The sequence below is a fragment of the Micromys minutus genome (genome assembly GCF_963924665.1).
Source record: "Micromys minutus genome assembly, chromosome: 14".
Taxonomy (NCBI): Eukaryota; Metazoa; Chordata; class Mammalia; order Rodentia; family Muridae; genus Micromys; species Micromys minutus.
The window spans coordinates 10,830,297-10,902,385 of NC_137983.1; the positions used below are offsets into that span (position 1 = coordinate 10,830,297).

The 72,089-nt window shown below is 42.7% G+C and overlaps 1 protein-coding gene across 1 annotated transcript; it reads right to left on the bottom strand.

The window, feature by feature from the left end:
- Positions 1 to 5,292: 5,292 nt before the first annotated feature.
- Positions 5,293 to 38,838, bottom strand: MFAP3L (microfibril associated protein 3 like). The gene is made up of 3 exons (XM_080928296.1): positions 38,815 to 38,838; positions 17,620 to 18,046; positions 5,293 to 6,342 (listed from the first exon to the last, which is right to left on the bottom strand). Exons 2-3 carry the CDS (start codon positions 17,915 to 17,917, stop codon positions 5,411 to 5,413), a joined length of 1,230 nt encoding a protein of 409 aa, XP_080784422.1. The 5' UTR covers positions 17,918 to 18,046; positions 38,815 to 38,838; the 3' UTR covers positions 5,293 to 5,410.
- Between the last annotated feature and the right edge of the window lie 33,251 nt (positions 38,839 to 72,089).

Below are 72,089 nucleotides of genomic sequence, written 5' to 3' on the forward strand. Positions count from 1 at the left end.
CTCAAGCTGACCAGAGCAACCTCTTTCATTTCTCTGTTGTGGTGCAGCTAACAATGCACTCAATGATGCCGATGTAAATCTCTTAAATATTGTTGTTGTTCAAGCAGAAGCATGTATGGATGCTATATGCAATGAATCTTGGGTAACACAATCAGCTGTTGTGTCCAGTATATGTACAGTAGTAGTTGGCCTACCTATAGCAGAACATTCTAGTATGTTTCCACATGATTTTTAGTCTTTCTTACTTACCCCACAAGCCATCTGAAAGGGTTGGAGCTTCTGTAGTTTACTTGATCATAAAGAACCTACTCAGTGAGTCTTTGGCTTCAACTTGGATCTGGTGTCGTTCAGGTAACTCAAAGAATCTCTACTACAGATGTATTCTTCCTGTGTGAAGTTTGAGATGTGTGACTTTCCTGGTCTAAATTAATTCTGGAAGAACTCTCTACTTGATGGCATGGCTAAAATTTATATGGTAGAGATAAACTTCTCTATAAAGTTTGTTAGGGTAGAACTGAGAGCTCTGAGCTAGGATACAAATCAACTCATTTTCCACTTTCCCCCAGCAGTACTGCAGGTGTAAAAAAAAAAAAGGTGGGGATATGAGATGGAAACAGATTTCATATCATTTGCAAGGTAATTCAGGTCACACCTAAGAGCTCGTCAGGTAACATATGACACACACGCCACATACCTGTGTCAACCCTTTATTAAAGCAGCAATCAGACTACAGGATGGGTCACAAGCCATGGTTCCTCTTTACTACAGTGATATCAACTTCTATCTTAGTCACTTGTTTATATCTTGAACTTATTTCTTACTTCTTCCTGATACATCTTACATCTCATTTCCAGTTTAACGAAGAATGTTCGGAACGAGTGAACCACAGTAAACCAAAAATTGATGCAAACATATTCTCAGAAAGCAACTCACTTTCATAGTTCTGTAGTATTAGAGATACATTTTGAGGCTTTCATAATTGGTTAAATAATAAAATCATTTTTTCTATAATGTTCTTAGAATTGTGTACTTTCTAGCTTTATTCTAGCTACCTTTAGTGATTGTAGTGATCTCAGTGCCTGCCCCGTTACATGCCCATTTTTAAGGAAAAGAAAAGTCATTTAAAGAGCGTCCTTCTTCCATGAGATTTTCTTGTATAATAATCAAACACTTAGTCTTTTGTAAAATAAATAATTATGTGTTATTTGATTATTTTACCCACGGATGATCTGTTTCATCAAAACCTGCTAATCTCTGAAGAAATCAAAAAAGGTCATTAAGAAAATGAACTTTGTTATTGGTTTGAAGGCTTTATTGGTGAAATGTAAAAATCAATATCTTAAAGGTGATAGATGTTCAAAATCTGTGAGTGTGAGTGTGTGTGTGTGTGTGTGTGTGTGTGTGTAAATATTAAATGGAGTTTGAGTGATATTACTTAAACAATACCAGTAAGTGTTTAAGAAGCAACAAAAGAAAAAATTACTTAGGGGGTTTCTGAGAGGATATGCTAAGACATATGGAGGAAAGCAGTTGAATGTACTGAGAAAATATTGTTTTAGAGAGACTTCGATGCTCCGTTTCTCAGCAAATGAAAACATTGAAAGGAAATCCCTACTTCATGTAACCACTGGGACTGCCATTTAGAAGTTCTAACACAGGAATACACATACTACTTCAAATCATGTAAGAAAAGGTAACTGATTGGATTTCCTAGAACATGTCTTCCAGTGCCACATAGGTGTCCCCATAGTCACCAACAGTGGCTGCACTAAATATCCACTGTGCCTGTTCAACACATGCAAGCATTCATTTGCCTTTCATGTCCTACCCTTCCGGTTCAATAGAACTGAGCAGATGCCGAATCATCACTGAATGGCAACCGGAGCCTGGGATTTAAAGCATGCCCTCAATCTGTTAAAGTGATTTACAGAAGCCATTAGTAGATTCATCCCTGTTCCTTTCTTATTGGCTCTCATCTGCCCTTTAGAAGGATGCGCTCAGTTAAAGAAGGGACAAGCAAGATAACAGGGAAAGAGAGTCCGAGAGCCACTGTGTAGGATATCAGGCCTTTAAATCTTCCTTGTGAAAAAGTAATGTTCGTAAGCACCCCAGACCTTCTGGCTGTAATGACAAACAAAATGATGCTTGGTTTGGGTGGGAAGTTCAGGTATTTCTAGAGCGTTTTATGTACATTATGTATGACATATATCACATTTGGTTCCTAGAGATTTTAGTCAAGTATTAGTATTTCTTTTTGCCAACTGTTATGTACAAAAAGATGAGAACAACAGATGTGCCCTAAAGATATGAAAATATAAATATATAAAACAAACAGTTATAAATTACATAGATTTTCTCCATATAAAATTTTGGGTATTCTCCCATTCAGAATAAATACCATCCAAGTTTATAGATTATCTAAGAGAATTAAATATGCATATGTATGTGAATCATTTTCAGAATTTCAAGAAAAAATTGCTAGAGGTATTACCAGGATGACTCAAAACACAGAAACTGTTTGAATTCTTTCAAAAGGATGACTACAGCAGATCCAAAGACTGGGGTCAAATGTTGAGTGCTGGGCCTGAATGGTGCACTTTTAAAACTGCCCAAACCATGAGTCCGTTGCACACATGCATGCATGTGTGCATGTTCAATGGGACTCCGTGAGAATTTTTAAGAATGTGAATGGTTTACTTTGGGGGAAAACTACCAGCTGAGTTCTTATGAGGTCTTTCCACATTCCATATTCTCCTAAGAGGCTGTTCTCATTTTGGAAGGCTCTGTGGAGGGATAGAGAAATTCCATATGGAGCCTCGCTCCCTTTAAGGGAGGAGATTCTTATCTCAACAACATCTGATGCCTTAAAGAGGAAGGTTTGAAAAATCATCCTCTTACGCTCTATTCCACTGTAGGCTAAAGAATCCACATCAGTCTGGAAACATTCTTGGTCATATATCTCTGCTCTTGTTTCATAGAGCCTCCTTTAGCTCAGTATCTGTATGAAATGGGTACCTTGCCCTACAGTTCCCATGAGAAACCCTACACATGAGTTTGTATAGAGTGAGAATTGAATAGAATAGAAGTCACATATCATCACAAAACACTCAGTAGTTAGTCCCTGTCAGTACTCTGGGCATATATATCAAAAGTAAGTATTTGACAATCTTCATGAAAATCATGGACTCTGTATATTCTAAGAACTTGGAATAAAAGTTTTCCTTGATATGACTATAAGATCCTCACCCAGAGAGCCCCCAAATGGGCTTCTCCTGGCTGCAGGCTATAGGTTTCTTTAGGTGATCCATAAAACATTTCAATTAGGAGCTCTCATAAAGGGTAAATCTGACCAGACTCCAAGGCCTGTCAGATTGGTTTCCATATGAATTGTCTGTAACCTTGTCCTGGTCACTTCTTCAAACAACCCCACTACCCTCACTTACAGATACACCCACTCTAGAGTTTGGATCACACAAGCACCTCATATAGCATACCCACTTTTGTTCCCATTGACTTAAAAGGATCATAACAGTTTGAAGACTTTCCAAAAAATTCTAAGGGAGCTTCAAGGGGTCGCCTACTCCACTGGCCATTACCAGCATAGTCTATTTCCGCTCAGATGAAAAGATCAATACTCAGTAAGAAAGCAGTTGTCTATGGTCACTTCCTCAGATGGTGACCATGTGGTCATTAAACATCTGGGTCTGTCTTGATGATCCATAAAGCCTCTAAAGTCACAACCCCATCACACCCACCATACACTATGTAGCCTCTGATACTTGTTTTAAAGTTTCAGTCTTCCATGTTTGTATTTAAAAATAAAATAACGGCACTCATCATTCTTACTGGGATTAAATCTAAATTAGAGAAGGTCTCATGACTTATTTTTGGAGGGGAACGATTCTCGATTCTGTTGAAAATGCTGTGACCCTTCTCATTTGAATAACGTGGCATTAAAACTGACTTGGTAACCCAGAGATGAAAACAAACAAAAAACATCTTTAAAACAATCATGAAAACAAATAAGTTTTAATACTGGGTTCTGTCTCTGATCATTATGCCATTGCAGGTGAGCGATGGGCGGTGCTCAGAGTTCATTCCACTTTGCCCTGTCTTACAGAGAAGAAAACTGAGGCCCAGACTTGCCAAAAGCCTGGCAGCTGGTTGTTGGCACAGCCAAGTGCTAAACCTCTAGATGGCTGGTTTGTCTTTTTCCTCTAATATCAAGCTGACTTGCACATATTACATTTTAGTGGGACAAAGAATTCAATCATTTCGGGGATAAATATCACTGATGTTATTACCCTCGTCCAACCGAGTCAAGTATGCAGTCTAAAGGAACCTGGAGATACTGTTCACAGAGCCTTTAGCTGTTGTCTTAAATCTACTGTGGAGCTGACAATACCCTACGGGTCCTGCAAAGCCTTGTGAGAAGCTGGCATACTGTACCTAAAGGAAATCACCAGACACCTCTGTCTTTAGAAGTAAATCTCCCAGGGAAAGAATCTGTCTTCGTTTGCCTTTACATTTCCATGGAAACCCTTTTCATGAGTGCTAATGGTACATCTATGCCTTTACAATCTGGCTGTTCACCGCAGCCGGACGCTCTCAGAACTGGGCAGGGAAACGTTTTTATTTGACTCTTAAAGTGCAATCTGGGGCAAAGGTTTTCTCAGTTTCACCATAGCAGCTTCGTGAAAAATATATGAAAAATAGATGTGAGGTTATTAATTTTTAAAAGAGAAAATTAGGGGAAAGAAAAAGGAGTGTAGTAACTACTTTGGAGCATTACACATGACTTACAGATATCAGCCGTGTCCACAACTGACACCCAAGACTCTGAGGACAACCTACTAAGGGAAAATAAGGACAAACACAACACAGAAGATTCCAGCAGAAAGAGCAATTAATATTAATATAATAACAACTACTCCATTAGAAAGGAACGGCGAAGATAATTAAAACTAAAAATAAAGTGCAACAGACCCATGTGTGAACATTTGCTACTGTAGCAGACCTGTAATTTTCAAAGGAAAAGCAATGCAGTATGCATTAGACAGGGCTCCTGAACTCAGAACGTCTTACAATAATAGTGTACTCTTGGCCAAAAGGGCATCACCAACTGAGGGATTTGGCAGAGAACGGCCTCTACAATGTAGATCACGTGGACAGACCCTACCCCATCTTATCAGTGCCGTGCCCCAGCTCTTCAGATCCTTTTCTGCTGGGGTGATTCCAGTCACATGAACTCCATGCAGGTGTCTTCCCTCTTGTGTGTGTGGGGGGGGGCATCACTCTTACCTAAGGGATGAGCGTCTCCTGGTAAGGCTTAGCGGCAAAGTGCATACTACATTTGTATTAAGGAGCAGCCCCTGATTTTCTTGATATGCATAGCTTTTCGGAGTGAGGATTAGACATGGCTTTCGTAAATAATGCAGGTGTTTCTGTCACACGTCACTGCTGGCTCTGTTGTTTCTAGGTGTGCTGGTGGCAGTCCCCGTTCTGGTGCTTCTATAGGTGATACCTCTTCAGACGTCAGCTCTGTGGTCGTTATGTCTGTAGAAGGCTCTGCAGTGTCTGGGGAATGTTCCTCCGATGGTTCTGTCTCCTCTTCATCTTTGACCTCAAAGTGTCCTCCCTCCTGGTCATCCACATGATCCTTTTTGGACTGGGGGTGAACTGAAACCTTGATTGCAATCTGCTGAGGCTGTTCATGCAACGAAGAAGCATCCGAGTCAGCGGTGGGGGACTCACTTCGCTTCAGAGAGTTGGGGATTGTGTATACCTCGTCCCTATCTGGGGCTTCCTGACCTTCTGGGGTATGCCTCACAAAATTCTGTCCCTGCTCCTCAAGCCCGACCACTTCCATGATCTCCTCCATGATCGTCCTGCAGTTCATGATGAGGGGAGGCAGGGGCACGCTCCTGGCAAGCTCTTCAATGTACCTAGCAAATTCCATGGTTTTGAACTGAGTCACTTTGGCAAGCTCTAGAGTTTTGGCTGAGGTTATGATGGGGATGCGTTTTGCAATCTCAAAAGCCTTCTGCAGCTTCTCTGCACCTTCTGTCCTAAAGAACTCGTTGATGGCTTTCTCAGTCTTCTTCAGGTGGCTGCTCATCATACACAGGCGGGTGATGTTGAGGACCATGACAATGGTGAAGGCCACGAGGCATACAACCATATAGTATACACCCATGTCTCCAGAGGTAAAGATGACTCTCAGGGTCACGGTGTTGTTTATGGTGCCATAGATATTAGAGGCCACACATGTGTATTTACCTCTGTCTGAGAAAGATACCTTGGTGATGTTCAGGAGGCCGCCATCCAACATGTGCCATTTTCCTGTCAGAAGGGAGGGAAGAGATTTCAACCAAGAGTATATGATTTTCACAGCCACATAATCTTATGCCTATCTAAAAACATCTAAGGTAGTTTATAACACCTCACATGTGACAGATTCCCTGTTATATACTTGTGATACGTTCCCACTCATGTCCTCTGAGACATTTTATGGAAGCACTAATACTGGTCCTATATTATGGGCAAGAAAACTGAGACACAGTTGAGAAAGTTTACCTAGATTACCTATTTTGCAGTAGAATATATAATTAGAATGTGGATTTTTACTCAAAAAGCTGTATTCTTTTCTCTTCCCCTGAGTCTTTTTGTGGTGACAAGATTCAAACCCAGGGACTCAAACATGATAGCACCCATCTGTTGCCTACTGTGTTGACTCTGGTAGGAGGACCCCACCTGGATGCTATCAAATTTCTTTACCTTCTGAAAGGACATATGCAAAGGGTGATTCTTGGGGTCCCCAAGTAACCCTATTTAACCATCCAGCCAGTGTACTTCCCCTAAGAGGAGAAAGGGCTGGCTTAGAAAGTCTAGTGATTTCAGATTCTTGTGAATTCATGAAAACAGACAAACCCAGCATGTGGTCCATGATAATATGATAGTCTCCAATCTGGTGCAGCTAAGGCAAGCCTTCATTCCCCCAGCATGAATTTTAATGTTTCTGCTGAAGCTTTAGCTATGTATACAATGACCATATTCATTTTTTCTATAGACTGCATGTTTCATGTAGATTACAGCAGGGACAGGGAAAATATACCCTAATAGACGGACAGTTTATTCTACATGAATGTGCTGGGTTTCAGAGACTAGCCTTGGAAAGTGTTTTATATCATCTGCCTTCCTTCTATTGGACACAGGATGAGTGAGGAGAGTCAGAATTGAGTAGGTCAACATGGTTGTTTCCACTTCACTGCCTTTCTACATCTATTACCTAGAGAATTATAAACACAAAGTTTGGGCTTGGGATGGGAGAAAGCAGGAGATCATTAAAAAGGGGCAGAGGTGCCTGATGGAAGTTAACAATGCTTTTCTGTCCATACTTGAATAGGTTTAGTGACATTCCCTCTGTTTTCACAGGAACAGAAAATGCAAAACTACACAGTAGCTACAAGGGATGTTTTCCTCTACTTAGTAGTTTAAAATGTTCTGAATTTGACCTTTATACTTTTTCCAGACATACTTAAATTTTTCTATTGACTCCCAATGATCTAATCTTGGGCCAAGCAGTTAAATTTAGACATGCAGACACATTGAAAGTGTCTTCTTGTGTTGTTAAAAGGAGTGTAGTTTGGTATCAAACATAACCTGATTTGTGGCTTTCTACAGTTGATTATGGGGAATGATTGCTTACAAATATATTATGGTTTGCAGTTCAGAACTAAGATTCCTTAAACTACCATCTCTTAAATAATATGTCTAGCACTTAAAGATCTCACTTCCTCTTCTACAAAAGCTATTATTTGTTTGTTTGGTTGTTGTAGGTATATAAACCTACACCAGTTTATATGCACCATGAGAGCCAGAGAAGGGAGTCAGGTCAGGTCCATAGAACTGGAATTACAGAGAGTTATGAGCTATAATGTGTGTGCTGGGAACACATCTGGCCTCTCTATAAGAGCAGTAAGAACTGCTAAGTAATCTCTCCAGACCCTTGTTTGCCTTCAAACTTTGAAGCCCAAGCACATATATATGAAGAGAGGATCATGATTTAACTGTAAGGTACAACAGATAAAACACATGTACTGTGATCCCCAAAGAATATGGTCTTTTACCATTACTTTAGTTAAATAGCAGCTATTTCCTTTCCAACCTAGGACACTGACGCATCATTTTAGCTCTTGAAACCAACCAGCATGCTTTTTTTTATAAAGTCAGGTAATACCAATGCTACTTAGGGTCCTGTCCATATATCATATTGTAAAGGCTCGGTACATATTTGTTTCTCTCTCTTGACTGGTGAGTTCACTGTTTTCTGGACATCAAACTCAACCTTAGCTTCCTCTCAGATTAGTGAAAAATAATCCTATGATCTACTAACATATCAAGACCTGCTAACTAGAGAGATGCCATGAATTATACTTTGTGTTTTCCCTCCATCAGGTTGGAGCAGGCTCAGGAAACATCTCCACAGGGTAGCTTTGCAACTGGAATCCTGGCGGGTCTTGTCTCTCTGCCATCCTGCTCCATCCGCCTCCGTCTGTGAGAACACCCTCCCCGAGACCTATTCTGGAAGGGTCCCAACTTTGGCTGCCAGAACGTGAAAGACATAATAAGAACACCCACAGTGGCTGTCACAGGAGATCTTCGGTGCCATGAATACGAAGCAGACACACACACACACACACACACACACACACACACACACACACACCAGGCTGCTACTGGGTGGTTTAAGCTGTAGCTGGTGGGAATGTCAGAGCTCCTCGCTGAATTTTCATGAAGCTGTGCTACTTCAGTGCAAATAAAAACCTGAAGTGTCAGCAGCTGAAGCCAAGACAGCTCCATAGGCAACGCTTTGGGCGGCAATAAAAGGGCGGGATGTTAAGGATTACTTACCTTCTGAAAAGAAGGCAGAAGACCAAATGTCAAACATTTGCTCTTACCCCCTTTCTGTGTCTTGCTCAGGTTGTAGCCCCCACCCTCAAATTCCAAAATCTTTCCCTCCATCATCTTTCTTCCCAGTGCTGCCTTGCAGAGTGACAGCACCTCTGAGGCTTCAGGCTAAAATACAGACACATTCATTACTGTAGATTTGTGGTCACCTAGCAATCTGTCACCATCTTCCTCCTGGAACTCCCAGTCACACGGACATCTCTCACACATGAATGAATGTGTTGTGACAACCTCTCCTTTGCAAAGAGAGGAGCTAACGGATGTGGGTTCTGAGCTGGGCTGCAGGGTGCGTGCTGGCCTTCCCAGGGAGGCTGACATTTTCATAAGGGCAGTGATGATGTGCATCTTGCTCACTCACTCAGGATAACTTGTGTGTGTGCCAGGCTCGACACTAGGTGATGAGAATACAGAGATGAGCAAGGCACGGATCCCGACTACCAAAATCATCCAGTCCCCGTGGGGAAAGGACCCCGACAGACAGCTCTAGCACTGAGTGCAATGCCAGGCTGAGGAGGGAGGGCAGAGTCGGGGGCGGGTGGGACAAGGATGGGGAGAACAGAGAAGAGACTCTTGGGACCAGTGGCGGGGATAGAGAAAGCAAGAGAGAACATTGTGTGGGGTGCTGAGCTCACAAACCATGTGGGAAACCAGAGCAGGGCTTGGATAAAGACAGGCCCGAGAAGAATGCAGTGTAGAGTTCAGGTGCCTGTAACACACAGTGCAGAGGACTTTGGCCCACTGGTTTTTGTGTTTCATTTTAACCGACTTGTTCAGACACAACACACACACATGTCTTATATTAGAGAGGACCACATGACATTTCTACTAATTCCTGTCTGCCTATACCACTTTCCTCTTTACTCTTGTGTCCACTGGCTGACTCAACCTTACATCCAGAATCTCATTCTTTGAGTGGCCATTTCTGACACCTATTAAGTCAGAGAAGAAAGCCTAAAGTTCCACATTAGGAGGAACCAGCAGGAGTTTTAAGAATGAGTAAGAAGGCATTTCAAATCAGTGGAGAGACCTTTGGGCTAACTGACCAGACATTACATGAAAAGGGACATGCAAATCTGTTTTGTGTAATAAATAAAAACCCAATCACACACTCTTAGTATCTGAAATTAAAACCATTAAATTAATAGAGGACATAAAACTTTGATTAATGTGCAGGATGAAGGTCTTTTCTAGGCATTTTCAAGAATTTCAGAGGCTATAAAGGGAAACGTAGATGGATCACATTTTCCACCAAATAAACATGTTTTGAGTCATAAAAACTTATCACAGAAAAGTTGAAGGAAGATATAGGCTGGGAGAAAATTCTAGAATATGTGACAGACAAATGCTTAACAACTATGAAACATAAAACAACAATGATACAACAAAACCCCAAACAACAACAACAACCAGCCACTACCACCACCCTTTATGAGTTAAGACAAAATCCAAAAGAAGAATACGGAAAATATATGAACAAGCAATTTGTAAGAAACAAGGACCAGATAGAAATAGTATCAGCGTTTTCTGGCCACAATTCTTAAATAAACCATAATTAAACGTAAAGGGATCAGTCCTATTTTAAGACATTAACTTTCACTTTTCATGTTGCCAAAATAAGGAGGAGGGTAAAACCTGCGAATTGTATCACTCAGAATGTATGGACAGACACTATCGATACTCAGGTAGGTTAACCTGGTGGAGTAAACTTTTAGAAGCATGATCTTCCTTAGACTTACTGAAAAATTTCAAACCAGACAAGTCCTTTCAACCAACAGGCAAACATCAATGAATACAACAAAAATTACGAAAGTGAAAATATTACTTATTTTCAAAACAGTGTGTCTTGCTTAGATGACAGCTCCTCCTGGAATGCCCCCCCCCCCATGGAATTGGGGCATAGTTCCAGAACTTTTCTCTCCCACCAGCTCTTTCTAGAGGAGGCTGCAACTTAGTTCCAAGGCAGGTAGGTGATGAGTCTGGGAGCACGGTCCTGGCATGTTGGCTTGTGCATGACTTACATGTAATGCCACACCGATAGGGCAGCAGAACTTCTTTCTGGCAACGAGATCAACAGAACTCTGTGGCTGGAGTTAAATTTGAAAGCCACAAAGGACTCCTCCAATACGGCACTATCGTGACTCAATGTGAACCTGACACATGGTGCCATCACAACCATCCGACAGGTTTGCAAACAACTTCTGATCCCATTACTACTGCATGGCAATGAACTCCATCAGCCATCAACGAGATGAAGAGCTTAAGAGTCAGGAGGAAAGTGAGAACACACCCTATAAAAATCCCCTGGGTCAGCGCTTGTCTCTGCAAAATTCCTGTGTCTTCCTGCCTTTCCTGAGGCTGAGCATTGAAGAGGAACATGGTTGCTCTCAGAATGTTCACAGATGGCTTATTTAAAGGGAAGGGTTTTCCCTTGGCACGATCACTCTGAATACACACGTAAACCAGCTGATGCTTTACTCCCCTCTACCTCTGAGAGGAGGGCAAACAGATTCAAACTGCTCCCAGTCTCCTTTGGGTACTTAAACTCTTAAGCTTCAAAGCCTTGCAGGAGGAGAGCTGACAAAACTAGTACGTTATTTTAAGGACAATATACATACAAATGATCAGATGGTGAGCATTCCAGTGCACAATTGTGCAAATATAGATAGATAGATGGTCTCTTGAATGGATGTCACGTCGGCACTCTTCAAATCAGCATAGGATGTGTGTGTGTTTGTGTCCATAAAAGTGATGCGTATTTTCAACTGTGGAATACAGGCTGGTGAGGAGAAACGATCCCATGCCCCCTTCAAAATGTAAATGAAAATAAATTTAGTACAGCATGGCTGCACCTGTTCCAAGGGCTTCAGCAGCAGATGAGAGCTCCTCCTCCTCGGAGCCACTGAGGACTCAGGTTACCAACGCTACAGCAGTAAGTGCTGGGGCTCTTATCCCCACCCTCAACCCTCCTAAGAGTCCTCTTCAGAGAGAGTACTGGGGAAGTTCTAACAAGCCATTTCCCATGTCACCTAGAGCAAAGGGACCTTAGGATACTAGCTCAGCCTGTAGGGCAGGAAGGTCAGGGTGGAAGGATTTGCTCTTCAAATCTGCAAGTCCATTCTGCTTAGAGGGATTCTATCTGAAAGGAATCTGCTGTCTTTATATCCTGGCACAGGAAAACAAAACAAAACAAAACAAAAAACAAAAAAAACAAAACAAAAAGAAACAAAACAAAAAAAAACTGATCCTCTTGCTAATTTGATATGATGATTTCAATTATAATAATAAAAAAAATCAAGCATGTCATTCTATGAATGCTTAACAACAGGCCCTTCTGAGAGTAGCTCTTCCAAACCAGGAACACAATACATTTGCTTCACAAAAGTGACTTCCATTTCCGGAATCTCAGTTGTCATTCTTCTGTGACAAGGATCTGAAAAGGTCCTAAGACTATAGCTGTCTGGGCTTACATCCGAAATTAAGCACAACTCACTAAAGAAACACTCAAATGGTGGTTATCTGGTTAACTTTTAATATGGACCAATCTTGAAGGTGAATCCAAATATCATGAACTGACCCCTGTTATGAGAAAATACATGAAAGGTTTAGAGACCTTACTCAAAGATCTGCTTTAGAAGGTTTCTTTAGTGTGTGTGTGTGTGTGTGTGTGTGTGTGTGTGTGTGTCTTTGTGGAAGACCAGGGCTTCTCAATCCTGTCACTTCTGCCTATGGTCCTGTGGTTGTAGGACCTATTCTGTCCATCACAGACTTTCTAGCAGCATCCCTGACCCTTGTTGGTTAGATGTGGACAGTGGAGATCACTGTAGATCCTTGGTTATGAGGAGCATTTGTCTCAGGTTGGACCACATGGACTCTTGGTGGTGGGATGAACAGGTTCCAGCTGGATATCCATACACAAAAATAAAAATAGAATTTTTATCCTTCACACAATATATTCTGTAATATTCATATACTTTACCTTCAGGAGAAGAAGTTTAACAGCCATCAAAAACCAGTTTGTACACAAAAATGATTGGCCACTAACCTGACAGGATGATTATTTTGAAATTTCAAATAACATTTAAGGGGAAATGCACTTACAGATGGTGATCAGCCATTATGTGGGGGCTGGGAACTGACTATTGTCTCTTGTAAGAGCAGCCAACACTTTTAACTACTAAACCATCTCCCCAGAGAGTAATTTTTTGAGGTTGAAAAACTGAGACAAAAATGAGGAATTACACAAAAAATTCTTTGTATTACAAAGGACTGTATACTAGGTAATGGAAATTTTAGCACTTGAAGTATATTATTGTGAGGACAGTAATACCAACAATAATAGCAGCTGGGGTGATTTACTGTAAGCCATGTCTTATTACACTGTGCAATATAGATATCACAGGTGTGTGTGTGCATGAGTGTTTACACATAAGTTCTAGGTACTGTGCCAACCATTTGACAGCTCACCATTGCAAAAACTTGCTTTAATGCCTTTGGGTGAGTATTTTTAAATTCCCAAGTATTTAACATACTAAATGAAGAATTTGTGGCATTTTTATAGATTGATTTCCTACTTTACACTGAAGGTAAAGGACAATTTATATTTAACTCTGTGGGAACTGATTCCTTATATGTACACTGTACATTACATATATTATAGGTGTGTGTGTGCATGAGTGTGTTTATGTGTGTGTATATGATTAAGTGCATGTATATGAGTGTGAGTATGTATGTGCATGTGCATGTATATGAGTGTGCATGTCTGAGTGTGAGTGTGTGTGCATGAGTGTGTATGTTCCCATGTGTGCATCTGTATTCGAGCATGTACATGAATGTGTTTGTGTCTGAGTGCGTGTGTGTGTGTGCATGAGTGTGTGTATGTGTGTGTTTGTGTGTGTGCATAGGCCTGAGTGCATGTATATGAGTATGTTAGAATATTTTGCTGGAGAGAGAAAGAGGGGGGGAGGGAGGGAGGGAGAGAGGGGGAGAGGGAGAGGGAGAGGGAGAGGGAGAGAGAGAGAGAGAGAGAGAGAGAGAGAGAGAGATAGCTTGATAAAGCAGAGAAGAGAGAAATGACCCTCTTGAAACCTGAGTGATGTGTGCCTTAAAAGGCATTTCTAGTCTATTAAAAGATATGTGATACGGTGAAGAAATGCAAAGGCAGTTCTGGTCAGCTTTCTCCTCTGCTTAGTCAAGAAAATTCTTAAATAATTTGGACATTGTATTAGGTCAAATAAATCCATGCAAAAAGTAGATTTTTAAGGAAGGGGGTTTAAAGGAGGAATTTCCCATCTCTAACAGCCAGACATATTCCCAGGGTCTTGCATGAGTTGACTTTCTTAAAATACTTATTACTTTTATTATATATACCTCTGATGGAGGTGTTAATGTGAATTTAAATGGTTTAACACTGCAGTAAGAAAGGAGTGAAACACATTAGAGGATTAACATGTCTGAAATAATAGTAGCCTTTTCTTAACCCTTCCCAGTCAAGCAGACATTTCTACTCATCAAAAGAAAAATGGAAAACTGGCCTTCTGTGTCCATGAATCTTTGAGTTCTGGAGCCCAGTTGGTGGACCACACCACACACTCTCCTAGTGAACTTCTGAACTCTAACTCTCTCAGACGCAGGTTGCACGTTACGCTTTCCTGGTCTCGTGGAAACAAACTGAGGGAAGTCAGGAAAAGCCAAATGAACCAGCTGCTGCTGTTCAAGTCAGGACAGGAAATGGCCCCATTCTTTCCAGCACAGATGGGACTGCCACGCAGAGTACCTATATCACTCCTTCTGCATAAACAAGATATGAAATTGTTTCTTTCCAGGCGAATCACAAAGTTAGTGGCAATCAGCGCCTGCGAGCTACCTGACCAATGATTCCGAACACCTTTGTGTGTGTGTGTGTGTGTGTGTGACACACACACTCTGCATCAAAAAAAAAAAAAAAAAAAAAAAATCCTAACTCTAACTAGGATGATAGCGGCTAAACATTCTCTTCCCTGTGGGAGTTCTACCCACATTCATTCTAGCTGCGTTAGATGCACCACAATATTTCTCATCGGGTGAGACCTTAAGGTTAAACAGACTCAGGTCCGACACAAAACTGGCTTTTCTCTGGTAGTGTCTTCTCCAGCCTTCTGACTTCCCTTTTGCATCCCTAAGGACTGGCAGCATCTCCCTAACATGCTTACCATAAGGACTAAAAGTTTTACATATGACGTGGTACACTGGCTTATGTGTAGTAGTTGTTAAAGAAGATGATCCAAATTTGATTTATCTAACTTCAACAGGTACATGAGCGCCTACTAATGGGATACCAGCACAAATTTCATCCTGTAGTCAAATGCCGTTTGTTCTGTTACAAATGAAATACTGCTCAATTTAAGCCCCTGTATGCCGGCTGGAAAACAAAAGTCTATGTCTATATTGTAAAATGGACATTTATATAATGAGAGATTAAAGGCTGTGGGCTCTCACAGGCTGCCCCAGTTCCATGGTAGTGCTAAGGCTTCCTAAGGACTCCCCTTTCTTTTCATTTCCCACGTGCTGCCTGCTTGCTAGGTGTGATGTTTGCTGCATTTCCCTGTGTGCCTTGTGCTCTGAAATTACTATTATTATGCACTGTAATTACAAGAGCTGTGCTGGGACATCAAGTTCTGGTATCGTGAGTTCTTTTTGAGAAATTGAAAATACATCTTCTTCTATGAGATTTAAAACAGCTAGCTGATTTATCAGCAAGTCGACAGAGAAGATGTGAACACTGAATGATACTGCGAATTCTCAAGCTGCTGTGGAGCTCAGAATCTACAGACAGGATATTCTAATAGGCCACTTGAGCGTCCAGAAGCAAATTAATTTAAAACAAATATAAATAGTCGAGTATAGCTCAATCACCTTTACAGGCTGATAAAGAAGGCAAGCCAGAGTGTCTGCTTGCTGAGACTGAGTCTGTGGTTCATGTGTAATGAAGACACAGTGCATTTCTCTGAAGCAGTAGGTACTAGTGTGGGACAACATTCGAAATGTTGCACCTGAATTTTAGGCTCCAGTATTAAGTTGTTATTATGGGTTTCTTCCTTTCTAGGACTTGGTAGTTCCAAGCACAAACTCCTCTTTAAATACCAAGGGGGAACATTTCATGGCTCTTGTGAAAGGTGAATTCTGGTCTAGCTTTCTTGTTCCTCTCAGTTCACTCATCCTGCTGTCCCTGCTAAGGTTACCAAGGTCTGCATATGTGTCACCATGGCTACCGTCCTCCCTTTTCTAATGTGATGTCATCCTTTTGACTTATGGTTGTGGAAGGGTGGTGTTTCTTATCTCTCCACGGTCAGTGGTGAAGGCTCTAGCAACAATTTGATTAACAGCAGTACCTCAGGCAGATTTCAGTAAAGGAGATGACTATGATATCTGGAAAGTCCCCTCTCCCTTAGAATTCCTATGATAGCACAATTTGAGTTGGTGGAGAATGGCTGTCCCTTGTCTAGGTGAAGTGTACATATAATATATAATATCTTGATTGAAGGGAAGTGGCTATATGGCATAGTTGGGAGTGGCCAAACAAAACAACATCAGTGGTAGCAGGACAGCCAGGGGCACATCCCAGGCAGTTAGACTTCTAGCAGCCTTCTCCACTGGGAACATAATTGTGACACAGAAGCGATTACAAGACCCTTCTAAGGAGATGCAAAGCGTTTAGCTTTCTCCGTTTGCAGAGCAATTAAGATAATATGAGAGGAAGAGATTAAATGTGGAGCTTTTTTTTTTTTTTTTTTTTTCTGGAGCAGAAATTCTTTTGGGGATTGTTCATTGGTTAGAGGGTTAAGGAGTGGGGAGGCAAATCAGAAGAAGCAGGGCGGGGGGAAGGGACTGCTCCTGAACACAGATCTTTGTCTTCTCCCACCCCCAGTGACCTACTTCATTAGTCAGAACTCTAATCAAGCAGGTTAACTCTTTCACATCAATCATAGCACGCTTGGATTTTCACACAATTACTTCTCTCAAGAAGAGTAGACTTTTGGATGCCGAGAAAGCCTGTCTCTGGATGCGACCTCTGGTGAGGGAAGCTCAGGGCTCAGGGAGAGAGGATTCATATTTTCTGGTTCATTAAAAGCCAGGTGTCTTATGTGTAGCCCCGGACAGGGTCCTCCTCACCCCTGACCTCAGCCAGGTCCCCAGGAGCATGGAACAGACTCTGCAGGTGGCTGAGGGCGTCTATAGGCAATTCTTTAAGAAGTTGGTCATTAAATCCACAGTGGACAAGCGGAACTGACACTGAATGATAAACCACTGCTATACTGCTGATGTGAACCATTTAACCATTTCTACATCAGGAACTAGATATCTTCTAAATGGAATCTATACTTGCGGAAAATCCTCCTTTAACCTGTACAAGGTCTTGAGTATGTCATAGCCCAACATTCTAAGAGTTCCTTCGAAAGACATCAGTGTTTGCACTTTGTCCTCCAAGTCAACAAATGGTAAAAATGACTTAGTTACCCCTTTGAGTCCTTAAGAGCATACAGTCTCCCTTATGCTTTTGCATAAGAAGAAAAAGAAGACTCTTTAAGTGACTTGTATAGGAACTACTCAGATAAAGGGTATGGGCTCTTACGTCCCCATTTCTAATTTATGACAACAGAACTTGAAGCCTACCTCCTCCTTTCTCCTTCTCGTCGTCGATTTCTTTCAGCAGCTTGCCAACAGAATTATACCACTTAAACTCTAGGTCAGGAATGCCATAAGCACTGCAATTAATCAAGGCACTGTTCCCCTCTTTGACTATGATATGGTCAGTTCTGGCAATGATTACGGGCACAGAGCCCACGACCACATCAGTGCCATTTAAAGTGCTGTTGGTCACACTCTTAGCAGCGGCTAGAGTGGATACGAGGATTAAAAAGGGCACAGAAGGTGGTAAACACACAGGCAGATGGCTCTTCAGAAGACCCATCTTCTTTGCTTGTTCCGTAAGGCCAGAGATGGTTTGCCGATGGAATCTTCTACCAGACTGCACACTGTTCAGAGCAGGCCATGGGACATATCTGTCCTGGATCCATGGAGTTGGTACTTGATCAAGAATCTGTTTTAAGAAACATACACACACAAATATTAACACTGATACTATAATTCAAACTTGTAAAATAATAGCAACCCACTGAGGGTATAAACCTCTGTCTTTCTTAACTAAAACACATTTTCTGGTACTCCAATATTAGTTTATATGACTGTAATCTTAATAGTACACATTTACATTTCTGTATTAAAACCATAGGAACAATTATATTTCTTATGCTAAATTGATATTATCTTACTTTTTTCTTTTTGTCTTTTTGGTGGGTGTTCTTCAGACATATCATACATATAGTCCAGTCTGGCTCCAAATTTGCTATGTAGCTGAAGATAGTTATGAACTAGAGATTTACTGCCTCTACCTCCTAAGTGCTGAGATTTTAGACATGGACCACCATACCTGAATATTACATTACTTATTAATTTAGATTACTTCTTAATTCTATAATCCTTCCTGACTTTACTGCTTTTCACTGAGCATTACAAGGTTCCTGCTACTCATCCCCGTCTTCATGATAGCCCAAGGGTCGCTTTTTCCTTTTCAGAGCACACATCCTCCAACACATTTCACTGCTCCCTGCTCAGGCTCTGCCAGCATGACGAAGGACTCCGTCGAAGCAGTCTGGTGTTCTCATAACGTGTGATAGCATCCTCACCCAATTTCCCCATCCCTATGAAGCTCACGGCCTCACTCCCTCTCATCTGTGTTTGTTACCAACTGACCAACAGTCACTCACTGATGTCCCTGGTTTTGATCTTCATCTGCCTCCCCAGGGCTGGGTAACATCATCAGGATGTATAGAGTAACATGATGGCTTCTTCTATGCCTAAGGTCTAACTTTCACTTGTTCCCTTACCCCTTCCACCCCCTCATTTTATCTACTACTCCTCTAGCCACACCCAGTGTCCAAATTCTAAATTCTAAAGTTCCATGCAGTTCCCAGGTTCTAATTAAACCATCTTTAGCTGCCCCCTACCATCTCGGCAGATACCTTTCTCTTCTCCCTGGGCTCTCTGACCCTTGTGCTTCTCAGTCTTTCTCCCCACATATGACTTTCAAGTTTTATTTATGTTTCATTCATACCCAACCACATAGACCACAGTCTAGAGTGTCTTCTCTCCATATCTCCATGACACATTTCCTCAGCCCGTAGATGACCTTGACCAAGCCAACTGTCTTCTCCACTTCTACACCCAGGAGGCAGAGTGCTTCTGGGAAGAACTGCTCAACCATGTAATCACGGTGATAATGAAGAAACGAGTGTGGACCTTTGCCAGGCATTGGGGACATCTGGTAGTCCACCTGCACTCATTTGGTTTTAGATTGTCTTTCCATGATGCAGATGACATCGTCAGCTTGAGAATCAAGTGTCTTAAGCCAGTGTGGTATTCTAATCTTCAGACAGCAGGGACCATCTTTCTTCCACCAGTGCTTCAGGTCATGAATTCCCAGTAGTTATTACTCTGCCTTTCGAAAAGCATTTCGTACCTCATGCCCAGCTGCTCACATATCTTTCCTCCCCCACACTCTCTCACTCTATATTTTACTTGCTCTTTCATTAGGTGGCCCCTGTGAAGTCCACAATCATGCCTTGTTACCGAGTGGTTGTCTTCTTCTACCCAAACCATTATGGTAATTGGTATTATTAATTATTCTTTTTCAAAATTCTCTTTCCAGGTTAGTTATTATCTTTCCACCTAGTTATCATTGAATGTCTTTTTTTAATAGGAGGTAGAGCCTCACTTTATAACCTAGACTGGCTCTGAACTCAGTTTTCCTGCTTCTGAATCCCTAGAACAGACATGACTCATCATGCCCAAGAGCTGCTGTTAGTTTTCCTTCTTAAACTTTAATTCCCTGGGCTCATCATTGGCTCCAACCCCCTCTCCCTTTTTAATGCATAGCCATTTCTAAGGTTTCATCTAGTCCTTTATTCCCACCCAAACCCTATTGAAAAAGCAGCATAGGCAGACTCTTCTCTAGGTCTTGGAGCTACAGGAGTAGACAACAATGGTGGCTTATGGTAGGTGGGGCTTGCAGTCTCCTGGGAGAAGCAGAAAAGAAGAACTCGCGTGTGGAAATAAGAATATAAATGCATGATGCAGGTTTAGAAAACCACACCATGATCTCTTGGTGGTGAGTTAGCTAGTTAGGAAGAACTTCACTGAGAAAGTGACACAGAGCTGGGGGTCAAAGAGCTCTGGATTAACAAGGAATGGCAGAGGCAGAGTCCTGGATGAGGAAGCAACACTGTGTGGGTACCGCAGAATAGGTGAGAATAAGGCAGGCCCTGGCCGCTGACTTTGTGGTCAGGGAGTCTGCATCGTAGCTAATGCTCACTGAGGACATTATGCAAAGGAATTTAAAACATTTTTCAAACTCTTTGAGGCTTATTTCCATACGGTAATCCTTACCCACTTTGGCTATCCACTTTATGCACCTATGCAACTGTCACAATAAATGTGATTAAGACACTTTTCTCACCCAGAGTTCCCTGTTACCCTCTTCCCAGTTTTAGCATTCTATAATCCAGAATAGCTAGGAGCAGAGCTTCAGCTAGGAGCAGGGCTTCAGCTAGGAGTAGGACTTCGGGTTTCACATAGGTTAGACTTTTATTGGTTGCATATTTTTTTGGACAAGTACCTCCGGAGTACAAGACAAGTCTAAGAACACTGAGCACTGCACGTTGCCTGCCTTGATAAACAAGAATGATTGGCACCACACACAAAGCTATTTTTACCAGAGCTGGGCTCCTGAAGGCTCCCTTCTAAGTTATGCTATTTAGAGAATGTAGCTTGGTGGGCTAACGCCATAATGATTGTCATCCTGGCACCAGAAACGATTGCAGTAGCTTCTAGCTTTGGATCCTTCGTATGTGCATTGATGTTTTCGTCTACATATATATTTGTGTGAGGGAATCAGGTCATCAGGACCTGGAATTACAGACAGTTATGAGCTGTCTGTGTGGTGGGTGCTGGCAATTGAACTGGGTCCTCTGGAAGAGCAGCTGGTGCTCTTACCTGCTGAGCCATCTCTCCAGCCTTTGGGTCCTTTGTAGGTACTCTAGTCTAAGAATTTAAAGGCTTGCCTCTTTGTTGTGAACACGCTGGATATTCTGTGTCTGTCTGTGTGTCTCTGTCTCTGTCTCTCTGTCTCTCTGTCTCTCTCTCTCTCTCTCTCTCTCTCTCTCTCTCTCTCTCTCTCTCTCTCTTCTCTCCACCCCATAATTTCTAGGGCAGAGTGGATGCCCTTAGACTAAGGGCAAGATAAAATGGGAGGACTTTAAAAAAAAATAGAACACAACTAGGGAAAATAAACAGAAATTTGTTAAAATAATGTGCAGGTCAAGAGCTATTTCCTTCCAGAGACTGGCCTTGTTGGCATCGCATTCCCAAATGCATCCTTTGTGCTAGCCAGAATAAAGTTGATACTACAGTGCTGTTTTTATAAACTCAGTAGGCACTTGGGATAGATGCATTGTGGCTTCTGTACCCGGCTCCTCAGAGTCTCTGAGATGGGCAGACACAGTCACTTGCATTTTAATGTGGGAGCTGTAGTTAGCGAGCTGCCAAATCTCCCTTCATATTCCTACCTGATCTCACTGTGAAGTTACCAATGGGCAGGTAATACATTTCAAAGACCATATGGAAGATTTGTTTTACTCAGGGAAAAAATCATGAATATTTACTTTGGGGGGAAAAAAAACCACCAATGTGATAGTGAGTCATCAATTAGCGGTTATTTTAGTGAGTAACTCTATTGTATGCCATGCCCTTCACTTACATAGCATTTGTGAAGTGGTCACTATACAGCCAGGCACATAGGGGATGGACAGTGCTATAAGCTAAATAAATCATAGGCCATATCTGCTCACAGTCTAGCTGGAGAGAGACAGCTGCTTCTAGGTGACACATCCAACTGGAGATGGACATCTAGGTCATGTTTGTTGAATGCTCCCTAGAGCTTTGCTGTCTTCTACTTGCCCTTGTGGCATGTCCCTGTGGCATCTGCTATTCATGTGGAACTTCTGATACTCTTCCTACATACCCCACCACCTTGTTCTTTTCTCTTTCATGGTGAGGGACTGCCACATAACAGACCCACAGGACATCCTTAGTAAAAAGCACTAGGGAGCACATTTACACACGTGCCTTATGAAGAGAGGCTTCTGTAAAATCCAGTCGTAATTGTTCATGAGTAAATTACAATGCCCCGCCCAAAGCACAGGAGATATCTCAAGACTGGATGATGAAGAAATAATCTACGGATGAATTTTCTAAAGAAGAACCTATGAGACTGAGATCTGACAGCATCAGGAAAGGTTTAGTTAATAACACTCCAACTTTGTGAAAGACAAATTGAGGTGGTAAAGCATAAGCGTGAGCTCTGTAATCCAGCAGCTTGAAATGCAGTGCTTCCAAATTCAAAGGCAGGGCTTAACAAAGGCTACAACGGGCAAGTTGTTAAGCTCTGTGTTTGTTTGGGGCCTCTGGGAAAACTTTCATCGGCTACCTTATTTTCTACAAATTGGAAAAAAAGAGAAAATGTGTGGCAAACATCAAATGTTCTTTTGTTAATTTGTCCATTTTTTTCCTATTTCCCAACTCTTATATTTTACCTACAGGTATTTAATAGGATGGTCTGTTGAATCCTGGTTCTTTCTTCTCCATCTAGAGCCTGCAGGACTACACACGATGTATTTATGGAGAGTGGGGAAAAGGGGGCATCTTGTTAAGAGTGTTTTAAACTAAATGAATATACATTATTGTTTTTCCGCCTTGGCTGTATTATTGCTGGCACCTTTCCATCAAATGGGGACAAATACTCTGTTTAGTCACACAATGAGGTTTTGTCACAACATATGAGTCAGCACTGTTTTCTCTGGTGCACAGGTGATTCAGAGAGCCTACGAAACACCTTTTGATTGAAGAAACATTCCTGAAAGTTTCCATGCATACACAAAGGAGGAGACTGGGCAAGCTTGTCCAGATGGAGTGGGTGGTGGTATGGGATGCTGAAGACAGGGGCACTCTGTTTACAAAGGTTACCCTGCTCTGAACTCGGTGGCTGCTGATGTAGAGGTCTCTAGGAGACTGCCACACCATCCAAGGAGAGAAGGAAGAGTCAAGTCTGAACAAAAAGCAAAAGGGAAGGAAAGCAGCTGGCAAATCAGAAAGGAAGGGGTTGTAAGGATTAGAATGGGCAGGATTTAAAGACCAACTGTTATCAGGTTAAGGAAACCCTTGGATTGAGCACAGGTCCCCAATTGGGGGGGGGGGGCTAAAGAAAGGACTGAAGGGGCTGAAGGGGTTTGGAACCTCATAGGAAGAACAACACTATCAACCAACCAGACCCCACAGAGATCCCAGGGACTAAACCACCAACCAGAGTACACATGGAGGGACCCATGGCATATGTAGCAGAGGATGGCCTCACAGGTCATCAAGAGGAGAAGAGGTCCTTGGTCCTGTGAAGTCTTGTTTCCCCAGTGTAGGCAAGTGCTAGGGCATTGAGGTGGGAGTGAGCAGGAGTGGGAGCATCTTCTAAGAAGCAAGGAGAAGGAGGTAGGGGGATAGGAGAAAGGGGATTACTTTTTAAATGTAAATAAATAGAATATCCAATAAATAAAAGAAAAAAAAAAAAAAAAAAAAAAAAACAAAAGGTAGTATCAGACTTCCTGAGCAGTGGAGTCTCCAATTAAACAATCTAAGAAATATCTCATTTGCCAAAAACCAGTGGAGTACTGTTGGTAGAATACACATGTACACAAAACTTATGGATTTTGACTAATGCACCCTTGGGCAGTGGTATCCACTGTCTCTGAGGCAGCAGGGTCAAGAGTAGTTCCGGCATGGTCCTCTCACTTCTTCCAGCCCCACTGGTCCTGTCTCTCACAGATGTTTCAAGGACAAGCAACAGTGACACCACCCAAAGGGATGAGCTGTCATAAACCAAGATACATGGCAGCACATCTTCAGAAGAGTAGAGCTTGTGATTGACAAGGGGAAACCTCACTTCACTGTGCGTTACCGTGGACTTAATGTAGAAGAGTCTTAGGACTATTTCTAGCTACTTACTGGATGGAACAAAATACACATCTGACTTGTTGGATTGCTGCAGATAACCACTAGACACAACAGAGGGGACATGCTACATAAATATCTATCCATCACCATTCTATCAACCACACCAACATGAGACCCTCCAAAGAATCGTAGGCTTTGTTAAGTTTTTGACATAAAGGGTACGCATTTATCAAAAATGGGCTTTTCCAATTAAATAAATAACTATAAGGCCCCATATGCTACATGTATACCATATATGTTGGTGATATATAAGTAATTTTTATCACACCTTCCCTAAATAGTCTGTTGTTCTGATTACAAATAGTTATAGGGGCTAGCGGTGTAGTTCAGTTGGTATAGCACTTGCTTAGCACATGTGTTTATCTTGGGGATGGTTCTGAGCACTGAGCTCAGAGGTTATGGTGTCAGAACTCTAAGGTGTAGGCAAGAGGATCACAAGTTTAAAGATCATCCTCAGCCTCATAGTGAGCTTAAGACCAGTCAGGCTGTAAGACTTTGTCTCAAGAGAAAGAGTATGGCTTAAAAACATGTTTAAATGGTCTTGTACCATGGCCATGAAATTATTTTAAAAGTCCATTTAATATACAGGTGTCTTAGTCAGGGTTTCTATTCCTGCACAAACATCATGACAAAGAAGCAAGTTGGGGAGGAAAGGGTTTATTCAGCTTACACTTCCACATTGCTGTTCATCACCAGAGGAAGTCAGGACTGGAACTCAAGCAGGTCAGGAATCAGGAGCTGATGCAGAGGCCATGGAGGGATGTTGCTTACTGGCTTGCTTTCTCTGGCTTGCTCAGCCTAATTGGTATAGAACCCAGGTCTACCAACCCAGGGATGGCACCACCCACAATGGGGTGGGTCCTCCACCCTTGATCACTAGTTGAGAAAATGCCTTACAGCTGGATCTCATGGAGGCATTTCCTCAACTGGGGCTGCTCTCTCTGTGATAACTCCAGCTTGTGTCAAGTTGACACAAAACCAGCCAGTACAACAGGTAAGTTACTGTTGGCAACTTATTAAATACAAATGTTCACAAAGGTTGATCATTGGAAAAGGTGTATTCTAGGGATTTGTTACTACAGTCTTTTAAAGAGAAAAAAAAAATCACAAAGCTGTATAAAGGAACACACACATTATGAAAGATTTCCTCTCTAGATATAATTGCTAGACAAGTTGAAAACAGGTCTGTTATATGAATTTGCTCACTGAATTAGAACATTAGTCCTGGAAAACCTTAGACCTTGTTCATAAAGGTATTTCCTTATGCAAGATTTGAAAGGGAATCTAAGAGAAGGCAACCCATTGCCAAGGATTAGTGGTGCAGAACCAATATAAAGAGCCTATGGCTGCTCCTGCCTAGATGGGGCTGGTTAGAATCTCTTGTCACTGAGTTGAAGTTCCAGTACTTGGGACATAAAGTGAAGACTGTAACTGTAGTTGTGTCCTTCATGAGGTGATCATACTTGTAGCACATATTTAGTGTCTCTTAGTTCTCATGCTAAAGCAATGGCTCAAAATCATTTGGGTCTCAATAAACATAAACCTTTAAATGAACACAGGGAAACATCCTTAGATGCATGCCAACAGGGAAGAAACCTGAGAAGAGAATACACACTGGAAAGGTTATTGTAAAGCCTTCATGCTGCTAAGCCAGTGTCCAAGACAGACTTTTTGTATTGGCTATATTTTACTTACATTTCAAATGTTATCCTTTTCCTAGTTTCCCCTCTTCACCCCCTATCTCATTCCCCTTCCCCCTACTCCTATGAAGGTGTTCACCTCCCTACCCCCTCTTACATCCCTGCCCTGGCCCTGACATTCCCCTACACTGGAGCATCAAGCCTTGGCAGGACAAAGGGTCTTCCCTCCCACTGATGCCCAACAAGGCCATCCTCTGCTACACATGCAGCTGGAGCCATGGGTCTGTCCATGTGTACTCTTTGGATGGTGATTTAGTCCCTGAGAGCTCTGGTTGGTTGGTGTAGTTCTTATGGGGTTGTAAAACCCTTCAGCTCCTTCAATTCTTTCTTTAACTCCTCCATTGGGGACCCTGACTCAGTTCAATGGTTAACTGTGAGCATCAGCCTCTGTATTTGTCAGGCTCTAGCAGAGCCTCTCAGGAGACAGCTGTATCAGGTTCCTGTCGGCATGCACTTCTTGGCACCAGCAATATTGCCAAGACAGATTTTTAAAGGGTTCTCATGGAGACAGCCAAGTATGGTAGCATACGTTTATAATACCAGCACTCTGGAGGCTAGACAAAAGGGTTGTTGTTACTTTGGGGCTAGCCTGGGCTATACAGTGAGATACTGTGCCAAAAGAGCAAACAGGAGAAAGAAGGATTATTGCAGTGGTCAGGATGCTTATTTTGGCATTTATTACCTCTTACGTCATCCTTCCTAGAGTTCACAGTCCACCTAAGGCTGGTCCAGAGCACTTCTAGTTGCTCTGCCTTCTGTGCTTCTAGCATTAGAATGTATTTCCCCCATTTTACTCTTCACAAAAGCAAAATATTTGTCCCATTCATTTGTAGTATAACAGAGGAAAATTCAAAATTTCTAGCCCCGATCTTTGTCTATGTGTACAGTGTCTACCTATGTACACACAAGCCTGTGTGGATACACACACCCATCTTGTACCTGTGGAGGCCAGAGGTCGACACTGGGTGTCCCTGCCTTAACTTTTGGGACAGTCTCTCAGTGGGGCGGACATCTTCCTGTTTCTGTTGCCCAGTGCTGAGATTTTTTAGCTCACACCAGCACACCCAACCTTCTACATGGCTTCTGTGGCTCTAAGTCTGGTCTTTATTCTGCAGTAACCACCTCATGCCTGAACTATCTTCCTAGCTCCTCACAGTCAATTGTTAATGTTAACTTGATAATCTATACTGTGATTTCTGCCCATTTAAAATTCTTGTTTTTAACCCTATCTCAATCCCATCTCCCAACATTTTCTTTGTATATATGATTTAAAGCCTCCTCAAGTCAGAGTAAAACCATCTGGATATATCCATAGGTCAGAGCTCTTCCCAGTCCCCAGGAAGAAATGCTCAGAGGATCCCATGGAGCATGGAGGAGTTTTATTGGAGGATTAACTCCTTAGCTATGTACAAGTTCAGTGACTGTTAGCATGCCAGTGTTGAGGTCTGCAAACCAGGGAGAGATATGATACTTTCACAAAAGTATTGAATTATTTTTATGTACATGCATGAATGCCTGCATGCAGAAGGGGCCTCAGATCTCCTGGAACTGGAGTTACAGGCAGTTGTGTTCCACCTGATGTGGGTTTTGGGAAACAAATCTGACTACCTTGGTCTTTCTACAAGAGTGGCAAATACTCCTAACTACTGAGCTATTGCTCCTGCCCCATTATTTAAAAAAATATTATTTTTTGTGCATATGCACATGAGAACCAAAGCATGGATGTGGACTAAGAGGTCTGTATACAGTATTGGAAGCTGGTTCTCTTTCCGTTGTTGGGATAGAGAGATTAAATTCAGGTTGGGGACTGAACTTGGGTCGTCTATCATGCTTAGCAAGTGTTTTTACCTGGGAGCCATCTTGCCAGCTCGGGGAATAATAGTCTCAACACACTTTCTTAATTGTAAAACAGGCCAGGACCAATTTTACGTTCAGATTTTCTTCCTAGTTCTGGGAACTCCATAAAGTCTCATGGCTGGCACAGTGAATGAGTCTTTGTGCATACACAGCTTCCCAACCGGCCAAATGCAATTAACTCGCTGCTCTGGAGTTGGGAGAGCAGTTTTTCCCATGCACTCTTTCAGAGGGCGGCTGATTATTTTGCAAGGGCAAAGCCTGTAATAAAACTATCAAACTCATTATGAGCCTCGGGATATTAGTAGCTCTCAATAAAGCAAAGAATAACTGAATAACGTCCAATAGGGGCATTCACCACACTCTAGGCTACAGCTAGAATTAAGAACACAATGAGGGCCTTCCTGCAGCCAAGGGGCTGAGATCATCAAGGACAGAGGATAGGCAGGGTTTCTGGGAGGAGAAATGGGATGGACTCCGAAGTTAAGGTGGAAGACAGAAATCCCAGGGGGAGATGTGAGGAGGAAAGGACTTTGGAACTTTAAGATTAAGGTCTACAACCTGAGATGAAGTCTGCGACTAATTTCCTTATGTGGGATCATCCAGTACCTCTGAACTGCAGACCTTTCTCTTAGGTTCCTCCCAAGCCCAGGGTTCCCTAAGCACAGCGATCAAGGCAGTGGCTGGCCAGGGGAAGAAATGATAAGGGGAGATAAGAGAACAAACAGGAGAATTGTTAGGACACAGATTAAATCCTATCCCTGGGTTAATCTTCACTGTTAGCTTGATTCCAGATGTTAACATGGTGCTTCTAGAGTTTCTAGAGTTCTGGATTTTTAAGTTGAAAGGACGATCTGTTTTGAATGTGGGTTATACCATCACATAGGCTAGGGGTTCAGACTGAATAAAAAGAAGAAAGGGTAGCGGCATTGGCTGATTTTGTGTCAACTTGACACAAGCTGGAGTTATTACAGAGAAAGGAGCCTCAGTTGAGGAAATGCCTCCATGAGATCCAGCTGTAAGGCATTTTCTCAACTAGTGATGGGGGTAGCACAGTCCACTGTGGGTGGTGCCATCCCTGGGCTGGTAGACCAGCCATGGGTTCTATAAGAAAGAAAGCTGAGCAAGCCAGGGGAAGCAAGCCAGTAAGTGACATCCCTCCATGTCCTCTGCATCAGCTCCTGCTTCCAGTCTCGACTTCCTTTGAGATGAACAGCAATATAGAAGTATAAGTTGAATAAATCCTTTCCTCCCCAACTTGCTTCTTGGTCATGATGATTTGTGCAGGAATAGAAACCCCGACTAAGACAGTTACTGAGGCCCAACATCCATCTCTCTGCTGCCTGATTGCAAATGCTTCCTCACAATCCTGAAGCCACATTTTCCCTGCCTCTACAGGTTGTCCCCTCAACCTGTGAGCCCAAAGAAACTCTTCCTTTAAAAGGAAAAAAAATTATCCCAGTATCAACAGGTCAAACTTGAGACTTGAAGGATGGTTCACAGGAAAGCTGGTGTGCCATAAGGCATGCAATAACTTCCCTCTGTAGGGAACAGAACTTCCTGTATCCACAGAGAGCATGGGCTCACATTCTCCAGGCAGGAGGACTGTCCACTCACACCCTCTTTGGGACTCAACCCTGATCCTAGCAGTAACAAACTACAAGTCTGGCAGAGACTATCCTTCTGGGTACAACACAGACTCCAATCTGTCTTCTGAAACACAGAAGAGCAAGGACTGAGCCCCACTGACTCTAGAGCTCTGTTCAAGGCTTGAAATAAATATTCTTAATCGGTATTCCCAAACACCCAAGCATCCTTTATTCCCTGTGCCTCTGAGCATTTGATTAAAGCCATTCAAATTCACAGTCAAGGACATCAACCAAGTAAGGCTTTGGTTTTCATTGTAGTAATGAAAAACATTTATCCATCTGAAAAAAAAATGCACTTAATCACTGGAGTAAGTTAAACAGCTTTTCCTCTTTCCTGGTTCAGCCGCCCATTCTCACAAAGTGGAGTTGCATACCCAACATTCCACATGTGAAGTGGTTCGGCCACTCACACTAACACCACTGGACCTCTGTGACCCAGATCTGAAGGGATTCTGTAACTCAAGCTCCACCTGACTTAATTCGTATTAAGAGAGTAACAATGCCTTCCTTTATCATCGACCCCATTTATGGCTTATAAAACATTCAACCCTCAGAAGCCCCCTGTGCTCTGGGGTTGGGGCAGGCCTATGGGATTCTGCCCATGTGACCCTGGAAGAAGCAATTTGAAGCTGCTGGCCCTGGCCCAGGGAGCTTCTTGCTGGACTCAAACCTTCAGATTTCCAGCCCAGGGCTCCAGCAACGTGTTCACAGTGACCACTGAGGACACACCTCAGCTTAGCTAAGCTGTCTAAAGGCCAGACATATTTAGATTTAAACTGCATACATTTCTTAGTAATCACTTCGGTGGTTTGGGGCAAAAGTATAGACCTGAATTGCTTTCTAGCTGATTCTATTATATATATGTAATATATTGATATATATATATATCAATTCTCAGCAAGCCTACATGTCTCTCAGTATGACAATATGGCAAACAGTTAGAAACAAAATCAATTTGCAGTTGAGATAGCTCAGTGGCTAAGAGCACTGGGTATTCCTCCAAAGGGCACAGGTTGGATTCCCAACACCCATATGACTGACATCTCTAAACCATCTCTAACTCTGCAAAGCATCTGATGCTCTCTCCTGGCCTCAGCAGGCACCAGGCATGCAAGCAGACACACAGCTAAATATAGGCAAAACTCCAGTATGCACAGATAAGTCAATGATTAAAAACAATAACCAGTTGGAAATAGAAATTTCCTGGTTTCCCACACAGCTTCTCCCTGCTGTGATGGGCAAAGACCTTGTAGGCCCAGAATAAGCACCAGGTGTTTTTAGTGATTACCTGGGCAGTCAGGCCTAGCCAAGCTATAAACACAACAGAGAGCTGATTCTATTAACTAACTGGAAAATTATTTATAAGGTGATTCGTGTCAGTTTAATACCAATTTCTCTAGTAGAAAAAGTTCAAGGCCAGGTTTCTACCTTCCAGGCACCTAGCAAGGCAAGGCACTGAAATTCATATGAGGCAAACCAGAAAGGGTACAGACTATTCCCTGGGCTTAGCCAAGACCTGGAGGATGAAGAAAAGAGACACCACAGTTTTCTCAGCAGCAATAATGGCTTCGCTGTGGAAAGTAAGTGTAGAAGTAAATTGTCATGTGTTGTGATACATTTTCACAAAGCTCTTCTACTGTGTCTGTTGTGAGTGCCATCCTGAGAACTCTGATGTTGGCATACAATCCAAAAACTCAGTTTAACAACTGGGCTTTCCAGACTCTAGAATCTCCAGAGAAATGTGAAAAGCATTTTGGGATAGATGGCCCATTCCGTGGGAGGCAAAACCGAGCACTCACATGAGAAAGGGGGGTGACAGAACACAGCCTCGAAGCTGGCATGAGATGCCCGTCACAGGCAAGAGTAAGCTAAAAGTCTAAAGTGGCACCATGTACAAACCCCATGGGGAAATGCTAAGCCCCCATGAAGGCAAAGATAGGCAAGAGGCCAGATGCTTTCTGGAAATGAATCTCAGGTTTCTGGAAAGTATGCTGGAGTCGAGGAACACTGGTTACTTTTGAGACATCTCTGTAGACTCCAACAGAGATGAGATCACCTAGGGTTGTCCAAAAGCTTGAAGTTAAAAAAAAAAAAAAATAACACACACTCACACACAGAGGCAGAGGGGGGATGAGAGGGAGGGAGGGGAAAGAGAGGAGGGAGGAAAGGAGAGAGAGTCAGAGAGAGACTCAGAGAGAGAGAGAGAGACAAAGAGGGAGAGGGAAAGGAAGGGAGTGGGGAGGGAAGGGGAGAGAGAGAGAGAGAGAGAGAGAGAGAGAGAGAGAGAGAGAGAGAACAAACAAGGATAACTAAGCCTTTCCCCCCATAATTGGGCTACTAGCAGAAGTAGCAGTAGACAGGATGGGCCATTCCACTTAGAATAACACAGAAATATAGAATCCGAGAGTCACAGCAGCCAGCCAACAGGCGGTAAATGGAATCGGTTCTAGATTTAAGCTGCCCACTGTCATCCCATAAGCATGCTCCAAGTAAAGCCTAGAGAGAGTCAAGGAGCTTCCTCTGCTAATAATAGAGAAGATGGGCTTTGCATCTGTCCCCATGGTGACTGTGTGAGCATCAGTCCCCATGGTGGCTGTGTGCCTACTGTCCTTGCAGAGGAACTGAACCTTTGGGGAAAAGGCATCAGTCAGACTCAGTGCAGTACCCACGGCCACAAGTATGCCTATGCTTGTTAAATCAGGTGTAGCTGTGTGGGGGGGTATACGTGTGCACATGTATATATGTGTGTATGTATGTATGCATGCATGTATACATGGATGTATTCTTACATGTAGAGAATATTCCTTTAATGATCTCAGGAGGACCATCTGAAGTAGCCAAGTCTCCAAACTCTGACCTTGTGTGAATTGGGTGAGCCCCATCAATGTACAACTCTGGAGCCCATTACTCCAACCCACTTATATCTTCAAGAAACAAACCTTTCCCCTTTGCTTCCCCTCTGACTATCTACAGCCTCCAGTCCTCAATGGAAGGAAAGGGCTAGGATTACTCTTAAGTATCTGTTACAGGATACTAAAGTATCCTTCTTTTCCCTGTCTTCTTCTTTTCGCTGATCACAAGGTCCACTGTAGCGACCCATCCTCTAAAGATGCCCTTCCAGCGCAGGCTCCACATACGCCCATCGAGAGGTGAAGTACTACAGGACAGATTCCTTTCATTTATATCCCTCTGACAGCGCCGGTGCCTTGCAATGGTAAATAAGGTTCACACACCGTGGTCTTGGGCTTGGGCATTTACTCCTCTTCCTGTTTTAAGTGTATACAATGGAAATTAATCTCTCTGGAGTGTCCAATTGTGCCCTGGGATAGAGCCAGGAAGCGTTGCATCAAGCAGGTGTGCCTCATTTATATGCAATGCCTGACAATCAAATCAATTGCCCGGGAGTGTTTTAAATGCCTCCCTTCGCTTCCTGTCCAAAAGTAATAATCGATCACCTCGTCCTAGCACGTCTCACTCCTAGGCACTTGGCCACCACACTGCTTCTTCTGCTCTGGTGATTATCACCTTGTCAGGCACCACCCTAAGAGACTCCTTCCTCCTTGATTTGCTTCCAAACCATAAGCCCATGTAGCTTGCATACACGCCTTGTTGTTATAATCATCTGACTCTCCAGAAGCCGATGGAAAACATACTCCAGAGGCTGGGGATACAGTTCAGTTCACAGAGTGTCTGCCTGGGTTCAAATCCCTAGGACTGCAAACAAAACAACACATCATGTTGTTCAGGGTGATTCTGAACTCTTGAGCAAAACTCGCATAGCTTTTCAGGATGTTCTGCATTCCGAGCCCCCAGCTTACTGTCCTCCTGGCTTCCCCTCTCCCTCTGCGCTCTTCCATATGTCCCTTACTGACTTCTTGCTGTTTTCATAAAACCTCTGTGGCTTCCAATGCTGTCTTCCTTCCCTTTCCCATCTGGAAAGACCCTAACTACCTAGGAAGTCTTGGTTAAAAGGCCCCAACATCACCCCAAACTCTATATTTCAGGTGATTGCCTTTTGTGTATGCCCATCCCTCCACTGGATGATAAAATCTTAGGATGTCAACTTTTATTGAATAAATCAATGAGTTAATGCATGGATAGGAGATATACTCGAGAGAGTTGGGGTTGAAATACAGACGTGGGAACACTGGGGTAACTGGTGCAGTCACAGGGAAACCCAGTTACTCATAAAGAACACAGTAGCTTACAAATTAGAAGACCAAGGCTAGAATACCAAGAAGGTACAAGACGAGCACTCGGAGAAAGACTGGATATTAAAAACAAGGTCCAGACTGGAGAGATGGCTCAGTGGTTAAGAGCTATAGAAAACCTGTGGTGGGTTCCCAGCACCCACATGGCAGCTAGCAGCCATGTATAGCTCCAGTTTCAGAGGATCTGAAAACCTCTTCTGGTCTCCTTAGACACAGCATGCATGCAACACAGACGTACACATGAAATAAAAAACAAATAAATCTTAAGAGAAGAAAGGTATAACTAAAGGCACAATATCCCAAAGAGTAATTGATGCAGAGAAAGTTCTAAAAGGAGGAAAAGAAATATAAAGATTGTCAGAATCAAAACGCGGAGTTGCTTGATCAACCCTAAGAAAATGAACATAGCCGCAAAGTCATGAAGGACAGATTCTTAACACATGATCCTCTGAGAACTGTCATAGCACAAACTTCTAAAACTGTACAAAGTATGCAATAAGGATGTTTACCCAGCAGTTCTGTGGAATCTTAGGCGGAAGCCATTCCTGTCAGTAATAACTGTGATTGAGGATTACATCTGAACGCCCGATGTAATCCTTCCCATCTGGGGTTTTAAACCTTCTCTTACCTTAACCTTTTATGTGCTCATTGCTTAATATTCCCAGTGAAACGAAGTCAGTCCAAAATAGATATCACTTTTTTTTTTCTTTGTAGAATCTCTCCCTGATTGCTTTTTCTTTTGATTGGCAAATTTATCCTGAGCTAGTAACACCACAGTGGAATAGAAGAATTATTGAATCATTGTGAAAGGACATTTGGGTAAAAACAACAAAACAACAGAATGGTATTATGTAAATGGAATCTATATAATATACATACATACATACATACATACATACATACATACATACACACACCTTTTTATTAAGATAAATTTTGATAAAGCCCCATGGCTGTTGTTTTTAATAACAGATACTGATCACCTAGGTCATCCTTTGCTACACTGTCTGGAAAAAAAAAAAAAAAAAACACACTTTTTGAGTCAATCTTTTAACAATAAGATAGCCTTTTCCAGTTTAGATTTTCAAGGCATAGAGCAATACCAACTCAATGAGACTGTAGGTTTTTATAGGGCAAGAATTGAGGCTTGGTCCAGAAAAGAGACTAGATATATTGGAAAAAGAGTAGCTGAGTTTCTTATATTTGAGCATGAGGCTTTGTAATCTCATATTAGCAGCTGCCCCAGATCTTCCTGCAAGGAGGAAGCCAATGGCAAACATGGCCGACAGATCATAGCAGTCACAAATGGGGTAGATCCTGTTTGCAGCTCACTGTTTCCTGTGCGTGGTTAAAGATGTAACCAGCATCCTTTCTGCTCCAGCTACCTGCTGCCACACCTCCTCTGTCATTATGGATTAACACTCTGGAACCATAATCCAAAACCAACTCTTTCTCCCAAAAGTCACTTTTGATCATGGTGTTTTATCACAGCAAGGAGAGTTAACTAATACAGCCACACCTTGCTATTTTAAAGGAAAATAAACCTGGTAGAAATATTTCTACTTTAGTTTCATTTCTGTTGCTGTGACAGATACCCAGCCAAAAAGTAGAACAGAGAAGGAAAAGGTTTATTTAACTTACAACCTCACACTCAGCTAGGTTTCTCTCTCTCTTTTTTTTTTAATACTATCCAGTACCCTCTACCTAGGGAGTGGTGCCACCCACAGTGGGCTGTGTCTTTCTACATCAATTAACAAATTAGACAGTTCCCCAAAGACATGCCCAGAGACTAACATGATCTAGTTATTCCTCGTTAAGATTCTCTTCCCAGGTTACTCCAGGTTATGTCATGCTGACTGTTGTTTCAAGTCCTAAGCTCATTTCCCTTTGTTTACCTCTAATGGGATAGAATCCAACCTCCTTTGTTTGTAGTTTAATTCATCACTGTGAAGGGAATACTTTGTGTCCCTTATGCCCTGCCCATTGTCTTGTTACACCAAATCTCCCTTTGAATAAGGCTGCATGAGCTCTCTATAGCTTCCATAAAAGATTTACCACAGTTTTAGAAACTTTAGACATACTCATCATCTTATTGTTCTGTGGTTTGGAAATTTACCATGTTTTAGTTCCCTTTCTGTTGTAAAATATTCTGATCAGAAGCAACCTGGGGAGGAAAGGGTTTGTTTGGCTTTGACGACCAAAGTCTATCATCACAGGGCAGGAACTCAAAAAGAAGCTTAAAGCAGAAACCATGGGGACCATGCAGGCTGGCTCCATTGTTGGCTTATTCTCTGATTCATATTCAGCTACATTTTTATACAGCTCAGGCCCTCTTGGCTGGGAGTAGTGCCTCCCACAGTGGACTTGGCCCTCTTATATCAATTAGTAATCAAGAAAATGCCCCTATGAACCAGACCTGAAGTCTGTCTTTTCTATACAATTAGAATTGGCATTTAGAACAAAGGCTGTTCCCATTCAATATTACACTTTGACTATAGAATATATTTTATGTAATTATGGTTCATTAGAGTACATGATGCTTTTATTTATTTGCAAAGTTTTCTTAATAACAAAATTCATAGTTTTTTTTTATTTTTTTATTTTATTTATTTTTTTTTTTAAGGTCAATGCTCCACAGATATGCCCACAAGGCCAGTCTTCTCTGGGCTATAGTTCAATCACTGGTCCCTCTAAGGATGTGTAAGTTGACAATGGAAACGGATTATCTAGGCACACATGTATCTTAGTGGGCTTGATTAGGGGCACCGGTGGAGGAAGAACCTACTTTCTTGCTTTTGCAACTGTCTGTATTGGCTTGTGGGACCCTTTCATTAAAGCTGGCAGCAGCTCATGGAGTCTTGCTCAAGGCAGCACCACAGACTTCTTCCTAACCCTCTCAGGGCCCAGTGAAGACACGGGGCACACGCATGACTCACAATTATATCTTCCTATCTCAGGTTCCTTCCTGAGCACATCAGAAAGTCTTACCACGACCACGAATGGAGGCATTTTCCCACCCAGCACAGCAGGGTCTTTCTGTTCAGAGGACCCACTTCTCTGCTTAAAAGGCTCTAAACAGATTCTCGGTATTCCCAGAGAGTCTATACGACGTCAGCACTTGCACAAGGGCCTTTCCTCCTCCAAACCCAAGGAGGCCCTCTTCCTCTGCCTCTTTCAGGCCTACACACAAACACGGACTGCAATATTTGTTTGTACTCGGATTGGTTTGTCTTCGGGCACATTGCTCCAACTAGATGGTATGAGTCACGATGTCTTACTCATCCCTGCAGCTTCAGAAGCCTCGTCAGAAAACTTTGTGGGGAGGAAAACTTAATGTGATATTTTAATGCAAAAGAGACCTCAGGTGGAGGCAGAGGCAAGACCAAATATTTACAGAGCTCTGTTTGGAACATAAGTGTTAAATGGCTCCGTCTGCCTTTAATTAGTTATAGTCACATAACCAACCAACCAACCCCTATATTTTTAACTGTTCCACGGAGGTATTGTAGCAAATCTAAAAGCAACCATTTGCACCTTAATGCTGATTTTAACTATAATGTGATTGGCTGTGGAAACTGTCAGAAGTGTAAGTGTCCCTTGAGTTTTGCTAGAAAAGACAACTTGGACCCCAAATGCTTGGGTGGATTCTAAGTTAGGCAAACACTACTATCTACATAATTTCTAAATTCATACATACATGCCTAAGGAAACTAAATTAATTAGTTCAAGATTGAAAACATTTGGTTACTGCAAGTAGCCACTTAGTATTTAAGTGTTTGGAAGTTCTTGAAAAAAAAAATTATTGAAAGTTCAAATTAAACAATAGCTTAAATAGTCTTAAAATTTTCCAATTGTTTGCCAAAACGGGTGAGGAGTAGGATTTGAACACGGTCACACGAGTGTGGCAAGGTTTATTTTTTAAAATAGTCTGTTATGTACATCTAGTGTAAAACCATGGGGCACAGAAATACAACCCCAGTGACACTCCTAAGACCTACGCGCTCAGCTCCCTGTCATGAATCAGAAAGACACAGCTAAGGAAAGATCCTTGTTTCTTTCTAATCGCCACGAGGCGTAGCTGTCTGGAACAATTATGGCAGATTTTTAACGCGGTGCATCACATAGAACCAGGAAACGTAACCAGTCATGGGCTGGGTTCCTCAAAGTTGTAAATATTTTAATAGATGTACATGGGTAGCTGTAGGGAAACCAGGAACATTGCCTTAGAAGGCACAGATTGCACTTTTGTGCATTAGCTCAATGTCTGCAAACTACCTTGCTCTAATTTAGTCTCTCCTGAAAATAATTCTTTTTCCATCTTGCATATTTCATCCCGAACATTTTACTATGTCGAGTATAGTAGCAACTTAAAAAAAGTGTTTCGTATAGAAAAAAAAAAGTGTGAAAACTTCAAAAACCACTGTTTCTGCAGTGCTGTTTCCAAGTTCTTAATATAAAGCTGGAGCAAATAAAGATGACTACAGTAACCACACTTTGAACAAGTGTCTTTCAAAACAATGACAACGGAGCAATAATATTTTCTACAGGGTAAGCAGCTGATGCACCTGCAAACACTGCCTTTCCTTTTTCCCAGTTAGCTTTATAAGCCTTGGAATTTGCGATCCCAAGCTATTTTAAAAGAGGGAGACAGGCAATGCTCGGGTTTAAAAAGGATTGACTCTGCATTTAAGAAGCGTGTACCACCAATTCCAGGCCACTAGACAATTTCGTGTCAACTTGCTATGGTGGGAAATGCGACAAACTCTAAGAGCTCCGGTGACTAGGAGGCAGCTCTTAGCACCCGCTGCTTCCCACACTCCTGCAGCATCCAGACGCAGCGCCTCGGAGCGCCCCACGCCGCCTTCCGGGCAAAGGCCAGTACACCCTGTTCTCTGTCTGGGGAAACTGAGGCACCGTGATAAGAACGATCCACAGCAGGGCTAAGAGCCCAGTCTGCGTGGCGTTCTCCTCCTGGGAGATCCGGGAGGCTCTGTGCTAACGCGCAGTGGACAGCGCACTCCTGGCCTTCAGAAGGTTGTGGCACGAGCCTGGGACCCGGCTGTCCCCAACCCGCCTGTCTCCGCCCTGCATGTATTTCTAGCATCCTGCGACCAGCCAAGAGCTGGGAGCGCAGGGCACCTCCAGGCGCGTAGCCTCCAACAGCCCAGCCGTCCGAAAGTTCTGCAGCTCCGGCGGCCGCTAACCACAAACCCGGTGCGAGGCTCCCTCCTACCGAAGCCCGCCGCCCAGGCTCGCACGCCCCGTGCCTTCACTGACCTGACACCACTGCGCCACTCGGGTGGTCGCCGTGCGCCGCTCGCCATGGCCACCCGGGGAACTCTGCAGCACCGAGCGCGTACCAACCTCCGCCTCCGCCCGCGCCTCTTCTCGATGCCGGTTACGAGCCCCGCCGCCGGGAGCCGGAGCTTCCCACCTACAGGCTCCAGAGCCGGCGAAAGCCGAGCATGCCCAGTGCGGCTCCCGGCGGCGCCGAGGTCCGGTGCGCTATGCAGATCCGGGTTTTCGCCGCAGCCGCGGGCGGGGGCGGGCCGCTGCGGGAGGTGGGCTCCGCCCACCCGGATGAGCAGGGAGGTCCGCAGGGGAGCATCACGCTCAGGGAGCTCCGCCTCTGGGCGGGACCGGGCGCTCACTGGGCGGGGCTCCTGCGAGCCACCGTGACTCCTCCACCCGACTGAGTGAGTGGTGCTGGGGCCGCGTGACTGGTAATTGTCGGGGGCAGGGCGCTGCGGGCGTTGTCACCGCAACTTTCCAGAGCGTCGCGTCCCAGTGGCGTTCAAGGACACGCAGGCAAAGGCGTCTGCGAGTGTCATCCTGGATGCCACGGGCAACCAGCCCACCCACATATTAACCTACCTGGTCTTGTCACACCGCCTCGCGAGCAGGAGCATCTGGGGCCTCCTAGGCGGCCGCGCTGTCACAGCAAAAGCACAGTGGACGCCTCGAAGTGACACGGATAAGACACAGCAGGGTGTTCGCGGTGGATTCTGAATGGTGGGGTTCCGGGAGAATTTATAAAACTGACTCTTAAAATTATTTGCAGTTTCGACGTTCTCGCTAATGAGCAGTTAAGTTGTTTTGATGGAAAAATAAGTATCTTAAAAATATTTTAACATCTACATAAGTTTTCTGTGAACAGTCCTGTAATATTAGTGGATTTCTTCCCCATCCTTCCCCACCCATTTAAATATTATCTATCTCCCTCTCATCGATCTTTCTATCTAATCTATCTACTTACCTATCTACCTATCTTTCTATCTATCATCTATCATTCATTTTAGGGAGATCTTGTCAGTTTCTGGGACAGTGACAGTTTCCTCCTCTTGGGCTCTTCTATCCCGCCCCCCTCCAGCCACGCCCCACACCGTTTTTTTTTTTTAACTCCAGTAGCTCCGCCCCCACACTGCTGTTGGTCTTAGGCTGCTGGAAAAGCACGGAGAGTTGGATTGAGCAAATTAACGCTCCTGAAGTGGCTCTGGCTGTCACACCGGGTGCATTGCACTCTGACTCAGGGACAGCTGTCAAGAAGACAGGAAGCTATTTACGTGATAGCAGTCCACCCCTTTCTCTGTGACTGGCAAACCCAGAGGCAAAGTGTTGCCTGTGACCCCCAAGCCTTGAGATCGGACCGCACAAGTGGCTGCAGGCAACTGAGCATGCTCTGGACAGTGCCAGGCAGCTGCACATGGTTGCCCCTGGTATCTGACTGCCCAAGATTGAGGAGCATCAAGACATCTGGGCTCAGGAGACCAGAGGGAGCTGGGCTTGTAGCAAGCATAATATGAGTACGTGGAAAGAATGCTGGTGTTGACGGTCTCGTGTGCCGACTGATTCATGGGCTCTGGTTTCTAAGCATATCAAAACCCAGTTCTAGCCTAAAGGCCTGAAAAAATTGAAATCATACTTGAACATTAGTCTCTATAGCATCTTAGCTCAAAGAGCTTCCCTCCTCTTTCAAAAAACCTAATCTTCAAGTTATTCAGTAAGCATTCTGTACAATTGTATCTGAGAACCAAACCGAATCTCTCTTCCTTTGTTCAGGTTAGTCGTGTGTATTCTTGTAAAGTATTTTGGTATTCACTTTGGCTCTATTTCTTCTCTTTCCCGGTCCTTTTTTTTTTTTTTTCTTTTTTTTTTTTTTTTTTTTTTTCTATCACAGAACCTTTGGAATATTCCCGTTCTATCTTAGAAATACTCGCTGCAGCCTGTGTGTGAGAAGGGGTTTGTTTAAACCTCAGTGATGAAAGACTCAAGTGGAAAGAAAGGCTACAGAAACAAAGGAGTGGACATTTAAAATGAATAAACTCAGCGAGAAGGAGCAAGAGGTATAAAACTGGGGTGGGGGAGAGGAAGAAGAGGAGAAGGGAGACAGACTGCGTCTCACTGAGTTAGATAAGTTGAGTGACCAGTGAGGCTTGTTGAGATTCTAGGAAATAGCCTAAAGGCGAGTGGACCTTGGTGTCAGCCCCTTGACCCAAACCGGCCCCCGTTCAGGTTCAGTGTGGTTGGGGTCACCGTGCCTAGTGGAACTTCACCTCCTTGAAAATATGCTTATGTGCTTCCCCTCTGAATCTGGGGCCATTTTAATTCTCCCGTGGGTTTCTAGAATCTGACTTTGCTTAGGACTAGAACACTGCACACACGTGCGTATCACAAACGGGGAAGCCTGGGAACAGGTGGGCACGCTGCCTCTTCGACAGCTGTCTTGGGACTTGTATTTGAAGCTCTCCCCTCCCCAGTCTGCCTTGTGTGACATGATAACCTTTCCTCCACATCCTGCTTCTTTGTGCTCTCTTCTTTGCCCCAATCCTCTATCCTCTGGCCGCTGTCTTCTCTCCTGCTGCCCCGTGATCTCTTGTCCTTCTGAAGATGGTCAGACCCAATTGCTAGAATCTTTTCATGTGTGTCAAACAATCAAACCTGTTTTTATTGGCTGACATCTAGTGTCTGTCCTCACACGAGAGTATTTTATTTCACCTTTATCCCTAACTATATATCCCTAAGTTCAGACTTCAAATGTAAGCTAACAAAATGGCCCAGGTGGTGTGCCTCGGGAAACTCAAACCCGGTATGCCCCAAGCAAAGGTCATGAATTGTGATTGCTCTTTAGCCAGTATTTTATAGCGAGCTTCCTGGTCCCTCCATTCAGCCAGAGATCACAAATCTGGAGATTTCTAGATCTAGCCACCTGGCTTTCTTCTGCCATCCTGCTGGTCACAGTCACTCTCCACTGCCTGTTGGGATCTCTGCATAGCTCCCGTCCCTTGAGTCTTTACCCACCCAGCTCTCTTCTGCCCTCCTCTTCATCACTAGACATCATTGACCACAGTCCCCTATGTACCCTTTAACACACCCTCCTCTGTGCCTCCTTGTATTTTTCTTTCTCAGCACATTATATTACAGTATGTGTGCTCCTCATCCCTGAGGTGAGTTTCCAGCCAGTGTTCCCTAGCACTCAGTATCCTAGCCAACCCAAATGACCTGTTGTGCAAACCGTCACTGCCACATGCTTGTCACTTCTTTTGTTCCTCTGTCACCTTAATTCACCTGCCAAGTACTGAGCATTCACAAGTAGTTCAGACTGGGCACACTCTGGTCTTCCTGCAGCGACTTCCGCTTGGATACTTCATCTGTGCCTTGTCTCTTGGTTCCATTTTGACATCTGACCTTGAGTTGTTTTTTCTTTAGTTGTCTTCACTGCACTGTGAAGAAGTTGTGGCCAGGCAGGGCTGCACCTCAGCCATCTATGTTTCTAGTATCAACAGAGGTTTACCTGATGGATGAATGACAGATGTATTGAGAGGATATTGAAAGTTCGTTTCTTTAAAACAGTTCCCCTTGCAGTGTTTACGGAGATTGCAAATAACACAGTGTAAGAACAAAGTCACACCCAGTGCAGCCAGAGGAACCCAAGTGAGATCTCAGGTTTGGCCTCCCCTGCCCTGGAGATTTTCTTCACCTTCAGAAGGGATGCTCTGTGAACCATCTGGTAACGAATCCACAAATACCATCGTTTGCCATTACCCTGCTCTCTCCTGGCCCTGTATTTACAACCCTCTAATTGTCTGAAGGTCCTTGCCCTACACCCTAGAGTAGAATTGTTTTTTCTGTTTAAAGCGTGGTGCCCCAGAAAGACAAACTAACCATTTGGGAATTAATATGATTTTAATAACTTCTCTCGACATTTCAGTGACCAATGATAGACACCTAGAACTATCACCCCGGGTATGGGAACAGTCACCTGCTTCTGAATCAACTGGGGGATGTTTGATGGTGGTTAGTTTTTGTCAACTTGATACAGACTTGAGTCACCTGGGAAGAGAGAACTGCCTTCATCTCCACGCAGAGAACGACCTCCATCCAACTGGCCTATAGGTGCGCATGTGCAGCATTTTCTTGATTAGTGGTAGATGTGGGAGGGCCCAGCCCACTGTAGGCAGTGCTGCCCCCCTGAAGGCATTCCTGTTTTGTACAAGAAAGCAAGATAATCAAACCATGGAAACAAGGTTCCTCTGTGGTCTCTGAAACAGTAAGTGCCTTCATATCTCTGCCTTGAGGTCATCTTGCTTTGGCCTCCCTCATTGATGTACAGTAACCTGGAAGTCAAACCAATCTTTCCCTCCCCTTGAAGGCACCTGAATACTGCATGGTGCTTCTCTCTGGATCCAAAATTAGTCACAGACCACACCCAAATACCAGTGTCCCTGCACAGACCAAATTTAAAGAGATCCTTTATTGAACAAGGCAAATAGACAGTCACCGAATTTGAATTAGACAAAAATAGAAACAGATAGCTTTGCAGGTGTTGGTTTTAAGAGGGAAAAGGGAGAGGTCTGTGTTAGAATGAGCTTGAGTGTGTTGGTAAATTCTGACTGGGTATTAGAGCAGTCCAAATAATGGATTTTGACTGCTGGGCCATGATGACTTGATAGGTGGGCCTTGGACCAGTCTCTGGAGTGAGTCGGCACCCAAATTAGGAAATAGACCTTGGGGGCAAGCTTTAGGGATGTAGTCTAACCAGTTAGCAAAGGAAAGAAGGATAAAGGGCAAAACCCAGGGGTGCCATGTTTGGAGCCTTTGCCCCTAAGTTAATTTTGTAACGGTGACTCTGCTGAAAAGATCATTCAAAGCCTTTAACCATCCCTCTAGGAGATTCTGCGAACTCTATCTGAGGAACAGTTCTCACCCATGGGGATTGGGGGGGGGGGGTAACAGACCTGTAATTTTTCTTGCCTTGCAGTACAGTAAATCAACTTGTTTTCTTTAAACATAAAAAGGTGAAAAGAAAAGAAAGGAAAAAAAATCCAACCAAGTGAAATAAAAGGACAATAGTGCCAAACTTTAACTGACTCCTTTTTTTGGGGGGGGGGGGTCACATGGATAAGAGGACAATCAGTAATTTTAAAAAGTGTTATGCACGTTCATGTTCATTCAATAGCCTAAGCTATATCAGAGGGTCTGGAGAATGGAGAAGAGCAGCCTACATAAGGAGCTAGCTTGTTTTTGTTCTGGTTGAATCATACAGAGATCTTGCTTGGTCACTGTCGGAGGACAGATGTTATTCTCCATCACCGTCTTTCCTAAAGTCTGCCTTCTTTCAGTGTGATTAGAGCTTTGCACTCTACATAGAGGGACCAGTAAGAGGCTACATTATTATTAATATAATGTATTATATGCATTTCTAAATCTATAGATTTTAGTGAGAATTTAGGATTCCTTTAAAAAACGGGAACATTATCAGAATGTGTTTTCATTTTAATCCCTGATGTGGATGTAGGGCTGTTTCAGAGTGTCCACAGCAGCTGACTGTGGTTTGCCTAGTGCTCTAGCAGGGGCGTGGTTTGGCCAGCTGCAGATAGTTTCCGATACTGTGAGATGTTTGGAATTCTGGGGACTTTTCAGAAGGTATATAAATGCTCGAGCCCCAAGGGTTTGCTGTTTGTTTGTTTGCTGTTGGTCTCAGTTTTTTAAGTAGTTGTGTGCAAAGAAGAAATTAAATACCCTGACAGCAACAGCCCTAATCAGCAGAAACTAGTCTAACAATAACACCTCCTTTCCCCCTCTATCTTTTTCCTCTCTTATCTAGTGTTAGGGGCTTGAAAGAATGGAAGAAAACAGAACCCACAAAGTAATAGACAACAGTCCTGCTATAACACATACTTCTACTTCAGGCTTCTCTTTGTTTCTGGGAGTTTTAAACAACACGCTTAGTGCAGTGGGATGTGTGTGTAGGGAGTGAAAGAAACAAGGGCTTCTCTCTGAAGTCTTGGTAGCTAAGGATAGCAAAGCCACTTGAAAAGTCTCAGGCAGTGTTAGGAAAATATTCTCTTCCTCTTATGAGTTGAGCCTGTTCACTAGGGTGGTTGAGCTTTGGAGGTGTTTGAGCATGTGTGTGGTCTAACCAGTTATCCAGCTGGAATAATCTAGATATCAAATGGCATACTTGAAATTAATAGGAGGCAGAGAGCCCAGCTGAAACCACACCCTTCCGGACCTCCTCCACACTACGACAAAGCCTTTCCCTCCTGGAAAGTTTACCAGCCTCTGATACTAATAGCCATTACAACTGATCACTCCTTATCTATCTCTCTCAAAGCTTCATTTACTTAGGGTCAAATTATTGGCAGGGAGAAAAAAAAAAAAAGAATGCGCTGAGGATTCTGCCCACTATGGGCAGGTTTCCTGAATGCTGAGCTGATGTTTCAATGGGATGGTTAGAAGCCACTGGGGAGATAGCTGCACTCTCTGTAAGACCCCCTGGCAACAATTTTGACTTTGTAGGTGTTTTGGCTTGAATTCTGGAACATTTTTTGTCTTGTATATAGTTGAGAGTTTTGTTACCCACATAATCAAACAAACCAAACTAGACAGAGACATTCTTCAGAAACATGGCCCACTAGCTGACTTCTTTGTCCTCAGACTTGACAGGGAGACTACATTGTTCATTTCAGAACACTGCTCAGAACAAAGGATCTCTCATGTCTAGTCTGGCCTCTGTGGAGACCTCTTCGTGCTGCCTAAGAAGAAATCCAAAAGTAAATGTGGTAATTCATACCATTCTTTTCTTTCTGGGGGATTTTCAAGCCTTACTCAATGATGTAGTTGCTTATTAAAACTAAGAGGAAAGAGAAGGGAATTCTATACTTTATCCTTTGAATAGACATGACATCACATTCTTGGATTGTACTCAGAACTCCCATGGGGAGAAAGATGAGAAATCCTGAGGGGGTAGAAGGTCCTCTGGGATCCCAGAGACTTTCAGGAATAATGATGGGGAGACATGCAAAGAGCTAGTGACACCCATTCTCATAGGTGGCACTAAGAATACAGGGTGGCTTCTGGCACCTCTTCTGGGGACTATGTATGGACATATCTGGAAGCCAGGTAGCCAAACCTAAGTCCTACCTTAGGGCCTCTATATGGACAGCCCCAAGATCCAGGGAATGTGTTTGTTGTCAGAGTGGGAAAGATGACTTGACGGTTACTTTTGCTTTGGATAATGTCACTATTCTAACTTGATCCAACTCTGAAAATGAAGATTCTTAACAAATAGAAATGTCTGCTCCTTCTCACAGTACAAAGAATCCAAATGGCACCTTCAGGATGGGGCCCAATTTCTCTCCCACTTGTAGTTTCAGGACTGTTTGGCTTGATTGGTTTTCGTGGAATATAAGTTTTCTTATGAATAGAGGACTTTTTAAAATCTAGGGATCGTGTGGGGACTGTGTAATAATTGCAATTGTTGGGCTGCAAACCACAGGTGAGTTTTCCAGATGGATATCACATGCAGTTTCTCTTTAGGCATCCTTTTGATCTAATCGCACACAGTTTCTTGCACAATGTTGTTTCCAATGAGTTCTGTTGAGGCTTGTTGACTGAAGTTCCCAGGGAAAAGCTGTGCCTGTGTCAGTCATTCTTCAAATCTGGTGGATGGATTAGAAGGCCAGTGGTTGTAGGAACGATAAAAAAAAATGCAGATCTAGTGGCAAATTATCTTGAGTTATCTTAGCCCCTTAGACAGACGTTTATGAACCTTCATCTGTGTCTGATGCGCCACTCTTTCGATTTTTTTTTAGGTAAATCCTTTTGGAATGTATGATCAGACACCAACCCAAAGGATAATAATGCCATCAGGTAGCATCTGAGGCCGATAGCGAAGCCTTCCCTCCTTTGCTATCACACGCCCATGTGTGATGTGTCCACTGCTGTATTTCAAGTGTCTTGATCTATGGCCTTTGTTTTGTTTTGTTGCTATAAACACTTAACTGCTACATTGTCAGAACATAGTATTGCACAAAAACTAAATCTGAGTTTTTGGACCATAGTAATGCTTATTCGGTTCCAGAATAAACTACTTTTTTACCCTCTTTGAGATGAGAGCTGTTGCTTTTGTCTTGCACAGGACAAGATCTCTGCTTACTTGGTGGGTCTGAAATGCTGTTCAGACTTCAGCCTCACTGCCTTTGAGTTACTGATTCTGATTTTCTCTTGGTTGAGGACGTTTGCAGGTCTGCTAGGCACTTATTTCTCTTTGGCCTGGGTCAGTAGATAAACACCTAGGCTACTCACAAGCTGGTGTATACGCAGATGAGTAATAGCTAAGCTAGCCAAGGAACACTTAGCAGCTTTTTCTTTTAGTACTATAATCTATAGGCTTCTCATTGTGATAGGTTAGCGTTTCTGTTAGTATTGTTATTGTTGCCAGGGATTGAACTCGGGACCTTGTGCATGTGAGGCAAGTGCTCTACCAGTGAGCTATGTCACCAGCTTCTGTCATTAATGTTAATGCACCTTCCAGATTGCTTTAATTTTAAAGACATTTTAAAAAAAAATTAACCATTTCCAAAACTCGGGAAATGTTGTGATTGTATTTAATGAATGAAATGAGGCAATTCTCTCAAACTGCATAGAAATTACAGCTTCCTTCTCACATGTATAGAGCATAGGGTAAAAGATGCCACTGAGAATTAACCAATAAGCAAGGTAACATGGGCTGGCACCATGAGGGAGAAAACAGAGGGAAGGTCCAGGAACTCTGTAGGTCTCTCTCAGTGTGATTGATGGCAGCAATTCATAGGGCCATACATATGCTTTGGCCTATAACTCTAATTACTGAAAATGGACCAGCCATCTTCAAGAATCTTTCAGTGTTACATGAATATCACATTTAATTACATTAAAAGCCCACTATAGCTCATTGCTCATAGAAGACACAGTCAGGAATGAGTTCATTCTGAGTCAAATTGCCTCTCATCTCCTAGCCATTTCCTTACCCAACCGTAATTCATCAGGGGCTGGACCTCCATCCAGAGAACACCAGACGCTCCAGAGAACCAAAAATAGCTCTGACAGTGTGTTATAGAACACCAGAACAGCCACCCACAGAGCAAAGCACAGTGTCCTGTTTTGCTTGATATGTGCCTGACAGCTTGGTGTGGTTTGCATTTTTCTGTGCTCTCCTTGGTTCCTGGTGTTGTGAGTCCCAACAGCCTCAGGCTGGTTGCCTGTGTCAGTTTTTGCTTCATTTCTTCTTATGCCATTTGTCTTCCTTGACTGTGTCATTTGCTTTTCTTCCAGAGTGTTATGGGACAACTTAGGAGAATCCGGATGGAGAAGTGAGACATTGCATTCATTCAGGGAAGAATGGGAGATACTTCTCAGATCCAAACCAGCATCAGCTTTGCCCAAGATAGCTCTCCTATGGCTGAACACCTGGCTTGATGTTCAAAGTCCATGTGCCAAAGTGGCTAGTTATGTTTTCTAAGATACCAGTTCAGGGGAAAAATGCTTCAGTTGTCATTTAAGTTAAAATTAAAACTTTGATAAGTAAGGAAAGAACACATAAATTGTAGAATTCAGGGATCTCTAGGCCCTTCTCTCTCTCCTTCCCTCCCTTCCTTCCTTCCTCCCTCCCTCCCTCCTTTTCTTCTTTTCTCCCTCCCTCCCTCCTTTTCTTCTTTTCTCCCTCCCTCCCCTTTCCTCCCTTCCTGCCTTCTTTTCTTCCTTCCTTTGTTTCTGTGTGCTGCATGTGTCTTTACCAAAAAAACAAAACAACAACAACAAAAAAAACAAAAAACAAAAAAACCCCAAAAAACCCAAAAAAACAAAAACAAAAAAAAAACCAAAACAACAACAACAACAACAAAACCTGGATGTCCTTGGAGCCCCAAAGAACGCCACTCCCACCTCACCACTGAAATTGCAGGCGTAAGTCAGCTTTTTACATGGGTTCTGTGGATCTGAATTCAGGTACTCTTTTTTTTTTTCAGTCAGGCAAGCGCTTACTGATGGAGCCATCTTCCCGGGTGTGATGCATCTTTTCCATTCCTTTCTGTGAACCCTGTTTATAGGATTCACTGAACTATGAGGAAATCGTTTTAAGGAGACAGCATTGGAGCCTCAAAGACACTACATGTCATTGTCTCTTTCTGCTGCTTCCTGCATCCTCCTTCAGTGTTCTGCCCTAGCTTCAGCAGGGACTCGTTTCCTCTAGGGGAAGACCACGTCTAATTGTCTCAGTCTGAAGGCCAGGCCACATGGGATGGAAGGGGGCTGGAAACTTAAAGCACAGGCTCACGGACACTTCTAGATGCTTAAGACTGATTCTGGGTACAAGTTTTCCAAACACCCCAGCTGCTCCTTCGACTCCATCCTCTGTCATCAGGATTGAAGGGAACGTAGTGGTCATTTGACCATGCCCTTAATGATCTACCCCTTCCCAGATCCTCCTGATGGCTTCAGAGGTGGAAGCCTGGTGCTGTGGCTGAAGAGACCCTCCTACTGCTCTCTAAATGCCCTGCTTCTCTGAGCCTGCTCTGATGGTCTGCTACCGTTTTGTACTGAAATGCTGTAATACCCACTCCCATCTTGGTCATTGTATTACCTGTGAGGATTCCCCAAGTATCCTGGAAGGTTTTCTGTGTCAACTTGACACAAGCTGGAGTTATCACAGAGAAAGGAACTTCCCTTGAGGAAATGCCTCCATGAGATCCAACTGTAAAGAATTTTCTCAATTAGTGACCAATGTGGAAGGGCCCATTGTGGGTGGTGCCATCCCTGGGCTGGTAGCCCTGCCCTGGGTTCTATAAGAAAGCAAGTTGAGCAAGCCATGGGAAGCAAGCCAGTAAGCAGTATTCTTTCACGGCTTCTGCATCCACTCCTGCCTCCAAGTTCCTGTCCTGTGTGAGTTCCTGTCCTGACTTCCTTTGGTGATGAACAGCAATGTGGAAGTGTAACCTGAATAAATCCTTCTCTCCCCAACTTGCTTCTTGGTTATTGGGATTCTGTAAACCCCACCCCTGGGCAAGACCCAACAATAGCCAGATATGCTCTTGCCCCAGTGACCTGACATTATAAAAGCGGCTGCTTGCCCCTCTTCTCTCTCTTGGCCTCTTGTTCTTGCTCTCTTGCAGCCTTGCTCTCCCTCCCCCCCCCCCCACATGCTCATGGCCAGCCTCTACTCCTCTATTCCTTTTTCTCTCTCTCTGTCTGTCTCTGTCTCTGTCTGTCTGTCTGTCTGTCTGTCTGTCTGTCTCTCTCTCTCTCTCTCTCTCTCTCTCTCTCTCTCTCTCTCTGCCTCTACTTCTCTCTGAACTCTCCCATGACTTGAATAAACTCTATTCTGTACTATACCGTCATGTGGCTGGTCCCTCAGGTGGAAGGGATTCCCAACATGGGCTTCCCAGAGGCATCTCCATTGCCCCCAGGCCTCACCACACCTCCAATAGCTATATGCCCCCCCCCCCCCAACGCTGTTCATCCTTTTCCTAACATTGGTGCCAAAACCCGGGACATCATCTTCAAACAACATTGGTGCCCCATGACTTTTAACAACATTGGTCATGATGTTTGTGCAGGACTAACTGACTAACACACCAAGTGTCCTTCATAATCCGCCCAGCTTCTGAGTTTCATTCATTTCTGGAATTGTCCATTCTGTTAAGCAGTACATTTAAGAGTGGCCCATGGCAAACATGAGTGTGGAAAGGGAATTTCTGCCTTGACTTCATGCTCCTGTGAAATGAGTATAACTCTTGAACTGGCACCATCTTGAAATGGCAGTATCCTTACTGTATAGAATCACAATGATTGTGGAGAGAATACTTTTCTCCTGTTACACTGATTACCAGAAGGGCATTAGAATGCCTGCGGGTAGATGCCAGATTAGCCAGGATAGGTAAGGTTCTGGATGGTTCTCTCTTGATGCCATCACATGAAATTTACCATATAAGTCATGAGGTTTTAGAATGGACCAGATGCAATATGTTGGATAAGTGAAACTAGTATTGGGAATAAGTAGGAAAATTAAGTCTGATGCATATCTTTTAGTCTGCTATAGAATACATATGTCATTTTTGTCTAGTATAGGTACACTGACTAATTTATAGTGACAGTTCATTTAAAAAAAAGAACCAGGGCATCTTTTTTGAAAGCCATAAAGCTAATTAGAGAGTGACTCTTATCCCACAATTTAATTATGACAGGAGAACTAGAAGATTAATAAAAATATTAAGCATGATAAATGCAATTTCAATGACTGGATTACAAGGAAAAATGTCAGCAATCATAAAATAAAATGAGTTTTAAATTTTTAATAAGTCTGCAGAATTTTGTTAAATATCAAGTTATGTAATTTTATTTTTCTGATTCAACACTGAAATTGTTTTATTGTACCAACCACATTTAGTGTGTATTGTTTGTCTTCATTATTTAGGATTAAAAGCCTTTGAGCCAGAGGTAACATCTGTTTTTACAGCCTTGGCAACCAGGTTGGATCCTGTTTCTAAGGTAGATTGCTAATTGTCTGTTAATGAGAATATTGATTTGTTATTGATTTATGTAGCTTTCTGATAAAATGGTCTATATTGGGGAATTTGGCATATGAAAGAAAGCTCTAATGACTTCATTTTGAATAGTTACTCATTTGAAAAGAAAGAGACTTTGATTATTTGGTTATTAGCAATTGAGTGTTTGGAGAGAGATTTCTCGGGTAGGAATAGGCTCTGTAGTTAGTAAATAGTAAAAACAAACGTGGAAGATTCCTTTAGCTGGCCACAAAAACATACTATTTTCATGTATGTTCTAAATACTAGTGCTTGTCATATTTTTTGTTTTCTTTTGAGACAATGTCTTGTTAGCACAGGCTGGTCACAATGTGTATCACAAGCTGATGTCTTCCTTTTCTCAGCTCCCAGGAGAGTCAGAGGTGTAGATCACCACACTCTATTTTCTGTACCAATTCTTATGCACAAAGGCCCTGAACAGCAGGGGTGAAAGGATAGTTTAGTCTGGTTTAATTTTAATTTTAATTTTGATTTTTTTTGAAGCAGGGCTATAGCTCAAGTTGGCCTCCAACTCACTAAGTAGCTGAAGGTCATCTTGAACTTCTGATCCTCCTGCCTCTACCTCCTGAGTGTTGGGATTATAAGCATGTACTATGCTGTCCATTTGGGGGTGGATCATGGGTGAGAACTGAACTCAGCCTTTGTGCCAGCACTTTATGAACTGAGCTGCAGCCCCAACCCCCAACCTGACTGCCTTAAAAGTGTCTACTAAATTCCCAGGAGAATGGAAGCTGAAAAGTGTTTCTACTTCCATAGAATTTACTCCTTTGTGCCTCAACAAATCTTTATCCTTTTAAAGGTATCTCTCTTAGGGAGTAAGCATGGTAAGACGTATCTTGTGTAGTGAAGGCTCAGGTGCTACTATCCCTGTGATATGAAAGGAAAGAACTTTTCTAATTTAATTGTTTTAGAATTGTCCTAGGCCTTCTTCATTCTTGCCATCCGGACATGAGCTTGCTCAGCAAGGTTTTGGTGGCTTGGAAAAGTAGTTCAGTGGAAGAGGGCTTGCCTATCGTGCACAGAGGTTCCAAGTTCTTTCCAGAACAGAAGAAAACAGCGCTGAAGCATTGCTCACGGAACTCTTGCTCTTTTGGTTCTTGTCCCCAGATCACAATGTGCACATGACATTCCACAGTGTGGCAGTAAAACTCACACATCACTTACATTTTATATCAGTTTGACTTTATTCCACGTCTTAGGAAGACTCTGCTCAACCATCCTAAGGTTTTCAGAAGAGATGTTATATAAGATATACCACACTAGTGCACTATTGTATTACTATTATAATTGTGTTACTCTTATATTGCATTGCTTTGTGTTACTATTATAAGTAAATGCATGTGAAACTCGAGGGTCAGTCCTAGGTTGATTATGTGTCTTGAGGTTTATCATTAACAGTTTTGGGAGCTGGAGAGATGGCAAAGTCTATAAAGTGCCTGACCTCAAAGTATGAGGATCTGAGTTAGACTTTCTGTACTGGTGTAAAAGCTGGGCCTAGCAGCACATAAGTCTAGCACTGGGTGGGAGAAAGGTATCTCCAAACTTAAAACTGGGGTATTTGTGGAGATAGGTAGCCAGGTAGCTTAGTTGAATCAATGAAAACTCATTTAAGAAAACAGTTACTGTCATCTCTGGCTTCAACACACACACACACACACACACACACACACACACACACACACACACCTTGCACACATGTGCAGATGAGTACACATATATAAATTTTGTACAAAGACACAGTGCTTTTATTCTATAGGTATGACTGCAGGGTACTTGCTCAAGCCTTTCTTTTGATAACATCTTTACTAGTTTAAGTACTAGGACCTTCTCGTTAATGCTAATAAAGAACCCGGATGACAAGGCTTGTGAGAGATTCATTGTGGAAAAAAAAAAAAAAAAAAACTTGATTCTTTAGATGCTAAGAATGCAGAACTGAGTTTAGCTTCCAATAATGACTATGAAGGTTTGAGTGACCATTCTACAGAGGTTTTAACCTCAAATTGGTTCTTTTGGAGGTCACATGGATACTTACCCTTACTATGCCACTAAAGGCAGCCCGAGTAATGACCAGCTCGGATTCCACGGCCATCATGGATTCTTGTACCCCTGTCATACAACCACAGTCATCAAGCTGGACAATTTTTATTTGATTATTTTCTCCATGGAAAAGGTAATATGGCTGAACAGGCAATAGTTTGGTTTCAAAAGCCCAACCTGCTATCAGGGCGGATAAAGCACGAATTGCCATTTAGTAACTGAGTAGATGTCATAATGCTATAAAACATGATCTGATTCTTTCAGAGCACACTTTTCACAATGAGCCTGGTGGGCAGGATTCTTCTGCCCTGCACCCCAGTCATCTGACCAACGTGGAGATGTCAGTTACATAAGGGAAGCAGACGAGTAAGGGGATAGAGACACCTTATTGTTGTTGTTGTTTTGTTGCATTTTTAGAAGCAGCACAGTCTTTACACTGAGGAAAGAAAGTCACAAGTTTGAGGACCAAGACTAGAACCACTCTGAAGCATCTTTTTGGGTTGGCACTCAGAACTGAAAGCTCAGCTCTGTCATACAAAGGGTACAGGGTCAGGCAGCACACTCTTTGACCAAGAAAAATAAAAGGGACTAAAGAAAAGCCAACAGGGCAGCCCAACAGCAGCAAGGATGCTAGCTGATACTGCAGTGCCCTGCGAGTTTCCCTGGTGACCAAGAATTCAGATGGCAGCCCGCTCAGAGCTTGTCACCTGTGTTTAACAGATCCTCAACACTTCATTTTAAATTGGCAAAAGATCTGCCCAGAATCTTTAAATTTATACAGTTCCCTCATAAAATAGCCTTTTCTCTCTTCAGGCTGCCTTTCCAATTCACGAGTGAATAGATATGGCAGATTTCACCGCTCTTATGAATGTATGGATATACGATATTGAGATAAAGGCAGTGCGTCCTGTCAGTTGGCTAGAGTTGTTGGAACAGAGTACCACACCTCCAGGTATGATGCAATCCTAAGCCATGTTGTAATTCTAATTTTTAAGTAAGATCAGATTCCAAGATATTGGGAATTAGGAATTTGTTATAAGAGTAAATATGGAACACAGTTCACCTTTTGAAAATGTGGTTTTCCTGAAGAAAAATTAGTTTCCTGTAAGAGACCCAGCAAATATTTTGAGAGTAAATAGTCATTTACCATGACTGCCAGGTGGAATTTGCCATTTTAACTTTTAATAATAAGCTGAATGCAATTTGAAGTATTATAAAAAGTGTAAGTGTATGTTGACCTTCCTACGAAGTTGAAATATATATTTCTTCTCTAGAATTAAAAAATAAAATCTTAAAAAGAACATAAAAACAAGACTTCAAGAATATGTAATGTTAAAATCAAAAAAAAAAAAAAAAAAGAATATGTAATGTTCTGCCAGTCTCACATAAGATGACAGACTATATTAAGTGTACTAACTGTAAAAATTAATATTTAAACTTATTCTGTTTCCCACCTTTTCTTAGAATCGTTTCAACCTTGTATGTTTATCTAGTATGTACGAGGACACCCTGTTCACGGGATCACATAATGCCTGTATTTAGTGGCTTGTAATTTTGAAGTTAATCGAACTGACATGTTTAGTTGGCTGTGCTCATAAAACTTCAGGCTATAGTACGATTCAATCATATTGGATGCATATTTCTTTCTATAACTTGGATTTTTGTGTAATATCAGAATTCCCAAATTCCTACTGATCTTTTCCACAATGCTGCCACCTGCTGGTAAAGGTCTGTTGCTTCACGTGGAGAACAACTGTATATTTTACCCAGTGTACAGGGAGTGCAATACAATTTAAAATATACACCTCGGCTTTGGGGTTTCCTAGGCTGCCATAAATGGATGAAGCCTAGAGGCCCCAGCAACCTTCATTTCTACAAGGCTTCATGTGTATGCTTTCCTGCTGGCTGTTAATAACAAACCATGAGTTCACACTTCAAATGGCTGCATATGGGATGGATCCCCAGGTGAGGCAGTCTCTGAATGATCTTTTCTTCAATCCCTGCTCCTCTATTTCCCCCTGTATTTCCTTCCATGAGTGTTTTGTTCCCCCTTCTAAGAAAAACTGAGAAATCCACACTCTGGCCTTCCTTCTTTTTGAGTTTCATAAGGTCTGTGTATTGTTTCTTGGCTATTTAGAGTTTTTTTTTTGGGGGGGGGGGCTAGTATTCACTTATCAGTGAGTACATATCATGTGTGTTCTCTTGTGACTGGATTACCTAACTCAGGATATTTTCTAGTTCCATCCATTTGCCTCAGAATTTCATAAACTCATTGTTTTTGATAGCTCAGTAGTACTCCATTGGGTAAATGTACCACATTTTCTGTAATCATTCCTCTGTTGAAGGACATCTGTTTTTTTCTTTTTTCTTTTTGTTCAGCTTCTGGCTATTATAAATAAGGCTGCTATAAACATAGTGTAACATGTGTTCTTGTTAGATTTTGGAGCTTCTTTTGGGTATATGCCCAGGAGTGGAATAGCTGGTTCCTTAAGTAGTACTATGTCCAGTTTTCTGAGGAACTGCCAGAATGATTTCCAGAATGGTTGTACCAGCTTACAACCCTACTAACAGTGGAGGAAGTGTTCTTCTTTTTACACATCCTTTCCAGCATCTGCTGTCACCTGAGTTTTTAATCTTAGCCATTCTGACTGTTGTGAAGTGGAATCTCAGGGTTGTTTTGATTTGCATTTCCTTGATGACTAGAGATGTTGAGCAGTTCTTTAGGTGCTTCTCAGCCCTTCGATATTCCTCAGTTGAGAATTTTTTGTTCATCTCTGTGTCTCACTTTTTTAGTAGGATTAGTTGGTTCTTTGGAGTCTAACTTTTTGAGTTCTTTGCATACATTGGATATTAGCCCTCCATAAGAAGTAATATTGGTAAAGATTCTTTTCCAATCCGTTGGCTGCCGTTTTGTTTCCTTGATAGTGTCCTTGGCCTTACAGAAACTTTGCAGTTTCATGAGGTCCCATTTGTCGGTTCTTGATCTTAGAGCATAAGCCATTGGCATTCTGTTCAGAAAAATTTCTCCTGTGCTTATGTGTGCTAAGCTCTTCCCCACTTTTTCCTCTGTTAGTTTCAGTGTACCTGGTTTTATGTGAGGTCTTTGATCCAGTTGGACTTGAGCTTTGTACAAGAGATAAGAATGAATTACTTTGCATTCTTTTGCACGTTGATTGCCAGTTGAACCAACACTATTTGTTAAAGACAGTGTCCTTTTTCCATTGAATGTTTTTAGCTCCTTTGTCAAAGATTGAGTGACCAGAGGTGTGTGGGTTCTTTTCTGGGTCTTCAATTCTGTTCCATTGATTTACTTGCCTGTTTCTGTACCAATACCATGTGGTTTTTATTACAATTGATCTGATCTGTAATACAGCTTGAGGTTAGGAATTGAAGTTATTTTCTAACCACAGATTTTCTCACATTCTGGGAATGCAGCTTTGTCCTGTGCCTGGCCTGCCATGAGAGGCTGCCGTGGTTGGCAGTGGCAGCCCTGCAATTGTGTCTCACTGAGGACTTTCTCATATCTTGATAAAGTGACACCATTTTGCATTGTGACTACAGGGACTGTTTACAGGTGAGCTTGAAAGTCTGCTTTACAGAAATCTCCTCTGGTCTGCAACAGGGCTGATAATTCTGTTGTAATAGGGCTAACAATGTCCAATTGTCTTGAGGTTTAAGTTAGGTTTCAGTATATACATGAAAACTGTTATCTTTGTTATTGGTATCTGAGGGCCAGATATGGTGCTGCTATACAACTCTATCACCAGCCATTAGGAGAATGACCAAGATAAGACCAGGGTCTTCCCTCTTATCTATAGTGACAAGTCCATGTTTTATATGTAATTACTCCCCTCCTTTACTTGAAAGTATCCCTTCACCAGTAGGCAGAATTAGTAGTTTCTTGAACATGTGCATCACTAGGATCATGACTGGTGCTTCCCAGAGTCATCTGTATATTTACAACTCCTTTAGGTTTGTTAGTGTGTTCCTTAGTCTTTGTTCATTAAGCCTAACTATGTATTTGCTAGAGAAAAAGGTTAATGATGAAGACATGTGCATGAGCAAGAACAAACAAGGCAAGTAGTTCAGTGACACAATTTATGATACACAGCTTCTTTGAGAGGTGCTAGTAAACATGATCAGGAAAAAAGAGCTCCCACCTAGAAAGACAATAATCTCCCATCCTAATTCCCCCAATGAGGCAACATTTTAGGGACTGTATTATATTATGACTGGATTTTCCAGATTTTTGTTTTGTTTTCTGTTCCTGGTCTTCTCAGCTTTCAGGAGTCAAGGTTTCTCTTATTTGTCTGGATCCCTAAGAGAGCTGAACACATACAGCGGCCAGATGAGTCTCCTGGCTACACAGAGCAAACAGTGCCCACTATTTGAATTGAATTAGGTGTTCAGGATGAACGTTCATCTTTTGAAATGCAGTGTTGATCAAATCCTTGTTTCTGTGAAAGTGTCCCATGAACACTTATTTCAGATATTGGCAAAGATTTCCAAGTTGTCAGGGTGACATTTAACTTCAGCACAATTGGAGTTTAGATTTGGAAGCATTAGACAGGGTGCACACAATTCAGTACTCGTGGGAATACAAAGAAGGCAGAATACGGCTGTGGACCGGAAGCTGGCACTCCCACACTCGAGTCTGCTCTGCCTGTTTCTGAGACCTGAACCCTTGGAACTCCAGCATCACCCTCAGGTCAGGGCAGATGGGGGGTAAACTATTGAGTTTGTGTTTGTCATAAAGAACTGTGTTCAATTCAGTTAGCCAGTAAAAAAAAAAAAAAAAAACAGAGAATAAAAGGTGTGACTTATCTGTGACTCCTCATAGATACTGCTTGTCCACATGTTCATGGACATGACTTTTTGCTTTGAATAAGACTGTGCACAGTTCTTTTCTTTCTGTTCTATGCTAACCCCACTATAGTCAGCTTTTCTTTTTTCTTTTTAAAAAGTGCATTTGGGAGACCAATTTTTTGGGGTTCAGACTCTATCTTAGAAATTGTGACATAAGTTCAAACTCAAGTGAACTAACAGGGGGGTACCTGGCTTCACTTTTTAAGTTACCCCCCAACAAAACCTGAGCTTAGCTTCAGTTTCCAGGTTACCCCAAACAAATGTGCACCTCCAAGTTACAAACCTGCCCCTGCCTAACAACCACCAGTTAGGAGGGAAGTAGAAGTTATGTTTATGGTGTGTCTCCCAGCACCAGCCAATTATGCTGAAGGCCACAGTAGCTCTCCAATTAGATGCTTGCTAGGCTAGAAACACTCACCATCAGTTGTCATTTTCTACAAAACCTGTCCCTATGAGTGTTCGGGGCTTCCCTCCATTGGGTCTATCCTGTGGGTTGGTGGTGAGTTAAGCCCAAACGTGGGCTTGTGAATAAAGACCCTGGTGTGATTGCATTGGATTGGCCCTGATTGATCCTTCCAGGTTCACAAACACTTCCTTGGTACTACATTTTGGTGCACTGGCCAGGAAGTTCTCCAAGAGCTTCAGGACTACCAATCTGGACTGTTTTGACACCTACAAATGCAGTCTAAGTCTGTCTATAGGTGTGTTTGTAGGGGTAAAATTAGCTTCCTATTTGCTGTCTGCCTGTATGCTAAATCTGTCTAGGTTGAGAGCTTCTTGTCTGTCCATCCATGAGTTTGTGGTTTGGTCCTGCAAGTGCCCGGTCTATGCCATTCTTTGTTCATAAACTCAGACTGGTACTGTGTCTGTAATTCTGTTCTGGAAAAGAAAAAAACAAAAACAAAATGCCTTGAATCTGTGTTCTTGGCGGGGATGCAGTTAAAATAAACATACCAGGTGACTGTGGCCATACCTTGATTCCCCAGTCTCGGGTGGGCATGGGCTCAAAGAGCTATGGGCACTGCATCAATCCAACTACCTTTGTCTCTTCCAGACGAAAAGGAAGGGGTGAGTTTCTTTTCTGTGTATGAGTGCCACTTTCTGCTTGTTTCTTGTTTCTGCCTGTTAGAGAGGAAAGGTTGAATTTGTGGTTTTGCATGTTATACCTGTGTGCGAGGTGACTTTGACAGACTTATTAACATGGGACAGCCACCTTCAGCCCCATTAGATTTGCTCCTTAGCAATTTTAAGGATGTTGAAACTGTGGGGGAAAATCTCTTGGCCATTATTAAGAAAGATAAATTGACCACATTCTGCAGGTCAGAATGGCCCACTTTTAATACTGACTGGCCCCCAGAAGGATACAATAGATGGAACTTGAAAATATCATCCTGAGTGAGGTAACTTAATCACAAAAGAACACACATGGTATACACTCATTGGTAAGTGGACGTAAGCCCCAAAAGCTGTGAATACTCAAGATACAATCCACAAACCACATGAAGCTCAAGAAGGAAGATCAAAATGTGGATGCTTTAGAACTTCTTTAAAAGGGGAACAAAATATTCACAGGAGGAAATACAGAGACAAATTGTGAAGCAGAGATTGAAGGAAAGGCCATCCAGAGACTGCCCTAGCCAGGGATCCATTCCATATACAGTCACTGAACCCAGACACTATTGTGAATGCCAAGGAGTGCTTGCTGACAGGAGCCTGATGTGGCTGTCTCCTGAAAGGCTCTGCCAGATCCTAAGAAATACAGAGCCACGTGGTCTCAACCAACCACTGGACTGAGAACTGGGTCCCCAATGGAGGAGTTAGAAAAAGGACTCAAGGAGCTGAAGGGGTTTTCAACCCCATAGGAAGAACAACAATATCCACCAACCAGAACCTCCAGAACTCCCAGGGACTAAACCACTGTAAGATGCAAATTGAGTCTTATCTATTTGAGGCTTCCATGAATGTGACGAGAGATCAAGTATTGATGCAAAACCAAGAGGTTTATTTGTCCAGTACACTGGGGTAGCCTACATCCAGAGGACAGGCGACCCGAAAAGGCTGTTACAAACAGTTTTTGTACTTTTTAGGGGTGCAGGTTACATCAGCAAGGTTATAATTTAAATTCATTGGCTAAGCATATTGACCATTAAACCTGTTGGTCAGTGAGCATATTCTTCAGGACCCTAAGTGGGACTCTCTAGAGGGTCAGATGGCTATTGGTCAGCACATTTTACAATTCTCATGGGAATTATTTACTCAAGGAAGTCCCTTAGGCCAAGGCAGGGTGGGCCTTGCTAGGCCATTGTTTCCACATGAGTCAGGGGTAGAGAATTCCTCATTTCTTTCACCACCAACCAAAGAGCACACATGGAGGGACCCATGACTCTAGCCACATATGTAGCAGAGGATGGCTTTATCAGGCATCAAGGAGAGGAGAGGCCCTTGGCCCTGTGAAGGCTCACTGCCCCAGTACAGGGAATGCCAGGGCATGGAGGTATGAGGGAGTGGATAGATTGGTGGGGAACACTCTCATAGAGGCAGGGGTAGGGGGATGGGATAGGGGATTCCGGAGAGAAAACCAAGAAAGGGAATAACATTTGAAATGTAAGTGAAAAAAAAAAATCAAAACATAACAAAAACAAGCAAAAATTAAAACCACCCTTTTGCCCCAGACAACAGGCAGAAGATCTTACTTTAGCTACCACAAAGCCCATGGATACAAACAAAGAGATACTGGTCCATCCATCTCCTTCTGCATCATTCCTTTACCCTGTCCTCCAAGGAGGAAATGAGGAGGATGTTATCTTTCCACCCCCACCTTAGTTAACCCCTCAGACAAGACAGCAGATGCCAAAGGAAGTTATACTGCAGGCAGGAGGGGGATGGGGGACCTCCTGCAGTGACTCCTAAGCCAGTCTGTTGTCCTGCCCTTGTGTGCAGCTAGGCAGTCAATGACCAAGAGAACCAACCTTATCACTAATGGCCCTTTGCCACTAAGTGACCTTTATTGTCAACAACTTTTGCAGTTTCCCTACACCACAGAAGAGAGGGAGAAAATCCACAGCAACTAAGGATCTAGTAATGCTTGCTTTCCCCTAACTCACTCAGACCTGGACTTTAACACTGTTGAAGGTAAGAGGAAAGCACTCTTGGTTTGCTGTCAGGCTCTGCTGGTGGGTCTCGAAGCAGCTGAAAGACAGACAGACCACCAGTCTGGCCAAAGTGTGTGACATTCATCAGGGAGAGCAGTCAGGAGAGTCCAGTAGTCTTTGGTTAGTGCAGTGTCAGGAGAGAAGCAGATGAGAGCACAGAAGCAACAGACTCCTGACCTGGCAAAGAGCCTTTTGGCAGCCATGGCCAAACCAGAAAACCACAGGCGAGGCCTAAACCAGATGGCTTCTGAAGAAAGAGGTAAGGGGAGGCCCTAAGGAGGGAGAATGCTACACTTTAAGAAAGAACCAATGTGCTTATTGTAAGGAGGAGGGGCACTGGGCCAGGGAATATCCTCAAAAGAAGAAGCCTATTCAAACTCTGGCCTTTGAAGATTAAGAATAGAGGGTGTGTGTTTCAGATTCCCTCCCCAAGTCCAGGGTAACCCTAAAAGTAGAGGGGAAACCTACCAGCTTCCTTGTTGATAATTAATAGAGGTCAACATTCTGTCTTGCTTAAACCCAAAGATAAAGTCACTCTGACAGTTTATAAATGACCTCCTGGTGACAGCAAAAATAAAACAAAAAGGTCTAATAGAGACCTGAGACCCCTTAGAGGCCCTGAGAAAGTGAATTATCAAGCCTCCACTAAGAAGGCCCTATTCTGCCAACCGCAGGTGACCTCCCTAGATCTGGGGTATGCATACTCAGATTCTGGGCCTTGGCACCAGCCCCTGGCTTACCTGTCAAAGAAATTAGATCCAGTTGCCAGAAACTGGCACCCTGTTTACACATTATTGCAGCAATGGCCTCCTGGTTTATGTATCATGCCAAAATGACTCATTCCCGGTATCTTAAATGACTCCAGGATAACTTTTCATGCCCCAGCTGTCCTAAGCCCAGCTACCCTGCTTCCTGACCCAGATATCAATGGGTGTTCAGATATTTTGGCCCGTATCCATGAGACCAGACCAGATCTTCAGGATACCCCCTTGATGGATGCAGAAGTAACATGGTTCACCATTGGCAAACAACTTTATCAGGATGGACAGAGGTTTTCTGGGGTAGCAGTGGTCTCAAACACTGATATCATATGGGAGGTGCAGGGATGTCAGCCCAGAAAGCTAAACTGGTATCTCCGACCAAGGTGTTGAGAAAAGACAAGAGACACAGATAGCCAGTGTGCCTTTGCTACTACTCATGTCCATGGGGCTATTTATAGGGAGAGAGGCCTTCTGACGGCAGAAGGAAAAACTATCAAAAATAAAGAGGAAATCCTCTCTACTAAGGGCTCTATGGGGGCTGGCCACTATCACTGCTGGGGACACCAGAAAGAAAAAGACATAGTGTCAGTGGGTAACAGCAAGGCAGATTAAACAGGTCAGTGGATGGCCCTAGAAATCGGGCCCTCTCGTGTCCTTATTTGCTCTGGACCACACTTCCTGACCCACCTACAGAAGATGTACTCTTGTCCAGAGACCTGCCCACATCTCATTGTCATAAGGGATGGTGGAGGGCAGCAGACTGCAAACTAATTGTACCACATAAAATGGGTCTGCAAATACTACAAAAAAAAAAAAAAAAAATTCATTGTTCTTCACACATTGGTGCCCAAAGAATGCAGGACTTAGTCCGACAGTCCCACATCAGAATTAGAGATAACAATTTGAAAATTGATGAAATTGTTAAGAACTGTCAATTGGCCAATGAAGATGCTAGTAAGAAGACCCCTGGTAGTGGACATAGGCACAAAGTCAGGCGTCTATTGGAAAACTGACTTCAAGGAGATAAAACCAGGAAAATTCAGAAACAGATATTTACTGGTGTTCATAGACATCTTTTCAGGATGGACTGAAGTTTTTCCAACTAAACACAAAACTTCACAGACAAGAAACAATTAGAAGAGATTCTTCTACAGTATGGTTTTCCTAGACTTATAGGGTCAGACAATAGGCCTGCATTTGTGTCCCAGGTAAGTCAGAAATTAGCTAACATTCTGGGGATTGACTGGAAGCTTCATTGTGATCACAGACCCCAGAGTTTAGGACAGGTAGAGAAGAGAAATAGAACCCAAAAGAGAGCTTAACTAAACTGACCTTAGAGACTGTTAGTGACTGGGTGACCCTTCTCTCCTTTGCCCTTTATAGAGTACAGAACTCCCCATATCAGATGGGACTCACCCTTTTGAAGTTATGTTTGGTTTATCTCCCCCCACCCTCATTATTCCCAAACTACAGGCAGAGATTACTGCAGAAACAGACGATTGCTAGTTATTGGACAATCTCGAGGGTGTCCAATAGATACACAAACACATTTGACCCAAATTTTGCACTCTCTATGAAACAGGTCCACCTCTGGAGCTCCACCAATTCCAGTCCAGAAATCAGTTCCTAGTCAAGAGACACCACCAGGGGTCACTGGAGCCTCAATGGAAGGACCTCTATGTCATCATTCTGACCACACCTACCATCCTAAAGGTTGACAAATTAAAGTGTGAATTCACCATACTCACGCTCAAGTTGCAGATCAATTTGAAGTTGAGGATATAGGACCAGCAACAAAAGAAGTGGAAGGCTATCAAGAACCCTTCTAATCCTCTCAAGCTCAAGTTGCAGAGCTCCTGATGAGTCTGCGTGTGCTGAAGAACCCGACCACTGCAAGACCCAAAATCTTACCTGGGCCTTCATTAATATGGCCACAGGGAAGATTGTCAATTCTACTTTTTCAGTTAAACCGTTGGGTACCTGGTTCTCCAATCTCCATGTGATCTGGTAGGTAAAGAATGGGATCCCTCATGTCCCCATTTAGAGCAACATCAGAAGAGTACTTGCCAGCTTATGACTAAAACACACATTTGATGCATTGGGAGACTTAACATCAAGCTTCCCAGAGTTATACCCAATGCAACAAATGCAGAGGCCCTGAGGTCATTTTTTGTTCAGGCTGGGGATGTCAATCCACTGGATAGATATACTGGAAGCCCCCCAATAAAGACCTTATCAGATGGCTAGGCTCAATACCCTAGCTGTGGGGAGATATACAGTCCTTTTATTATTAGATTCACAGATGATAGCAAGAAAGATGAATGGGCTATTGGTAAGACTTGGGGACTGAGACTTTATGTTACTAATATGGATCCTGGAGTTCACCATCCTACTCTGTGTTCAGCCAATTGCTCTTGGCCCCAATGTCCTGCTGGCTAAACCCTCACCTATACTATCTCTGTGGGCTTGGATACCAATCCTACCCCAGGATCCATGCCCATCTTTTCCTAGTAAGGCTCTAACCCAAGCCACCAGGACAACACAAAGATTGAGAAATGAGAGCCCTGACTCCCTCTGGAATATGATGGTACAGTCTTTTCAGGTCACCAATGCCTTCAGACCTGAGTTAACTAAATCTTGACAGTTGTGTTATGAGATAAGACCACCCTACTTTAAAGGTATCTTTATGATTGGAAACTTTACCAAAACTTAGAACTATAATGAGGGAAGATGGCAAGAAGGTGAGGCTAGGCTGACCTAATAGGCCATAGAAAGTCAGGGCACTTGTGTAGTGACAGTCCCTAGGGCCTATAGCCACTTTGGTAACCAGACCTACAATTAGATGCTTGCCAGGCTAGAAAAACTCACCCCTACTTGTCATTTCCTATAAAACCTTGTCCCTATGAGTTTTCTAGACTTTTCTCCACCTGAGCTGTCCTGTGGGTTGATGGTGAGTTAAGTCCAAGCTTGAGCTTGTGAATAAAGACTCTGATGTGAATGCATCAAATTGGCTCTTGGTTGGTCCTTTGACGTTCATTAACTCTTCCTTAGTGCTATACTTTCTTTAAGTTTTTTTCATTGTTTTGCCCTGAACTTGCAAAAGGTTTTGGTCTAGAAGAGTCTTGAAGGACCCTAAGAACATCCAGCTTCCTTCTGGAAAACTTTGGGGGTTGAAAACTAACCAGCTTGGAACCATGCCCAACTAATCCCATCCCAGCCAAATCCTCCTGCCATCCCAGTTGGATCTGACTTGGACATAGCCTGTAGGGTAGGGTCTGCCTGAGGAACAGCCAACTGAGCCAGGTACCCAGACCTCCACTGTATGACCCCTGGTTTCACCCACCTTCCAGAGAAGTTCTGCTGCTATCAGGACCATCCAGCCAATACCAGAAAGATTTACATGCCTAATGGAAAAAATAAGAACACAGTCAACAAGACCCAGGGTAATTGGTATCATCTGAGCCCAGCTATCCTACAACAAACCCTGGATATCCTAATGAATCTGAGGCAGTCCAGACTAAGAGATCACAGATGTCAGCCCAAACTACTATATCCAGCACATCTTTCAATCACCATAGATGGAGAAACCAAGATAATCCATGATAAAACCAAATTCAAATAATACCTTTTCTCAGTATCCCAGCCCTACAGAGGATACTAGAAGGAAAACTAGTGAATCTAGCTACATCCCAGTGAAGCTAGCTACACTCATGAAAACTCAAGAAATAAATAATTTCTGTTGGTTTCGATTTTTTCAAAATCTACTTTAATAAAGGTTCTCAAATTCTTCAACTCCCTCCCTTGTAACTCACTGTCCAAAGATAAGGGAGGAAAGGTGGTAAATAGGACAAGGGTATATGAACCTGTTTAGAAGTAGTTCTTTGGGACAATTTTAATCTCTGCTGTCAGAATACCATCAGTCCAGTTCAGTAGTGGCAGGATACCAAAAGTCTAATTTACCAAACAAGAATCAGCACCTGTGGCACAATCCATCAGAAACAACCAGGCCTCTGCTGGATCGGAACAAGTCAGCCAGAAAGCCAGGAGAAGTTCTCATTGAAGTGAAGATCAGCTAGGATACAAGACCAATGAAGCCTCGCATGGCTAGCAAAACAAGTGCCCCATCACTGTCTGTTGGGTTCTATTTATACTGTTTCCATCACATGTCCTCTCATGGATCTGTTTCAACAAAATGTCACATTAATCTTTATCACATGACACAACCCGAAATCTCCACTTCAAATTTCACACTATTAAAACCAGTTGCACACACACACACACACACACACACACACACACACACATTCAACTATCACCAACATCAAAATAACAGGATGTGATAATCATTGGTCATTAATATCTCAACATCAATGGGCCCAGTTCCATAGTAAAAGTAAAAGACACAGGCTAACAGAGTGGATATATAAACAGAATCTATCATTCTGCTGTATACAAGAAACACATCTCAGCAACAATGATAGTTATTATCTCAGTATAAAGGGTTGGAAAACACCTTTCCAAGTAAATGGACTCAAGAAACAAGCTGGAATAGCCATTCAAATATCTGATAAAATAGATTTTTGACTGAAAGTAATCATAACAGACAGGGAAGAACACTTTATGCTCATCGGAGGAAAAATCTACCAAGATGACATTGCAATTCCAAATATCTATGCCTCAAATGTAAGGGCACCCACATTTGTAAAAGAAACATTACTAATGTTTATATCACACATCAAAACCCACATCGTAATAGTGGGAGACCTTAACACTCCATTCTCACCCATGGACAGGTAACTAAGACAGAAACTAAACAGAAATAATGAAACTGACAGAGGTTATTGTTGGGATTCTGTAAACCCTACCCTTCAATTACCTGGCAGTAGCCAGGTATGCTTTGCCCCAGTGACCTGACACTATAAAAGGGGCTGCTTGCCCCCTCCCCTCTCTCTCTCTTGGACTCTCTTGCCTCCTGGCTCTCTTGCTCTCCCAACCTTACCCCTCCTCTTCCCCTTCCCTTCCCCCCTCTCTCTCCACGTGCTCATGGCCAGCCTCTACTCCTCTATTCCTCTCTCTCTCTCTGCCTCTACCAGCCTCTTAACTCTCCCATGACCTGAATGAACTCTATTCTGTACTATATTATTGTGTGGCTGGTTCCTCAGGGGGAAGGGATTCCCAACATGGGCCCCTCAGAGGCATCTCCCTTGCCCCCAAGCCTCGCTGTACCTCCATAGGCCATATGCCCCCCACTCTTTTCATCCTTTTCCTAACATTGGTGCCAAAACCTGGGACGTCATCTTTTCACAACATTGGTGCCCCGTGACTTTTCCTTTCAGTGACTTTTCCTTTCATTGGTGCCTCATCATCTTTTCCTTACAGTTATGTTTCAAATGAACCTAACAGATACCTAAAGAACATTTTACCCAAACACAAAAGAATATACTTTCTCAGCACATTTTGGAAACTTCTCCAAAATTAAACATGTAATCAGTCACAAAGCAAGCCTCAAAGGATACAAGAAGACTGAAATAACCTTTTGCATCTTATAAGATCATCATGGATAAAAGCTGTGCCAAGGACCAGCCTCAGCATGGTCAGGGGTACAGAGGAAGGGAATATTTGGGAGCGGTAAAAAGAAAAACTTGAAATCAGATCAGGGGTACAAGAAGCTGGCATCCTTGTAGTCTGCTTGAGATGGCTCCCTAGACAGCTCTCTGTGGATAGCTCTTGGCTCTGTAGTCTGCCCGAGATAGCTTTGTGCTTGAGACAGTTCTCTCTTGAGACAGCTCTCTCTTGCTAGGAAAGAATTCTAAAAGCTCTCTGGATAGTTCATAAATTTTCTGACCAAAGTCAGAAAAGTTTCTATAAATATATTTTGGATATTTTTAGAAAAAAAATTCTAAAAGAGCTCTGTTCACTCTTCATGCAGTACTCTATGAGTAGATGCAAAAAAAAAAAAAAAAAAGAGGGTTGTGTTCATTCTCTAAGCAGTTGTTTCTGGATAGCTGCTAGAAAAAAGTTCTTAAAAAGCTATTAAAAATTCTAAAAGAGCTTGTGGATGATATGATAGTATATATGATACCAAAAATTTTACAAAAGAACTCCCACAGCTGATAAATACCTCCAGCAAAGTGGCTGGATATAAAATTAACTCAAAGAAATCAGTAGCTCTCTTCTGCACAAGCAATAATTGGGCTAAGAAAGTAGTTAGAGAGACAGTTACCTTCACAATAGCCACAACTAATACAACATTCCTTGGTGTAACTCTAACCAAGCAAGTGAAAGACCTGTATGACAAGAATTTTAAGCCTGTGAAGAAAACAATTGAGGAAGTTATCAGAAGATGGAACAAACTCTTATGTTCATGAATTGGTAGGAATAACAGTGAAAATGACTATTCTATCAAAAACAATCTACAGATTCAATGTAATCCTCATCAAAGTTCCAATAAAAATATTTACATGTCTTGATAGAACAATTTTCAAATTCATATGAAAAACCAAAACTCCCAAGATAACTAAAATGACCCTGAACAATAAAAGAACTTCTAGAGGTAGCTCCATCCCTGCAAGCTGTATTACAGAGCAGTAGTAACAAAAGTAATAAGTAATAAGCAATGGTATTGGTATAGAAACCAATATATAATTGGATCTAATAAATCAAATTAAAGACCCTGAAACAAACCAACGTACATACAGGTACTTGATTTTTGACAAAGAAAGCAAAACTATACAATGGAGAAGGGAGAGCATCTTCAACAAATGATGTTGGTCTAATTGGCTGTCTACCTGTAGAAGAATGCAAATAGGTCTATATTTATGACTTTGCACAAAACTCAAATCCAAATGGACCAAAGACCTCAACATAAAACCAGACAAACTTAGTCTAATAGAACAGAAAGTGGGGAATAGCCTTGAACTTGTCAGTACAGGAGGTAGCTTCCTGAACAGAACACCAATGGCTTAGGCACTAAGGTCAAGAATTAATAAATCAGAACTCATGAAACTGAAAGTCTTCTGTAAGATAAAGGACACTGTCATTAGGACAAAATGACAGCAGCCTATGGATTAGGAAATGATCTTCACTAACCCCACATATGAGAGAGGGCTAATACCCAAAATACACTCAAGATGTTACACATCAGCAATCCAAATAATCCAATTTTAAAATGTGATATAGAGCTAAAAAAAGAATTCTCAACAGAAGAATCTTGAACGGCAGAGAAGCACCTAAAGAAAATAAATGCCCCATGTGCTCCGTTGCCAGGGAAATGCAAATCAAAATGATTCTTAGATTCAACCTTACAACCATCAGAATGGCTAAAATCAAAACCTCAAAGGACAGTATATGTTGGCATGATAGTAGAGCAAAGGGGACACTCTTCTACTGCTAGTGGGAGTGGAAACTTGTACAGCCACTCTGGAAATCAATTCAGCAGTTCCTTGGAAGACTGGGAATAGTTCTACCTCAAGACCTAGCTATACCACACCTGGGCATAACCCAAAAGATGCTCTGCCCCCCCTCAAGGACAGTTGCTCAAATATGTTTATAGCAGTTTTATTCATAATAGCCAGAAACTGGAAATGACCTAAATGTCTTTCAACTGAAGAATGGATAAAGAAAGTATGATTCATTTACACAGTGCAATACTACTCAGCCATTAAAAAGAAGGACTCAAGGGTGTTAGGGGGAGTGGCATCCAGAGGGGGGCTTCTCCTTCTCAAAAGTAAAGGGGAGGGTTGAATGGGAGTAAGACTTTCATGAGGGGTCCTGGGAGGAGAAGAAGAGCTTATACTGGGAAGTGAATGAGTATATAAATGAATTAAAATTTCTTTGTTTATTTTAAGTATGAGCATTCTGTCAGCACACACCTGCATGCCAGAAAAGAGCATCAGATCCCTTTATAGTTGCTGCAGATTGACTACTAGGCTTCTGGAAGAATAGCCAGTGCTCTTTTTTTTTTTTTTAAGATTTTTAAAAAATTGGATATTTTAAATTTACATTTTAAATGTTATCCTCTTTACAGATTTTTCCTCCATAACCCCATCCCGTTGCCTCTCCCCCGCTTCTATGTTTACCCACTCATCCCTTCCTGCCCTCCCCCCTGACATTCCCCTACACTGGGGCATGGAGCCCTTGGCTGGACCAAGGGCTTCTCCTCCCACTGAACACTGATCCATTTCACCACCTGTGTGGTCAGGTATCATAAACTCCCTACTGTGTATCCCAGAGGGTGATTGACAGTTTTCACACACTGGTGACCACTGTCTGTTTGCTTTATGCTCTCCTACCATTGTCTGCTGATTCTTCCAGCCCTTCCTGTCAGCCTAGATCTGAAACTATTAAGAATGTGGTTATAACTAGTGTGTGGGTCAGCTTTTCCTCTCTATGATCAAATACTTGAGCTGAAAGCCTAGGGAAGGAAGGATTTTTTTTTTTTTTTTTTGGGTGGGGGAGAGGGGTTTATGCACAGTTCACTGGTTTCAGCCCACAGTCCTCAGTTTTGGAGAGTCTGAGCCTGGGAAAGAGCTCATGGTGGTGGGAACATGTGGAAGAGGACACTCACCTCATGGCACAGGGAAGCACAGGAGCACATAGAGAGGAGTGGACTGGGGAATAGGTGCAACATTAACAACATCACCCCCTGAATGACTTCCTTTGGGTGTGTGCCACCTTCATAATCTCCCTCCATCTCCAAACATAACACCACCAGCTGAGAGGTGACGGCTCACATCAGAACCTGTGGGAGACACTGCATACTCAAAGTATCAGTTAAACAAGTTAAACAGAGGTCCAAGGTACATGGTATATTCTGAATGCCATATGATTGGTGTCCTTAGAGAGGATGCAGACATGTTATTAAATGGGATTCCCTGTAAAGACCGGCGTTATATGCCACAAGACAGAGGACAGTCTGCAGTCAGAAGAGAGGTTTGAACTACCCCTCTCTGTTCTTTTCAGAGAGATCATGACCTGCTGACACCCTTGACCTTGTAGTTTCTAGACCCATAAAAATATACACTTATTTTGCTCAAACAAAGCATCTCAAGAAATGTGTGTGCCTTTGTTCTCCCTTTGGTTACACAGGACTCTTCACTGTGCCCCAAGCAGGTCACATGTGGTCCTCAAGTCTTCACAGTGGCAGTCCCTCTGCAATCAGCTCTTTGCATGTCCTGCTTTTGAACCACATCCTCATCTCTTCCCAGACTTTCTCTAATCAAGAAGGCAAGCTGCTCTATCTCTCCCTCTTCTTGCTTTGCTGCCCCCCATTTATAACGTAAATTGCTTCTTTCTTTGATACCCTGCTCTTAAAGTAACTCCACTAACTCCAGAACATCCACCCATTGAGTGGTAACAATAGTGAGTGAGTACACAGTGAGCCCTTGTTGAAGCAATGAATAAAATGACATTTTAAACCCCAAAGCTTAGCTTTAGAGTAAACTTAATTTTTCTTTGTTATCTGTTTTCTATTAATTAATTAATTATTTTTCCATTCAGACTGGAGCTTCTCCTCCTTTCTCTTCTCCTAGTCACTCCTTCTCCAGTCCCCTCCTCCTATGCCCTCTCCTTTTCTCCTTAGAGAACTAGAGACATCCCATGGATATCAACCCTAACTTTGGCATATCAAGCTGTATGTAGTAGGACTGGGAACATCTTTTTCCACTGAGGATAGACAAGGCAGTCCAGTTAGAAGAAATGAATCTAAAGGCAAAAACCAGACTCAGAGACAGCCCCTGCTCTTGCTGTTAGAAGTCCCACATGAGGAATAAGCTATAAATCTGTTACATATGTTTACGGGGACTAGGTCCTTCCTATCAACCTCTCTGGTTGGTGGTTTGGTTTCTGTAAGGCCCTATGTGCTCAGGTTAGTTAAT

Bases quoted from the DNA above. Each gene is read 5' to 3' on its own strand.
- MFAP3L (XM_080928296.1), bottom strand. From the start codon at position 17,917: ATGGGTCTTCTGAAGAGCCATCTGCCTGTGTGTTTACCACCTTCTGTG. The intron at 6,343-17,619 runs GTAGGCTTCAAG...CCCTTCTGACAG, and splicing joins CGAGAAGGAGAAAGGAGGAG to GAAAATGGCACATGTTGGAT.